The 72,089-nt window shown below is 45.7% G+C and overlaps 1 protein-coding gene across 1 annotated transcript; it reads left to right on the top strand.

Moving 5' to 3' along the window:
- Positions 1-32,757: 32,757 nt before the first annotated feature.
- Positions 32,758-69,898, top strand: STX10 (syntaxin 10). Its single transcript, XM_082255491.1, has 8 exons — positions 32,758-32,806; positions 37,200-37,369; positions 37,651-37,745; positions 48,650-48,712; positions 48,790-48,897; positions 59,212-59,318; positions 59,416-59,510; positions 69,657-69,898. Exons 1-8 carry the CDS (start codon positions 32,772-32,774, stop codon positions 69,737-69,739), a joined length of 756 nt encoding a protein of 251 aa, XP_082111617.1. The 5' UTR covers positions 32,758-32,771; the 3' UTR covers positions 69,740-69,898.
- The last annotated feature ends 2,191 nt before the right edge of the window (positions 69,899-72,089 follow it).

Below are 72,089 nucleotides of genomic sequence, written 5' to 3'. Positions count from 1 at the left end.
ACAGTTTCTCCCCAGCAAGTGTTCCAGATATGGGGTCAAGATGTATAAGCTCTGTGACAGGGCAACAAGCTATAAATGTAGTTTCCGGATTTGCGAGGGAAAAGATAGAAGTGTGTGGAGCCCTCCCGACTACCTACCAGATGATGGCGCCGTACTTAATAAGACCAGACGCTGGTACAAAAAGGTGTCTGTATACTTATTTCACTTGGCTCTGTTGAACACTTATAAGATATACAAAGCGTCAGGAACAAATGGATCCTTCCTAAAATTACAGGAAGAGATCATCACAGCCCTTCTGTATCCATGAGGTGTTGAGGCTCAAATTCACAATCCAGATGCAGTGAGCCGGCTGCATGAGAGGCATTTTCTGGAAGTCCTCCCTGGTACCTCTACCCAAAGAGCACCCCAAAGAAGATGTCATGTCTGTAAAAAACGTGGATAAAGGCGTGACACCCATTATTTTTGTCTCTCCTATCCTGGCCAACCTGGTCTCTGCTTTAGGGAGACAGTGGTAGAGAATTAGTATAGGGTACAGCATGGCACAGTCTAGGGTACACTTTCACACAGGGTCTCGAAAGATGTCAGATGGCTAGTGCATAATGAGAGACCCTAGCCGGGAACTTTAGAGTTTATTTACAGTTACAAAAAAGCGTAAAAAAAATAAAAAAGCCAAAAACCTTTTTTTCGTTTTATTTAGTAAAGTTTCTGTTCTTACTGTTTTACTGTACTTTATAATATACTGCTATATTTTATTGTTTAATTGTTACTGTTTTTCATTGTTAACCATGGTTTGCTTTGCAGATACCACCATTCTTCTGTTATGTATACTATTATATTGTAATGTTTTATTGTTACTGTGTTTTTCATTGTTAACAATAGTTTTTTTTGCAGATACCGCCATTCTACTCTTTTACTGTACTGTATACTATTATATTGTAATGTTTTATTGTTACTTTGTTTTTCATTGTTAACCATGGTTTTTAACCATAGCACCCCAAAGAAAATGTTGTGTCTGTTGAAAACGCGGATATAGGTGTGACACCCGCTATTTTTGTCCCTCCTGTCCTGGCACAGTCTAGGGTACACGTTCACATAGGGTCTCCAAAGATGTTAGATGGCTATGACATTTTGAAACACCCAAGCTTGGAATTTTAAAGATTTAGTTACAAAAAAAGTGTAAAAAAACAAAATAAAAAAGCCAAAAATTGTTGTTTTATTTAGTTGATTTTGTTTTACTATACTTTATAATATACTTCTATACTGTAATGTTTTATTGTTACTGTTTTTGTTAACCATTGTTTGCTTTGCAGATACCGCCATTTTACTGTTTCAGAGTCCATTCACACTGCCGTGACTTGTGAGGCGACTTGTCTGCCCTCAAGTCGCCCCAAGTCGCTTGACATAACAAAAGCAATGTTAATCAATGAGTGCCGTCTTAATTGGCACTACTGAAGTCGCTCCGACTTCAGAAAAGGGTCCTGTACTACTTTGAGGCGACTTGTATCCGACTTGTCCCATAGACTTCAATGGGAGTCGCCTCCTTATCTTATTTGAAGCGACTTGTGATCCGACTTTCCATGAAGAAGAAGGAAATGTATTAGCCAGGCATTACCCACATTCCCCACTGGACTCCAGAACCAGAAAAAAAAAGATCGTTTGTCCAGAACCAGAAAAAAAAGATAATTTTCTTAGAATTTTTAGTAGCACAGGGATAGGGCTCCGCTCCTTTTACACCTGGGCGTTTTTGTTGTAGGCATTTATTGGGCATTTTTTGGGTGTTTTATTTATTAGCCAGGCATTCCCCACTGGACTCCAGAACCAGAAAAAAAAAGATCGTTTGTCCAGAACCAGAAAAAAAAGATCATTTTTCTTAGAATTTTTAGTAGCACAGGGATAGGGCTCCGCTCCTTTTATACCTGGGCATTTTTGCTGTAGGTGTTTATTGGGCATTTTTTGGGCGTTTTATTTATTAGCCAGGCATTCCCCACTGGACTCCAGAACCAGAAAAAAAAAAAAAAGATCTTTTGTCCAGAACCAGAAAAAAAGGATAATTTTTCTTAGAATTTTTAGTAGCACAGGGATAGGGCTCCGCTCCTTTTACACCTATATGTGTGTATGTGTATATATACATATATGTGTGTGTGTATATATATACCCCTATACAGAAGTTCAGATGTCATGCCTGCCTCCAAAGACGCCCAAAAAATGCCAAATAAACGCCTACAACAAAAACGCCCAGGTGTAAAAGGAGTGGAGCCCTATCCCTGTGCTACTAAAAATTCTAAGAAACATTATCTTTTTTTTCTGGTTCTGGACATGCTACAGAGCTGAAACTTCACAGGTACACTTTTTAGACCCCCCAGACACTAATCCAAAGAAATCTCTCTTTTTTTTTTTTTTGCAATAATTTTTTCAATAATTGGCTCTCTATCAAAAACGACAATTTTTAAGAACTTTTTTTTGTGTGATTGAGCATGACCCAGAACCATCATATTCTGATTGGCCAAATACAAAGTCGTACAAAGTCGTCTATCATACAAGTCGCGCTGAATACGTGCAAAGTCGCGCTGAAAGTCACACTAACAAGTCGCCCCTTATGAGGCGACTTAGTGGTCACGGCAGTGTGAACCGGCTCTTACCGTACTGTATACTATTATATTGTAATGTTTAATTGTTACTGTGTTTTATTGTTAAACATTGTTTGCTTTGCAGGTACTCCCATCAGCTGCAGCACTGATTTGTTTATCCTGACAGAAATAGCGTTTGCTCTCAGCATATATGTAAATCAATGACTGCAGCACTGTAGGAGGTGATTTCACCACCACAGTTAAAAAAATAGCATGGGGGATGGGATGGACACAGAGGAGAGATCCCCCTTATGCTTCGCCATATTTTTTTTAACACTTTTCTTGGCAGAGATTTCTTCATCCACAATCAATGTGAATGGAGGAATCTGTTATGTTCATGGGCTGAATGAAAAAAAAAAAGAACATTGCATGTATGCCCATCAGACGTGGGTGGATGCTGGGAGGTCTAATGGTGGGCATACCACACACTTTTTAGCAGAGATTTCTTCATTCACATCAATCCACATCCACAGGCTGCATGAAAAAAAAAAAAAGAACCTTAAAATATATGCCCAACAAGGACCACCAACGTACTGGTACGTTGCTGGACTTTGAGTGGTCATATCGGGATGATGCCTGCAGGTTTAGGCATCATCTTGGTATCGTTTTTTACAGCCAGCAGTCGGCTTTCATGTAAAAGCAATCCTGGCAGCTAATTAGCCACTAGACTGCTTTTACAAGCAGTGGGAGGAGACTCCCCATCCCTCCCACCGCCTTCCACTGTTTTCTCGGGCTCCCTTGTCCCACCGGGTAACCCCAGACTGCAGCCGGTGGTTCTGTTAGCTGACCAATAGAGCTGATCGGAGACCAGAATGGCTCCAATCATCTCTATGGCCTAAGATACTGGAAGCTACGAGCATTTCATGACTTTGGTTTCACCAGATATAAACAGTGCCATTGGGAAATTGGGAAAGCATCTTATCATACCAATCTTGGTGTGGTCAGATGCTTTAAGGTCAGAGGAGAGATCTAGAGTCTAATAGACCGCAATATATATATATATATATTTTTTTTTTTTAAAGAGTACCTGTCACCACTTATTGCTATAATAGGGGATATTTACATTCCCTGTGATAACAATAAAAATGATAGAAAAAAAAAGTTAAAGGGAAGGTGTCAAAATAAAATAAAAAAGCAAAATAAAAAAGAAAAGAAAATTAAAGCACCGCTGTCGCCGCTGCACGGGCATGCGCAATTTAAATTTTTTTTTTATATGTAATATATTTATGCATATGTATTTTTTCTCTTTGTTATCTTTATGATTTAATAAAATATGTTTTTATACAAATTTTTGCTCTATTTGTGATCATCTCTCCTTTATTGGCCCTGAAAATCCTGCTGCTTTTTCTGTTTTGGTTGTTGTTCATAATTGGGATGTTGGCCATTCTTTTCATGGTAATCGTTTCACAAATTTTAAATATTGTCATGTTTGGTATCTATGTACTCGGCATAAGATCATCGTTTATATTTTACCAAAAAATTGGGCAATATATAGTGTATTTGTGCATTAAATTTCAAAAAAGTTTTTTCCCAAAAAAATTGTGTTTGGAAAATGTCTGTGCAAATACTGTGTGACAAAAAAAATTGCAACACCCACGAAATGCCAGGTCAGTTCAAACACCCCCCAAATTACTCCTTTTTGGAAAGTAGACACTCCAAGATATCTGCTGAGTGGCATGTTGAGTCCACTGACACACCTACAGAGGCTGTCCTTTTCGGCATAACCCCCACATACTGTGCTCTCAAATCAGTTTCGTAGCAAGCAGTGAAAAAAGCTCAACCAGTAACAGGAGCTTACCCACGAACAAAGTTTGACCCCTTAAAGAGAAAAAAACAAGTCTCTTTACACAGCAGCCTGCAAAACCTTGCAGCCAAAAGAGGCATCCGAAGATGCCAATAAATCAATCTTATAAAATTTTCTAAAAGTATGCTCGGACGACCAAGTCACCGCCTTACACACTTGAGCAACAGATGCCTGATGACGAAAGGCCCAAGAGGCACTCAGCTCTCTAGTGGAATGCACTCTCACAGGGAAAGGAGGTACCTGACCCTTCAATGAATAAGCCTGAACAACCGTCTGCCTAATCCATCTGGATATGGTCGCAGCAGACGCAGCCAAACCCTTACGAGATCCCTCAGTAAGGAAACAAAGAGAATCTGAAGTCCTAAAAGGCTCAGTGGCCGACAGGTAAACCCTGATCGCCCAAACCACATTCAGAGAATGCAAGGCAATTTCCTTAGGATGCTTAGGCTTAGGACAGAGTGAAGGCAAAACAATGTCTTAATTTAAATGGAAATCCAACACCACCTTAGGAAGAAAGGACTGATCAGGTCGGAGAACCACTTTATCTCTATGACCGACCAAGTAAGGCGAACGACAGGAAAGCGCTGCCAATTCAGACACTCCGCGGGCAGAAGTAATAGCCACCAGAAAGGCTACCTTCTGAGATAACAAAGGCAGAGATATGTCCCTAATATTCTCAAAAGGAGGCTTCTGAAGAACAGACAAAACCAAGTTCAGATCCCACTGAGGCAAAGGGGATCTTCTTGGAGGAGCCAGATGACGCACCCCTTGAATAAAGGTGCGGATCATGGAATTAGTTGCCAATGGGCGTTGGAAGTAAATAGCTAAGGCCGACACTTGCCAAGGCCAACCATTACTCAACTCCTTTCTGCAAGAAAGCCAAGACCCTCGTAAACAAAAACAAGCGAGGGTGCCATTTTTGCGATTCACACCAGGAAATATACATCTTCCAAATACGATGATAAATTTTTTTGGAAGTCACTTTCCTAGCCCTCAGCAGAGTAGGGATCACAGACTCAGAGAGACCCCTATCTCTCAGCACCTGGCCTTCAACAGCCATGCCGTTAAAGCCAGCGACCGTAAAGAAGGATGGAAGATCGGCCCCTGAGACAGCAGGTCCTCCCTCAGAGGCAGCCACCAGGTAGGCTTGACGACCATCTTTACCAGGTCTGCGTACCAAGCCCGGCGAGGCCAGTCTGGCGCCAACAGAACTACTGGCACCTTTTCCACTGCCAATCTGCGTAGGAACCTCGACAACAGCTGTATCAGAGGTAAGGCATAAAACAGGCGATACTGGCTCCAATGAGCCACCAAAGCGTCTGTGGCGTCGGCCAGAGGGTCTGGAGCCCTGGCCACGAACGTTCGTACCTTCTAGTTCAGACAAGACGCAAACAGGTTGACCTCTGGGGTGCCCCAACGGACACACAGGAGATGAAATATCTCTGGAAGCAGGGACCATTCCCCTTGGTCCAGAACTTGACGACTCAGGTAATCCGCCTGCCAGTTCTCCCCACCTTGAATGTGAACTGCTGAAAGAGCTGAAACATGTTCCTCGGCCCAAGTCAGAATCTCGGCCACCTCCTGGGCACTCCTTGTGCCCCCTTGGTGATTGAAGTAGGCCACAGCCATGGCATTGTCGGATTGAATCCGAACCGGGGAATCTTGTAGCCAATTCGTCCAGTGGAGCAGGCAAAGCTTGATTGCTCTGAGTTCCAGTACCTTTATCAGTAAAAAGGACTCCTCTGTCGACCAGACTCCCTGGGCACAGAGATTGTCCAGCACTCCACCCCAGCCCGACAGGCTGGCATCCGTGGTGACCACCGTCCACAACAGCGGTAGAAAAGACTTGCCCTGGCTCAGGGCAGGCGACAGAAGCCACCACTAGAGGATTGACCTTGTGAGTCGGCTCAAACATATCATTCTGTCCAAGGACTGCGGATCCTTGTTCCACTTGACAAGAATCTCCTTTCGCTGAGGCCTGGAATGAAATTGAGCAAATGGGACCACCTCGAAGGTCGACACCATCAGCCTAAAGGCTCTCGTGCAAGTCCGCAGAGATAAGAGATGGTTCTCCATCAGCAACCTGATCTCTCCCTGCAACGTCTGAAGTTTGTCCCCAGGAAGAAAGCCCCTTCGCCAGAGAGGAGTCTAAAGTCACACCCAGGTAATTGAGCTGCACCTACGGGATCAGCGCAGATTTTTGAACTTGATGGTCCACTCGAACTCCTGAAGGGTCTGGACCGTGATTGACAGGTCGCCAAACAAGGTTGGGTGAGAGTTTGCTCTCAACAGGAGATCGTCCAGATATCCGAGGATCGCAATCCCTCTTTTGCAGAGCAAAGCCAACACCGGAGCCAAAACCTTGGTGAAGACTCTGGGAACGGAGGCTAGACCAAAGGGGAATGCCACAAATTGAAAGTCTTCCTCCGCCACTGTAAAATGGAGATACCTCCGATGTCCCCTGTATATAGGGATGTGCAGATACGCATCTTTGATATCGATGGAGGCTAGAAAGTCCCCTTGATTTAAAGATGCTACCACCGACCGAATGGATTCCATCCGAAAATTCTGCACCCACACAAAGCAGTTCAGTGACTTGTGGTCCAAAACTGGACGCACCTTGCCCTCCTTTCTGGGCACCATAAACAAGTTTGAATAAAAACCTTGAAACCGTTACCGCTGAGGAACTGGCACAATCACTCCTTGTGCAAGGAGATCCTGCACTGCCTCCCTGAGATTCTTCAAGCGATCCAGAGACAGACGAAGATATAAGGGAAAAAATCTGTCTGCTGGGCGAGATAGAAATTCAAACTTGTACCCTAAACAAATTAGTTTGTGAACCCATTTGTCCTGAATCAAAGATGTCCAGGGTTCCTGAAAGTAACGCAGACGTCCCCCCACCCCCGAATCGGATGAGGGCGCCCCTTCATGCCGAAGAGGATTTGTCCGCCGAACCGGACTGGCTAGTCTTGGGCTAATTCGACCAAGCCTTCTTGTTCCCTCCAGAGGCTCTGAGCGGTTTACCTTTTTCTTGCGCCTCTGAGGCACGAAAAAAACGCCTATGAGCTGTAAAAGAGGGCCCCCGCTTACTGCGGGGTGCCTTCCTTTTGAGGATCGGGGGAGAATAGTACTCTTTTCCCCGTTAAACCTTTGATCAACTAATCCAAGGAGTCTCCAAACAGACGTTCACCCAAAAAGGGGAGATCTGTTAAGGCCTTCTTAGAAGCCTGGTCCACCGACCAGCTCTTCAGCCACACCATGCGGCGTATGGCAGTCCCTACTGCGTCCAGGGCCGCATCACACAGGAACACCAGGGCCTGGGCCATCTGGTCCGTGAGCCCAATCAGAGTCGGGGAAACTATCTCAGAAGTTAAGTTACCCCTAAGCACTTTAACCCATTCCGTTACCGAGAAACCAGAACAGACGCAAAGACACAGGTTTTAGTATCGAGCCCGCCTAAAGATGCAGGTGGCGGGAAAGGGATTTCACCCGTCTGTCCACTGAGTCTTCCACAGGCACCACAGTAGATTTGTTTAACCTGGGAACAGGGTGATCCACCCTAGGTGACACTGTCCAAGTGGTTCGAGGCTGAGTCAGCAAAGGGATAAACGCGTTTAAGGCGCTTTGGCACCACTAGCACATGCTTAATGCGCCGCCATTGCTCATTCACAATATCGTGAAAGGGACAAGGGAACACCTGACCTGACTTCTGGGCTTTGCGGGAGCCAAAAACTACCCGCTTTCCTGACTGTGTGGGCTCATCATCCATTTTCAATGTTTCCCTTACTGAACGAATCAGTGCTTCCACCATAGTGCGTTCCCCCGCTGCAGCCTCGGAGGACATATCCTCCTCACCATCTGACTGCAAGGACAGGGATCCCTCAGGGAGGGCATTGTCAGAGACGACCATATCAGGCTCTGAATCAGAGGACAGAGAAGGCAGTGGCCGTTTTTGGCTTGTGACATGTTTCATTATAAAATCCACTTTTGACGCCAGATTTCCCAATGCTGCAGAAAAAAACATGAGACTGTGATCCGGATGCACCAGCAGTCGCACTGAGGGGGTCTGGAGGGAAAATAACTGCTTGGGACGCCATTTGCAAGTTGTATAAAAAAAGGTGTATCGCCCCTTTAAATCGCTATCACGGTCTGCACCACTATATCGCGCTGTAACCGGAGTCACCCCTAAATAGTGGCAGGAGCAGAGTGTGCCCGAGGAATTCCCAAAAGAAGACCCCCTATACTGTACCACCTCACAGTGTAATCAGCAACTCTGCAGCATGGAGATTCAGCATGAAACGTGCCACAGGAAATTACATAGAATCACAAGAGGCCGAAGACTGCCTATGTAGCTCCAGGCTGCAACAGAATGGTGCCAATGCAAAAGCATAGGAAGCTAAGGGAAAAAGGCCACTGTAACTTACACACAGAGAACCGATGCCCGCACTTAAGAGGCCGCTAGGGACATGAGAGGTTTAGTATTACTCACCATACCATGGACCGGGTGGGTTCCGCTCCAGGCAGACTGCCTCCCAGCCTGAGTGGGGGTGCTGTCAGCCAAGGGGTATGCTGTAACTCAGGCTTGCAGGCTCGTCCCCATGCACAGGGGCTCTGTTGTGGCGAGGCCTAGTCAGACCATAACCTGCTCCCGTTCGTTGGCCAGGCTGTAGGACTGTAAGGATCTAGATTATCCAGTGCCAAACCGCAGCCGGCTGTCGCCTGTAGTTCACCAGGAGGATCCCCCTGACACTAGCTAGCGATAGTGAGAAAAGATAAATAAATATAAACATTCTTAACCACTTTAATACCGCTCACGGTAATACTACTGCGGCAGAGCGGCACGATACCGCTCAGCCACGTAGTATTAACGTGATGCGCGATCACGGCTCCAGAGCGCGCTCCCGCGCGCCGCGGGTCCCGATCCCGATGTCATTCGGTAGGGAACCGATCAGTCATCAGATACTGACCAATGATTTTTGGTCAGTGTCTGTAGATCGGTCCCCACCAATGGCAATCTGTCCCCTGTCTGTGTAATGTAAACACAGACAGGGGAAGTGATGTCACTGTCCTTCCTGGAGTCCTTTCGGTTCCAGGAGAGAGACAGAGACACACCAAAAACGTGAGTTCCACCAACACTACACTGACACACCTCACATAGGTACATTTAACCCCTTCATCACCTCTGATCACCCCCTGATCACCCCCAAAACCCCTCACAGTGAACACTATATACAGTGGTATACAGATATTTTACTGATCACTGTATAAGTGTCACTTGTGAGCGTAGTTTGCGCCTGCGTTAGGCCCAAATAGGGTTAGGGTACCCGCCACCTATCCCCTAATAAAGTTTTTACCCCTTGATCAGCCCCAGTTAACCCCTTCACTACCTATTACTCTGTGCACTAAATACAGTATATAGGTAAATACTGATCACTGTATTTAGTGTCACTAGTGACCCTAATTTGCGCTTGCGCTAAGCCCATATAGGGTTAGGGCACCCGCCACCTATTCCCTAATAAACTTTTAACCGCTTGATCTTCCCCAGTTAACCCCTTCACTCCATATAAATCAGTGCACTAATATATACAGTATATCAGATAACTACTGATCACTGTATTTAGTGTCACTGGTGACCCTAATTTGCGCTTGCGCTAGGCCCGAATAGGTTTAGGCCTATCCTCTATAAAGGTTTAACCCCTTGATCTCCCCCAGTTTAACCCCTTCACTTCCCTGTCACAGTGTTCACTATATACAGTGATTACTGATCACTGTATTAGCGTCACGGGTGACACAACTTAGGCTAGCTAGTTAGCGTCAGGGTCCCACTACACCACCGTTACTTAGCGTCAGTTAGAGTCAAGTACACTAACACACACACACCACCGTTACTAGTATAGTGTTTGAACAGATCAATATCTGATCTGATCAGAACTATACTAGCGTCCTCATAATTTAGTGTTCCCCAAACGCAGTGTTTGCACAATCAGCACTGATTCCTGCTAGCACCTGCGTTTAGCCCCCCTGCCCAGCCCACCTTACCCAGGCAAGTGTAGTAATCAATAGATTACTGACACTTCCAAAAAACACAAATCACACAAAACCGCTGCGTTAGCAGAGTCAGGCCTGATCTCTGTTAGCACTAGCAGTTTTTCTTTGTAGCGACCAAATAGTCCTCGACAACCAGGTGCTTTTATTACCTAGTAGTCGCATCACTGTACGAGTAAATTTAGCTACCAAAATGACAAAACGTTCGCTCAGTGATGATGCTATATACAGTATAATGGCCATGTCAAGTGAGAGCGATGGGGAAGCCTCACTGTCAGAATCAGGGTCAATATACGAACCAGATGACAGCAGCGGCTCCCTGACAGATAGCTCCGACAGAGGGGTCCCTGCTAGGGTCAGGCGTACCCGACCCCATTCTGGAGTTGTTGACTTGCAAGAACTGGAGGTTTCTGGTATGCAGCAGAGTGCCAGTACTAGTGCCGCTCACACTTCTCGTGAACTGGCAAGCACGAGCGGCCTAGTACACCCTGGACCTTCAACCAGCACTGCAGTATCACCTGGTGACGTGGCGAGTCACCTGAGTGCAGTTGAAGCTGGTGCGGTGGCTAGCACGAGTAGTGGCCTGCAGCCACCGCGTATCCGAAGACAGGCCCGTAGAGCCCATAGTGTCCTCCCTGAAGCGCTGGCATATCCTAATTGGCAGCCCACAGATTCCACAGCGCCAGTACTTCCCCCATTCACCGCCCAACCCGGAATCCAAGTGGAAACAGCTGGTTTTAATCCCATAAACTTTTTTGAGCTGTTTTTCACTGAAGATCTTTTCAGATCTATTGTGGACCAATCAAATTTGTACACTCAACAATTCATCGCCGCCAACCCAAATTCACCCCTTGCCAGACCATTCGCCTGGAATCCTATTACGATTCAGGAGTTTAAAACCTTTCTGGGCCTTTCCTTCAACACGGGCATTACAAGAAAGAATGAATTGCGGTTATATTGGTCCACTGACCCAATTCATCAAATGTACGTGTTCTCTGCTGCTATGTCCAGGGCTCGATACCAACAAATATTTCGGTTCATGCATTTCAACGACAATGAACTCTGTCGTCCTCGGGGAGACCCTGAATATGATCGGCTCCACAAAATTCGGCCCCTCATAGACCACTTCAATCAGCGGTTCGCAGCCTTGTTTACCCCCCAACAAGATGTCTGCGTTGACGAGTCCCTGATTAAGTTTACTGGTCGCCTTGCTATCAAACAGTACCTCCCCAGCAAGCGTGCCAGATACGGGGTCAAGTTGTATAAGCTTTGTGACAGGGCCACAGGCTATACAGTTAATTTCCGTGTCTATGAGGGAAAAGATAGCACTGTGGAGCCCCCCGACTGCCCAGGCTACATAGGGAGCAGCGGCAAGATAGTTTGGGACTTGGTGTCACCCTTATTCGGAAAGGGGTACCACTTGTACGTGGACAATTTCTATTCAAGCGTGCCACTTTTTAGACACCTCTATCAATTGCAAATTGGCGCTTGTGGCACCGTGCGATCTAATCGCCGGGGCTTCCCCCAGCGGCTAGTGAATGCCCCACTGAGCTCGGGGGAGAGAGCCTGCTTGAGGTGCGAGGAATTGCTTGCAGTGAAGTGGAGGGACAAACGAAACGTTTACGTGCTGTCCTCCATTCACCCAGACACGGCAGTCCAAATTACTACGGTCACCGGTGTTGTTGTTGAGAAACCCCTCTGTGTCCACGACTATAACCGTAAAATGGGAGGGGTGGACTTCAACGACCAGATGATGGGACCGTACTTAATTGCCCGTAAGGCCAGACGCTGGTACAAAAAAGTGTCTGTATACCTATTTCAATTGGCTGTTTACAACGCTTTTGTCTTATACAAAGCTTCTGCTGGAACATTATCCTTCTTTCAATTCCAAGAAGAGATAATCAGAGCCCTTGTGTATTCAGCTGGTGCTCCTGCCCAACTTCCCCAACCAGATGCAGTGAGGCGGCTGCATGAGAGGCATTTTCCGCAATACCTCCCGAGTACCGATACCAAACGATACCCCCAAAAAAGATGCCGTGTCTGCAGCAAGCGCGGATTTAGGCGTGACACCCGGAATTATTGTCCCGACTGTCCTGACCGACCTGGTCTTTGCCACGGTGACTGTTTCCGTCGCTACCACACACTAGTGGATTATTAGCATAGGGTACAGCACGGCACAGTTTAGGGCACATTTACACAGGGTCTCAAAAGATGTTCGATGGCTATCGTCATTTTGAGAGACCCGAACCTGGAACCTGGAACTCGACGTTTGAAGAAAAAAAAAAAATACATAAAAGCCAAAAATAGTTGTCGTCTCAGTCATTTTTTATGTTCTTCTACACTTCCTATGTACTTTTAATGTACTTTGTTTGTTTTTCATTCTTTTGTGACCTGTTTCTCTTGCAGGTACTCGTCGGCTACCACGCATTGATTTCATATATTCTGACACAAACAGTGTTTGCGCTCAGCATACATGGATACCTTTGCTGATAGCAGCTGTGGTGATTTTCTGATTTCAGCACTGCAGTTAAAATCCTATTTTGGTATACGTGGATAGCGCCGTGTATACCCATCATTAAATTCAGTGGGTGGTTGTTTGGGCGGTTAATGATGAGAATCCAAAAACTTTTGTTGTGTCAGTCATTTTATATGTCCTACTCTTCCTAATGTACTTTTTTTTAATGTACTTTGTTTGTTTTTTCATTCTTTTGTGACCTGTTTCTCTTGCAGGTACTCGTCGGCTACCATGCATTGATTTTATATATTCTGACACAAACAGCGTTTGCGCTCAGCATATATGGATACCTTTGCTGATAGCAGCTGTGGTGATTTTCTGATTTCAGCACTGCAGTTAAAATCCTATTTTGGTATACGTGGATAGTGTCGTGTATACCCATCATTAAATTCAGTGGGTGGTTGTTTGGGCGGTTAATGATGAGTAATACTACGCATTATTCCTGTGCTGATTTCTGATAGGTTCTCTTTTTTTTCGTTCAGCCCACAGGCTGCATGAAAAAAAAAAAACCTATATGCCAAACAAAGACCAGCAATGTACTGGTACGTTGCTGGACTTTGAGTGGTTATACCAGGATGATGCCTGCAGATTTAGGCATCATCTTGGTATCGTTTTTTACAGCAAGCGGTCGGCTTACATGTAAAAGCAATCCTAGCGGATAATTGGCCGCTAGACTGCTTTTACATGCAGTGGGAGGGGACTCCCCCCCCCCCCTCCTGCCGCCTTCCGCTGCCTTCCACGGTTTTTCTCGGGCTCTCCTGTCCCACCGGTTAACCCGAGAGTGCAGCCGGTGGTTCAATTATCTAACCATAGAGCTGATTGGAGATGAGAATGGCTCCAATCATCTCTATGGCCTAAGATGCCGGAGGCTACGAGCATTTCATAACTTCTGTTTCGCCAGAAATAAACAGCGCCATTGGGAAATTGGGAAAGTATTTTATCACACCAATTTTGGTATGGTCAGATGCGTTAAGGTCAGAGGAAAGATCTAGAGTATAAAAGACCCCAATTTTTTTTAAAAAGAGTACCTGTCACTACAGATTGCTATCATAGAGGAAATTTAAATTCACCGTGATAACAATAAAAATGATTAAAGAAAAAAAAATGAAAGAAAAGGTGTCAAAATAACATAAGAAAGCAAATTAAAAAAAAAAAAAAACAAAAAAAAAAATCAAGCCCCCCTGTCCCCCCGTGCTTGCGCGCAAATGCGCGCACAAGCGTTGGTCTAGTGTCATATGTAAACCGCAATTTCAGCATGCATGTGAGGTATCGCCGTGAACGCCAGGTCGAGGGCAGTAATTGTTGTGGTAGACCTCCTCTGTAAGTCCAAAGTGGTAACCTGTAAAGACTTTTAAAGGCTTTTAAAACCGTACGTAGTTTGTTGCCGCGGCACGGGCGTGCGCAATTTTTAAAGCATGTCATGTTAGGTGTCTATGAACTCGGCATAAGATCATCTTTTAAATTTTACCAAACAATTTGGAATTATATAGTGTATTTCTGCATTAAAAATAAAAAAAGTGTTTTTTTACGCAAAAATTGCGTTTGGAAAATGTGTGCGCAAATACCGTGTAACAAAAAAAATTGCAACATCCACCATTTTGTTCTGTAGGGCCTCTGCTTTAAAAAAATATATAATGTTTGGGGGTTCAAAGTAATTTTCTTGTGAAAAAAAAATATTTTTTCATGTAAACAAAAACTCACAGAAAAGGCTTGGTTTTCAAGTGGTTAGAAGAGTGGGTGATGTGTTGCTAAAATTGAGCATAAAATGCCAGGACTGTTCAAACACCCCCCAAATTACCCCTTTTTGGAAAGTAGACACCCAAAGCTATTTGCTGAGAGGCATATTGAGTCCATGGAGTATTTTATATTTTGCCCTAAGTTTCAGGAAAATGACAATTTGTTTTTTTTTTTTTTTTTTTTTACACAAAGTTGTCACTAAATAATATATTGCTCACGCATGCCATGGGTATATGTGAAATGACACCCCAAAATACATTCTGCTGCTTCTCCGGAGTACAGGGATACCCCATGTGTGAGACTTTTTGTCAGTCTAGCCGCAAACAGGACCCGGAAAACCAATCCGCACCTTCTGGCTTTCTAAGGGCGTAAATTGTTGATCTCACTCCTTACTACCTATCACACTTTTGAAGGCCATGAAATGCCAAAATGGCACAAAACCCCCCCAAATGACCCCATTTTGCAAAGTAGACACTCCAAGCTATTAGATGAGAGGCATGATGAGTCCATGGAATATGTTATATTTTGCCACAAGTTTCAGGAAAATTATTATTTTTTTTTTTTTTTTTTTTTTTACACAAAGTTGTCAGTAAATGATATAATGCTCACACAAGCCATGGGTATATGTGAAATGACACCCCAAAATACATTCTGCTGCTTCTCCTGAGTACAAGGATACCCCATGTGTGAGACTTTTTTGCAGTCTAGCCGCGTACAGGACCCGGAAAACCACTCCCCACCTTCAGGCTTTCTAAGGGCGTAAATTGTTGATCTCACTCCTTACTACCTATCACACTTTTGAAGGCCATGAAATGCCAAAATGGCACAAAACCCCCCCAAATGACCCCATTTTGCAAAGTAGACACTCCAAGCTATTAGATGAGAGGCATGATGAGTCCATGGAATATTTTATATTTTGCCACAAGTTTCAGGAAAATTATTATTTTTTTTTTTTTTTTTTTTTTTTTTTTACACAAAGTTGTCAGTAAATGATATAATGCTCACACATGCCATGGGTATATGTGAAATGACACCCCAAAATACATTCTGCTGCTTCTCCTGAGTACAAGGATACCCCATGTGTGAGACTTTTTTGCAGTCTAGCCGCGTACAGGACCCGGAAAACCACTCCCCACCTTCAGGCTTTCTAAGGGCGTAAATTGTTGATCTCACTCCTTACTACCTATCACACTTTTGAAGGCCATGAAACGCCAAGATGGCACAAAACCCCCCAAAATGACCTCATTTTGCAAAGTAGACACTCTAATCTATTTGCTGAGAGGCATGGTGAGTATTTTGCATCTCTCATTTTTTTTGGAAAATGAAGAAAAAACAGGAAAATGCATTTTTTTTCCTCTTTTTTCAAATTCCAAAACTTTGTGACAAAAAGTGAGATCTGCAAAACACCCAACATGCCTCTCTGCAAATAGCTTAGGGTGTCTACTTTCCGAAAAGGGGTCATTTGGAGGGGGGTTGTGCTGTCTTGGCATTTCATGGCCTCCGAAACTGTGATAGGTAGTCAGGAGTGAAATCAACAATTTACGCCCTTGGAAAGCCTGAAAGTGGGGGTTGGCTTTCGAGGACCTGTACTCGGCTAGACTGCAAAAAAGTCTCACACATGTGGTATCCCTGTACTCAGGAGAAGCAGCAGAATGTATTTTGGGGTGTCATTTCACATATACCCATGGCATGTGTGAGCAATATATCATTTAGTGACAACTTTGTGTAAAAAAACAAAAAAAAAAAATAATAATAATATATTTCCCGGAACTTGTGGCAAAATATAAAATATTCCATGGACTCACCATGCCTCTCAGCAAATAGCTTGGGGTGTCTACTTTGCAAAATGGGGTCATTTGGGGGGGTTTTGTGCTATGTTGAAATTTCAGGGCCTCCGAAACTGTGATGGGTAGTCAGGAGTGAAATCAACAATTTACGCCATTAGAAAACCTAAAGATGGAGATTCATTTTCGGGGTCCCGTACACAGCTAGGCTCCCAAAAAGTCTCACACATGGGGTATCCCCATACTGAGGAGAAGCGGCAGAATGTATTTTGGGGTGTCATTCCACATATACCCATGTCATGTGTGAGAAATTTATCTTTTAGTGACAACTTTGTGTTAAAAAAAAAAAAAAAAAAAAAATTGTAATTTTCCCAAAACTTGTGGCAAAATATAAAATATTCCATGGACTCACCATGCCTCTCAGCAAATAGCTTGGGGTGTCTACTTTGCAAAATGGGGTCATTTGGGGGGTTTTGTGCTATCTTGAAATTTCAGGGCCTCCGAAACTGTGATGGGTAGTGAGGAGTAAAATCAGCAATTTACGCCATTAGAAAACCTAAAGATGGAGATTGATTTTCGGGGTCCCGTACACAGCTAGGCTCCCAAAAAGTCTCACATATGTGGTATCCCTGTACTCAGGAGAAGCAGCAGAATATATTTTGGGGTGTAATTACACATATACCCATGGCATGTGTGAGAAATTTATCTTTTAGTGACAACTTTGTGTTAAAAAAAAAATTTTTTTTTTTTTATTCATTTTTCAAACACCTGTGACAAAAAAATTAAATATTCAATGAGCTCAACATGCATCTCAGAACATTCCTTAGGATGTCTACTTTCCAAAAAGTGGTAATTTGGGGGGGTCTTGTACTGCCCTGCCATTTTAGCACTTCATGAATTGAGATAGGCAGTCAGAAATTAAAGCTGCGTAAAATTTCAGTATTTACACCATAGTTTGTAGACGCTATAACTTTTGCGCAAACCAATAAAAATACGCTCATTGAATTTTTTTTTGTCAAAGACATGTAGCTAAATATATTTTGGCCAAAAAATATGACATAAATTGAGTATATTGGATATTTTTTAAAAGACAAAGTTGAAAATTTCATTTTTTTGCAAAATTTTCGCTCTTTTTTTATTAATATCGCAAAAAATAAAAAGCGCAGAGGTGATCAAATACCACCAAAAGAAAGCTCTGTTTGTGGGAAAAAAAGGACGTAAATTTTGTTTGGGTACCACATTGCATGACCGCACAATTGTCAGTTAAAGTCGCACAGTGCCGAAGCACAAAAAGTGGTCTGGACGTAAGACAGCAAAATCCTCCGGTTGTAAAGTGGTTAAAAGAATAAAAAACTAAAACCGAAGTCCCAGCAGGAAACCTAGGTCCTACTCCTTCACTAGGCAGCAAGAAACTGATTTGAGAGCACAGTGCGTCTGGGGTTATGCCGAGAAGGACAGCCCCTATAGGCGTGTCAGTGAATTATTTTCACTGCCTAGTCTACTCCTGTAGATGGTGCATAACCTAAGGGTAAAGAAGCATGCATCTGTCAATGAACGATAGAGAAATTTTATAATTTGCCACAAGTTTCGGGAAAATTTAATTTCGTTTTTTTTTTTTTTACAAAAAGTTGTCACTAAATGGTATATTGCTCACACATATGTGGAATTACACCCCAAAATATATTCTGCTGCTTCTCCTGAGTACAGGGATACAACATGCGTGAGACTTTTTGCGAGCCTATCTGGGTGCAAGAGCCCGAAAACCAATCACCGCATGGATTTCACTCAACATGCCTCTCAGAAAATAGCTTAGGGTGTCTACTTTCCGAAAAGGGTTCATTTGGGAGGGGTTTTGTGCTATCTTGGCATTTCAGGGCCTTAGAAACTGTGATAGGTAGCGAGTGAAATCAACAATTTACGCCCTTAGAAAGCCTGAAGGCGGTGATTGGTTTTCAGGGTCCTGTACGCGCAGACTGCCAAAAAGTCTCACACATGTGGTATGTGGCATGTTTGAGCAATATATAATTTAAGTGACTACTTTGTGTAAAAAAAAAATAAATAATTTTCCCAAAACGTATGGCAAAATATAAAATATTCCATGGACTTAACATGCCTCTCAGCAAATAGCTTAGGGTGTCTACTTTCTGAAAAAGGGTAATTGGGGGGGGGGGGGGGGGGTTGTGCTATCTTGGCATTTCATGGCCTACGAAAACTGTGATAGGTAGTGAGGAGTGAATTCAACAATTTACATCCATAGAAAGCCTGAAGTCAGAGATTGTTTTTGGGGTCCTGTATGTGGGTAAACTGCCAAAAAGTCTCACACATGTTGTATCCCCATACTAAGGAGAAGCAGCAGAATGTATTTTGGGGTGTAGGTCCACATATATCCATGGCAAGCATGAGCAATATATCATTTCAATGACAACTTTCTGTAGAAAAAAAGTTTTTTTTGTCATTTTTGAAACACCTGTGACAAAAAAAAAATATTCAATGGGCTCAACATGCCTCTCAGCAATCTCTGTAGCGGTGTCTACTTTCCAAAAAGGAGTAATTTAGGGGGGGTGGGGTTGTACAGCCCTACCATTTTAGTACTTCAAGAAATGAGGAAGGTAGTCAGAGTAAAAAGCTGCATAAATTCCAGTATGTACACCATAGTTTGTAGACGCTATAACTTTTGTGCAAACCAATAAATATACACTTATTGAGATTTTCTTTATCGAAGACATGTAGCTTCTGTTTGGGTACAGCATAGTTAAAATCACGCAGTGCCAAAAAAAAAAAAAATGGTCTGGTCATTAAAGGGGTAAAACCTTCCAGTCCTTAAGTGGTTAATATGTAAAGTTTAAAAAAACAAAAAAAAACAAATTATTCTTGAGTATCTATCTATTCGCAGTGGTAAATTTAAATAAATAGCTATAAGCAAAGAAAGAAAGAAAATGTAAAAAACACCTAATACGATGTTTTGCAGATTTTTACATGGTACTGTAAGGTTCTCTCCCTTTTATCTCCCCGGAGATGGTATCACTAGAGTGGGCACCCAGCTGTGTCAGCTTGTGGCTTCACAGCCCTGTGCGCATTGCGCATGTGCGAGTTGCGCCACGCCTCCTAAAAGGCCAGGCAATCCTCTGGGACCTGTGACGTGTTCCAGAAGATTGCAGGGAAGGAAGGGGGGGGGGGGTAGAACTTCTGCACAAGCCCCCTCGGCAGCCCGAGTGGAAGTGAGAGCAGGTACCTGTCAAAACGAGGTACCTGCTCCCCCCAAAAAAAATGACATGCCAAATGGGGCATGTCAGGGGGTGCATTGGGCTACTTTAAAATGGGCACCACCACTTATCATTAGGATAGACTATATAATGTGACAATCAGATTCTCCGTTATCCCCTGAAGAAGTCACGTGGGCATGACGTCACACGTAGGGCACGAGTGGAGGTTACCGGAAGTGACGTAGACACGGAAACGAGCACGGCGTTCGTGAACAGTTCCCGGATGCATGATTTTTATATGTGAGTCAAAGCTGCTTTATTTCAATAAATACTTTTTATTATACTACACCATGAGAATATCCTTTATATATTCCCACTCTTTACTACATGGCGAGAGGACTTCTAGAAGCTCCTGAGAGTACCCACCACCCACATAGCAAATAGAGCATTGAGGAACAGCACAGAGGACATCTAGTGGCGAACAGGATATACAGCAACTCCAAAGGAGATATAATACTACATGCTTATTTTAAGCAATATTCAGGTGAGAAGCTGGAGAGAAAAGTGGTGTCACTTGGATAAAGAAAATAATTATACATTAATACTCAACACTAATGGTGAAGGGATACACCTTGGATATACAGTGGGTACGGAAAGTATTCAGACCCCCTTAAATTTTTCACTCTTTGTTATATTGCAGCCATTTGCTAAAATCATTTAGGTTCATTCTTCTTCCTCATGAATGTACACATAGCACCCCATACTGACAGAAAAACACAGAATTGTTGACATTGTTGCAGATTTATTAAAAAAGAAAAACTGAAATATCACATGGTCCTAAGTATTCAGACCCTTTGCTCAGTATTTAGTAGAAGCCCCCTTTTGATCTAATACAGCCAGGAGTCTTTTTGGGAAAGATGCAACAAGTCTTTCACACCTGGATTTGGGGATGCTCTGCCATTCCTCCTTGCAGATCCTCTCCAGTTCTGTCAGGTTGGATGGTAAACGTTGGTGGACAGCCATTTTTAGGTCTCTCCAGAGATGCTCAATTAGGTTTAAGTCAGGGCTCTGGCTGGGCCATTCAAGAACAGTCACGGAGTTGTTGTGAAGCCACTCCTTCGTTATTTTAGCTGTGTGCTTAGGGTCATTGTCTGGTTGGAAGGTAAACCTTCGGCCCAGTCTGAGGTCCAGAGCACTCTGGAGAAGGTTTTTGTCCAGGATATCCCTGTACTTGGCCGCATTCATCTTTCCCTCGATTGCAACAGTCGTCCTGTCCCTGCAGCTGAAAAACACCCCCACAGCATGATGCTGCCACCACCATGCTTCACTGTTGGGACTGTATTGGACCGGGGATGAGCAGTGCCTGGTTTTCTCCACACATACCGCTTAGAATTAAGGCCAAAAAGTTCTATTTTGGTCTCATCAGACCAGAGAATCTTATTTCTCACCATCTTGGAGTCCTTCAGGTGTTTTTTAGCAAACTCCATGCGGGCTTTCATGTGTCTTACACTGAGGAGAGGCTTCCGTCGGGCCACTCTGCCATAAAGCCCCGACTGGTGGAGGGCTGCAGTGATGGTTGAATTTCTACAACTTTCTCCCATCTCCTGACTGCATCTCTGGAGCTCAGCCACAGTGATCTTTGGGTTCTTCTTTACCTCTCTCACCAAGGCTCTTCTCCCCCGATAGCTCAGTTTGGCCGGACGGCCAGCTCTAGGAAGGGTTCTGGTCGTCCCAAACGTCTTCCATTTGAGGATTATGGAGGCCACTGTGCTCTTAGGAACCTTAAGTGCAGCAGAAATCTTTTTGTAACCTTGGCCAGATCTGTGCCTTGCCACAATTCTGTCTCTGAGCTCTTCAAGCAGTTCCTTTGACCTCATGATTCTCATTTGCTCTGACATGCATTGTGATCTGGAAGGTCTTATATAGACAGGTGTGTGGCTTTCCTAATCAAGTCCAATCAGTATAATCAAACACAGCTGGACTCAAATGAAGGTGTAGAACCATCTCAAGGATGATCAGAAGAAATGGAAAGCACCTGAGTTAAATATGAGTGTCACAGCAAAGGGTCTGAATACTTAGGGCCATGTGATATTTCAGTTTCGTGGATTCGTGCCAGGAGGAGGGATTTGTGCTGTGGGGGTGGGGGAGAATTTGTGCCAGGAGGGGGGATTTTTGCTGTGGGGATGGAGGGAAGAGGATTTGTACCAGGAGAGGGGATTTGTGCTGTGGAGATTGTGGGGGGGGAGGTTCTGTCTAGGAGGGGGGATTTGTGCTGTAGGAATAAGGGGAAGAGGATTTGTGCTGGGGGGAGGATTTGTGCTAGGAGGGGTATTTGGGGGGGGGGGGGGTTGTGCTAGAAGAGGTGATGGGGGGATTTGTGCTAGGATGGGGAATTATGGCACTGTTAGAAATGGGGATGGGGGGAATTTATGCTTGTAGGGATGATTGTGGGTATTTGTGCTAGAGGGGAAAATTGGGGGGAGGATTTGTGCTAGGCGGGGGAATATGGTGGGATGTGCTAGACGGGATATTTGGGGCGTTTGCGCTGGGGGGATGGGGGGAAGAGGATTTGTCCTAGGAGGGGGGATTTGTGCAAGAAGGGGAATTTTTTGGGGGGGAGGGGGGGTTTGGGGGAGAGGATTTGTGCTAGTAGGGATAATTGATGGGTATTTCTGCTAGGAGGGGAGGAGGACTTATGCTAGGAGGGGACATTTGGGGGAGGGGAAGATTTGTGCTGGGAGGGGGGGATTTGAAGAGGGGAAATTTTATGGGGGGGTGCAGTTTGGTGTCTTCGCCCTGGGCGCTGGATGGCCTTGTCCCGGCAATGCTTGCGGGAGATAGAGGATTATGTGCGCCCCCCCCCCTCACGCGGCGCCAAGGTACATTTAAAATTCACGGTGGAATTAAAGGTGAAGTGAAAATCTGTTTCGTCAGCTGCAAGTGAAAATTAGCAATACTGTAAAAAATAAATGGATATATAAAAATATTAATATATATATATATCTTCTAGATTGTAAGCTTTAACAAGCAGGGCCCTCTGATTCCTCCTGTATTGAATTGTACTGTAACTGTATTGTCTTCCCTCAAAATACGGTTATTGGGATTTTTTTTACCAAAAATATGTAACAGAATACAAATTGGCCTAAAAGGATGAAAAATTAGATTTTTCAATTTTTGGGGGGGGAATGTTATATAGCAGAATTGGGTACAGCATCACACAACGGTGAAATTGTCAGTTAAAGTAATGCAGTGCCAAATCGCAAAAAATGGCCTGGCCATTAAAGCGGAGTTCCAGCCAAAAGTGGAACTTCCGCTTATTTGCTCCCCCCCCCCCATCCCCCTCCAGTGCCACATTTGGCACCTTTCAGGGGGGAATGGGTACCTGTTTTTGACAGGTACCCTTCCTGGAGACAGCGCCGCAGCACCGTCCCTCGGAAGTTCGGCCCCCTCCTTTTTCCTCCTCTGCCAGGCCATCTACAAAGCGCAGCGCGCTTGGAGCATGAACAGTAGGGAACCAACTGTGAAGCCAAAAGGCTTCACTGCCGGGCGCCCTTACCCTAAATGGCGGCGGCAGCACCCGAGAGCAGATACGAAAATCGGCTTTGGGTGCCGACATTGCGGGAACCCTGGACAGGAAAGTTCTAATAGATGGTAATGGTCTTTGTAAAGGCCAACTACAGCGCTGTAGTTGGCCTTTACAAAGACGATTACCATCTATATACTCGATTTTTCTACAGCAGCTGCTTATTCCACAACATACAATAGATAAAATACATTAGTCTTAGAATACTCCTGGGCGCGAGGAATATGCCTCGGTATAATTTTTCTCACAGGAAAGTTCTAATATTTAATAGTCAGCAGCTACAGTATTTGTAGCTGCTGACTCTTCATTTTTTCATGAGGGGGGCAGAACTTTTCTTTAAGGGGGAAAATCTTTTGGTCCAGAAGTGGTTAACTGCACGGTGCACTTTGGTGGATTCTATATGTGATTTATATGCACTTTATTGTATTGTTGCAAGATGTATTACTTTATATAGGAATGTGAGCATCTTAACTTTAAATAGTTGTTTTGAGTCATTGTACTTTGAATGATAATATATTACATTACTCAACGGGTAGTGCAGCACTATTCACCAACCATTGTACACTATGTACATAACATTCTTTCTATGTAAGGACTGGCGAGGGGAAAAGGCACATTCTGTGTTTCCCACACTGTGTTCAAAACGCACTGCCTTTGCTGGGGGTGCCAATACGTTCCTAATGGCAGCCCAAATGCAGACCTCAAAGGCAATGCATTTACAGGCACAGTGGTTATCAACCTTCCTAATGTCGTGACCCTTTAATACAGTTCATGTTGTGGTGACCCCCAACCATAAAATTATTTTCGTTGCTACTTCATAACTGAAATTTTGCTACTGTTATGAACTGTAATGTAAATATCTGATATGCAGGATGTATTTTCATTGTTACAAATTGATGCAGGGGCTGCGGGCATGGTACAGGAGATGCAGGGGCTGCGGGTATGGTGCAGGAGATGCAGGGGCTGCGGGCATGGTGCAGGAGATGCAGGGGCTGCGGGCGTGGTGCAGGAGATGCAGAGGCTGTGGGCAGGATGCAGGGGCTGCGGGCATGGTGCAGTAGATGCAAGGGCTGCGGGCATTGTACAGGAGATGCAGGGGCTGTGGGCATGGTGCAGGAGATGCAGGGGCCGTGGTGCAGGAGATGCAGGGGCTGCAGGCGTGGTGCAGGCGATGCAGAGGCTGCGGCCATGATGCAGGGGCTGCGGGCATGGTGCAGGAGATGCAGGGGCTGCGGGCATTGTACAGGAGATGCAGGGGCTGTGGGCATGGTGCAGGAGATGCAGGGGCCGTGGTGCAGGAAATGCAGGGGCCCCAGGCGTGCTGCAGGAGATGCAGAGGCTGCGGGCATGATGCAGGGGCTGCGGGCATGGTGCAGGAGATGCAGGGGCTGCGGGCTTAGTACAGGAGATGCAGAGGCTGCGGGCATGGTGCAGGAAATGCAGGGGCTGCGGGCATGGTGCAGGAGATGCAGGTGCCACGGCGTGGTGCAGGAGATGCAGGGGCCGCGGGCATGATGCAGGGGCTGCGGACATGGTGCAGGAGATGCAGGGGCTGCGGGCATGGTACAGGAGATTCCTTTACTATGCTCGCAGCACTGCCTCTCCTGTTAGGAGAAGCAGGGACTGCGAAGGGGCCTCACTTACCGATTGGTGAGGCGCCTTAGCTTTGCATATAAAAATAGCGCCCCCTGGCACCAACACGTCACCGCGTTTGGTGAGGCGCATTAGCTTTGCATATAAAAATGGCGCCCCCTGGCACCAACACGTCACCGCGCACGCGCTGTCTGCCCGAGAATAGCCGAGCGTGTGCGGGCTCTCCCCAGCAGCGGCAGCGCATGCGCGGTGTACCTGTCAGGCCGGCCGCAGACATTTTTTTTTTGCAGTGCGTTCCCTGCCTAAGACCATCGGAAATAACGAAATTTTTGTAAGATCTTACCTGTAAAATTCCTTTCTCTGAGTCCTCCGACAGTCGCCGCCACTTCATATTCATCACTAATGGGGTTATTGACCTTTGCTCCGCAGGAGTAGCTAGGCAACAAAATAGTTAATATCAAAGCTTTTAGCATATCCCACCCCTAGGGGGTGGTCCCCTCAGTCAATACCTCCCTGCTTCCTGCATTCCCAACTCAGTTTCAGTAGCATAACAGTAGAGTACATAAACAAACCCCAAAAGAGGGGCGGGGGCGGCGACTGTCAGAGGACTCAGAGAAAGGAATTTTACAGGTAACATCTTACAAAAAATTCCGTTTTCTCTTACGTCCTCCGACAGTCGCCGCCACTTCATATTCATCACTAATGGGGACGTCCCATAGCAGTGTAGACATGAGGGGTGGGAAAAAAAGCAGCCGCGCCTAAAGCAACGCAGTACCCACATCAGAGAAAAGAACCTTACCAAGGTAAGAGAACCAACTGGGCAACAGGAAAAAAACGTGCTCAACAGGAGCAACAACCCAGGAAAACAAGTAACCTAAGGATAAAGACATCCCAACAGCCAAGGACCCAAAACAAGGGGCCCTAAGGCACTGCCGCACTAAGAACCTTGCGGCCAAAGGAAGCATCCGCCGATGCCTGAACATCCACCTTGTAGAATTTTGAGAAGGTGTGAACTGACGACCAAGTCGCCGCCTTACACACCTGGGCCACAGAAGCCTGATGACGATAGGCCCAAGAAGTACTCAGAGACCTGGTAGAGTGCGCCTTCACAGGGAAAGGGGGAACCTTCCCCTTCAAAGCATAGGCTTGCATAATGGTCTGTCTGATCCATTTGGCGATGGTCGCAGCCGACGCTGCCATGCCCTTCCGAGGAGCCTCTGGAAGAACAAAAAGAGAATCCGACTTGCGAAAGGATTTTGTCGATGACAGGTAAACCCTGATCGCCCTAACAACATCCAAGGAATGCAAAGCCACCTCCCTTGGATGCTTAGGCTTCGCGCAAAGCGAAGGCAAGACAATGTCCTCATTGAGGTGAAATTCCGAGATCCTCTTTGGAAGAAAAGAAGGGTTAGGTCGTAAGACCACCTTATCCAGGTGAATCACCAAGTAGGGAGAGCTGCAGGACAAGGCCGCCAGCTCTGACACCCTGCGAGCCGAAGTGATTGTCACCAAAAAGGCAACCTTCTTAGACAAGAGAGACAACGAGATCTCCCTGAGCTTCTCAAAGGGAGCATGTTGCAATACGGACAGAACAAGGTTCAAGTCCCATGGAGGTAAAGGATTCCTCCGAGGAGGAGCCAAGTGACGCACCCCTTGAACAAAGGTGCTAACCAAAGAATTAGACGCCACAGGGCGTTGAAAAAGAACGGCCAGCGCAGAAATCTGACCCTTAATCGTGGCCAACGCCAAACGCTGGTCCACTCCAGTTTGGAGGAAAGCCAACACTCTCGATACCGAGTACGAGCAAGGGGAATACCCCCTGGACTCACACCAGGCAAAATACGCCTTCCAAGTACGGTAGTAAATCTTCCCCCGAAGATGCTTTTCTAGCCTTGATCAAAGTGGGAATGACCTCAGGGGATAGACCCCTATCCATCAGGACCTGGCTTTCAACAGCCAGGCCGTTAAAGCCAGCGACTATAAAGCAGGATGGAAGATCGGTCCTTGAGACAGGAGATCTTCTCAAAGAGGCAGACGCCATGGAGCGTCGACCGCCAGATTCACGAGGTCTGCGTACCAAGACTGGCGAGGCCAGTCCGGTGCCACCAGAATCACCGTGCGCGGTTCCGAGGCCAACCTGCGAAGGAACCTGGACAGCAGCTGAATCGGTGGAAAGGCATACATCAGACGATACTGACTCCAGGACGTCACTAACGCGTCTGAGGCGTCTGCCCGAGGATCGCACGTCCTTGCTACGAACCTTTCCACCTTGTTGTTTAGACGAGACACGAACAGGTCCACATCTGGGGACCCCCACCTCGCGCACAGCATCTGAAAGACATCCGGGTGAAGGGACCATTCTCCCTGGTCTAGGGTCTGGCGACTCAGATAATCCGCCTGCCAGTTCTCCACTCCCGGAATGTGAACCGCCGTTATCGCCGGGACGTGCGTCTCGGCCCAAGACAGAATGTCGGCCACTTCCCGAGCCGCGCGGGCACTCCTGGTGCCCCCTTGGTGGTTGATGTAGGCATTGTCCGTCTGCACCCGAACCGGACAGCCTTGAAGCCTGTCCGTCCAACGCAGAAGGCAGAGATGTATTGCCCGCAGTTCCAGAATGTTGATCGGAAGGGAGGATTCCTCCCCGGACCAAGTTCCCTGGGCGGACAGAACGCCCAGGACACCACACCAGCCCGACAGGCTGGCATCTGTGGTGATCACCGTCCACGACAAAGGACGAAAAGACTTGCCCTCCGACACCGCCGGGGACTGGAGCCACCACAAAAGACCCCTTCGGGTGAGGCGGCTCAACGAAATCCGCCGATCCAGAGATTGCGGACGCCCATCCCACTTGGCCAGGACCTCCGCCTGAAGATCCTGTGTGTGAAACTGGGCGAAGGGAATCGCCTCGAAAGCCGAGACCATCAATCCCAGACACCTCATACACGTCCGGAGGGACGAGCACTGATTGTCCCTGAGGGACCTGACCTCGTCCTGAAGTGTCCGGAGCTTGTCTTCCGGCAGGAAGACATTCGCTTGAACAGAGTCCAGTATCATTCCCAGGTAGGGAAGACGAACGGACGGACACAACCTTGACTTTGGGAAATTTATCGTCCAACCGAACTCCTGCAGAGTCTGCATCGTGATGGACAGGTCGTTCACCAGGCCCTGACTGGTCGCAGACCGAATCAAGATATCGTCCAGATACCCCAAGACAGAGATGCCCTGGGCTCTCAGTAGAGCCAGGACCGGCGCAAGCACCTTGGTGAAAACCCGCGGAGCCGAAGCGAGACCGAAGGGTAACGCCACAAATTGGTAGTGATCCTCCGCAATGGCGAATCAAAGGTACCTCTGGTGACCCTCGAAAATTGGAATGTGAGGATACGCATCCTTCAAATCGATGGAGGCCATGAATTCCCCCGGAACCAGGGCAGCCACCACCGAGCGCAGGGATTCCATGCGAAACTTGCGAACCCGCACAAAGTGGTTCAGAGCTTTCAAGTCCAGAATCGGACGTACCTTGCCCTCCTTTTTGGGCACTGTGAACAGATTGGAATAGAACCCCCGAAATCTGTCCCGATGAGGCACCGGAACAACCACTCCCTGGGCCCGCAGGTCCCGCACCGCCAGGTGCAGATCCCGCAAGCGCTCCGGAGTCAGCTGAAGGTTTGAGGGGAAAAAACTGCCCGCCGGCCGAGAGAGAAACTCGATCTTGTAACCAGATCGAACGATTTCCTGAACCCACCTGTCCCGAATGCGGTCCAGCCAGGGTTGAAGAAAACAGAGCAAACGTCCCCCCACCCCAGAACTGGGTGAGGGCGTCCCTTCAGGCCGTATTGTTATGGGCAGCGGACCTGGACTGGCCGGACTTCTGCTTACCCGTCCACGGCTTCTTCTGGGAGCCTTGGCCCTTGAAGGGCTTGCCCTTATAGTGCGACCGAAAGGCACGAAAGGACCCCTGAGAGGGTCTAAACGAGGCATTCTTCTTACCACGAACAAACTTATTCTTGTGAGTCTGGGGCAAGAGAGTGCTCTTACCCCCAGAAATACCCTATATCAGAGTATCCAAAGATTCGCCAAAAAGGCGAGATCCCGCATAGGGCAAATTAGCTAAAGTCTTGCGAGAAGATTTGTCAACAGACCAACATTTCAGCCATATCAGGCGATGGTTCAATACCGCCACACTTGAAAGACGCGCAGCCAAAGGGACTAAATCCAAGTCCGCATCACACAAATACATGACACCCTGATGAATCTGATCCACCATAGCCAAAGTTGTCGGCGGGGCAGAGTCAGCCACCAGGGTGCGCCTGAGCACCTGCGTCCAATCCGCAATAGCCTGGGCTGCCATAATGGAAGCAAAAATCGGCTTCAGCATAGAGCCAGCAACTGTATAAGAATGACGGGCCAGAGACTCCAATCTCCTGTCCATAGGGTCCCGGAACACCGGGGTATCCTCAGCAGGGATCGCAGTGGATTTATTTAAAATCGCCACTGCATGATCCACCTGAGGCGGCACACACCAGCGCTCATCAGTGGCGGGTGTAAATGGATAACGCAGCTTGAACCTACTTGGCACAGCAAAAGGCTTTTTTAAACTGCGCCATTGCTCATCAACCGCGCGCTGAAATTCCGTAGAACAAGGAAAAACCTGCGATGTTTTGCGTTTTCTTTGCGTCCCATAAGAGGACATCAAAACAGGAGGACATGGTTCATCCTGCAAATGCAGCGTTTGCTTGATAGAAGCAACCAACTCATCCATGAGTGCAAGCTCTTCAGACGAGCCAGGGGGAGAATTATCAACCCCTTCCACCTCAGCCTCCCCCTCAGACCCCACAAGGTCTAGAGATGAGTGAGACCCTGAGAAGGGCACTCCAGCCATAGCAGCCCCATCGCCCTCTGAATCAGAGGAAATAGACACTCTGGGCCGTTTTGTGGATCGATCAGCCACCAGCATCTGCACCTGAGCAGCCAAGTTTGCCACAATAGTAGCCAGATCCGCCCCCTCGGGGGAAGCAGCAGCCCCTTGGCCCCCCACCAAGGCGGGAGGAAACTTGCAATCCTGAGAATCCATGCCCCAGTAGCATTAGGAAAAAAGGAGTACTGCCCCTTTAAGATCGCGGCGAGCGTAGCCCACCGCACCCACTGAATACACCGACCCCCACAGGGATAAGAACACTAGGCAAGGAATACTGGAAAATGGAAAGGTAAAAACCTGGAGAGATCACACAGGCTGCTGCCACCGATCGCTGTCCCAGAGCAAAAGGAAGTGATGCAATGACTGACCGCCCCTGTAAAGCCTATGTAAGCTACACAAACATGGCTGCTCGGCTGAGGACTTCATAGGCAAATAGAAAATGGCGCCGACATGTGGCCTGATCGATCGCCGCCAAAATGGCGGCGTTTGGCGCCAAAACGCCACGCCTTACCACACAGGACCGGCCACCATCATTCTGCCGCAAAAAAATGGCGGATCGCCGCACAGCATGTCCAAACCCAGACTGCTTCATGTATGCACTCAGCAGAGCAGGAGAGCCCCCCCCCTCGCAGCCCACACACAGGCAGTAATTCCACACAGGAACTGACAGGGAGCTCAGCAGCCACACAGACATGCAGGGTCACACAGTCCCAGACTGACACCCAATAGACAGGTCCCCACATAGAGTTACACTTACCAGTCCGGATGGCGTGGGGAGCCTGCTCCAGCGACCAAACCGCTGTACTGAGGACAGGGAGTGTCGCAGCCGTGACGCAATGGAACTGCGGTGCGAAACCGCAATGGCGTCCATTGAGGTAGCCACCAACCACAATGGCGTCCAGTGAGGTAGCCACCGAAACCGCAATGGCGTCCAGTGAGGTAGCCACCTCACATAGCATCCCTGCAGCGAACAGGGATGGGTCGTTCAATGTGCCAGGGAAACCTGCGCTGAACGCTCGATGGCAGGCTGGGAAGCCCCTGGCCCTGAGCCCTGGGATCCAGGGTGGCCAGTCCGAGACCCAGCTCCGCACGATCATCTTCATCCGAAGAAGCTAACTAATGCTGAAAATAAACAGCTAAGTAAAAGAAAGAGAAAAAAACTCCAAATAAAATCAAAAAGAGAAAAGAAGCTGAGACTAAGAGCCCCAGCACAGGAACAGCCAGCCTACTCCTAAGCTAGGCATTAGAAACTGAGTTGGGAATGCAGGAAGCAGGGAGGTATTGACTGAGGGGACCGCCCCCTAGGGGTGGGATATGCTAAAAGCTTTGATATTAACTATTTTGTTGCCTAGCTACTCCTGCGGAGCAAAGGTCAATAACCCCATTAGTGATGAACATGAAGTGGCGGCGACTGTCGGAGGACGTAAGAGAAATGTGTTTTCCGATGGTCTTAGGCAACCCCTGTGAAAAGGTCGTTTGACCCCCAAAGGGGTTGCGACACACACAGGTTGAGAACCGCTGTCAACCTGTAACATGCATTGTGGTGCGGCACATTTTTCTAAAGTAGCCCATGCACAACTTTTGGTGCGTTCTGGTCTGACTTGAAGTTTATTTCAATGAATGGGATGCCAAATCGCACTTCAGGGGAATTCTTCATGGTCGGCTACTAGAAAAGTATTGGGCTGTGCACAGGTCCCCTGGACAAAGTGTTCTCTTTAGCATTCTGAGGAGGATATCAGTAAACACAGGCCCGATATGATTATTGTTTTACCTATGGTGACATAACCGGCTCATTGTACACAAGGTATGGCAGACGGTCCCATGTCACCGTTCCCACTGACACGTTTTCACCATTTCACTACCATGTGGAGTTCTTTTTCACACACTTTTTGACACATACTTTTTGTTCTCATCTCCTTGACAACCCATTGGCCTCGCCCGGGCCTGGTCACCATCCAAGCCAAAAAAACAGTAATTTACCTCAGAAAGCTCTCCTCCACTTGTGTCTCTCTCTATTAACTGATGTATCTACTGACTGCAGCACGTCTAACTCTGTATAACTGCGTCCTTTCCCTACATAGACACACGAACCGCTACCCGCCGCCTCGGTTCCGCCGATTACCTCACGCTCCGCCAACTCTAACTGCGCCACCCACGCCTTTCCCGCCAGAGCGGGGAAGTGGGCGGAGCCACATTTCCCGACAGGTATCTCTGCGCAGGGAATCACCTTGGAGGCGGGACCAAAAGTTGGCAAGTTTCGCTGCCGAAGAAAGGAGGCGGGGCAGACGTGGAGAAGGCGGACCCTTTAGAGATGGAGGTTAAAAAAATAAAATAAAACCTACAACTCCCATGATTCTTAGCGGCATAGCAGGAAACACGTGAAGGAGTTTCGTAGCTAAAAGGGAGGCGGGGCTGAAGTGGAAAAGGCACGGAGGGGGGAAGAACTACAACTCCCATAATGCTTAGCTCCAGAACCGGAAACACGTGTAAAGAGGAAGAGTTGACAAGTGGGAGAGGGGCGCTGGAAGTTTAGTGGGTGAAGTGCCAGTGTGGTGGTCTGTGTAGGAGAATTGTAGTGCGGAGGGGTGGCAGAGGAAAGATGTAGCAGCGTTAGACCGCTCATAGACAGTCTACTATATGGAGAACCTATAGAGAGAGCTGCCTGGAATTCTCCTGTGTACACTGCGCTCTCTGTATTCATTATGAACACATTGCTATAAATAGGGGAGGGTCCTGTTGCTTTTTATGTGCCAAAGGATTAGCTGACATTTGCTGCATCTCACTGTGCCTTGTTTGTACACAAAGGGGCCATATTTATTTTATCTATTCTATCTATTGCCATTGTTACCTGGGAGGATCACATCTACAGAAACATGGGAAGCGTAGCTATGTAAGGTGTATATACATTATTAGAGACTGACACTAAAGTAACCGAAGGGGGATAAGAGAGAGAAGATCGCTCAGGATGTCTGTGGACGATCCGTTCTCTGTGGTAAGAGGGTGAGTACATGTCTGTGACATCACCGAGATGACATCACAACCCATCTATCCACTAGAGACAAGTGACATCACAACCTATCTATCCACTAGAGACCAGTGACATCACTGAGATGACATCACAACCTATCTATCCACTAGAGACCAGTGACATCACAGAGATGACATCACAACCTATCTATCCACTAGAGACCAGTGACATCACAACCTATATATCCACTAGAGACCAATGACATCACAACCTATCTATCCACTAGAGACCAATGACATCACCGAGATGACATCACAACCTATCTATCCACTAGAGACCAGTGACATCACAACCTATCTATCCACTAGAGACCAGTGACATCACAACCTATCTATCCACTAGAGACCAGTGACATCACAACCTATCTATCCACTAGAGACCATTGACATCACAACCTATATATCCACTAGAGACCATTGACATCACCGAGATGACAACACAGCCTATCTATCCACTAGAGACCAGGGACATCACAGAGAGGACATCACAACCTATCTATCCACTAGAGACCAGTAACATCACTGAGATGACATGACAACCTATTCACTAGAGACCAGTGACATCACCAAGATGACAACACAGCCTATCCATCCACTAGAGACCAGTGACGTCACTGAGATGACATCCCAACCTATCTATCCACTAGAGACCAGTGACATCACTGAGATGACATCACAACCTATCCACTGGAGATCAGTGATATCACTGAGATGACATCACAACCTATTCACTAGAGACCAGTAACATTACTGAGATGATAAAACAGCCTGTCCATCCACTAGAGACCAGTGACATCACCGAGACCCTTTGTATTAATGAGAACAAAGCCTGTCTATTCACTAGAGATCAGTGACATCACTAAAACCTTAACATTTATGAGAGCACAGCCTATCCATTTATTAGAGACCAGTGACATCACCAAGGTCCCTCATATTCATGAGAACACAGCCTATCCATTCACTAGAGACAAGTGACGTCACAGAGAACTTCATATTGATGAGAATACAGCCTATCCATTCACTAGAGACCAGTAATCTCACCAAGATGACAACACAGCCTATCCATCCACTACAGACCAGTGATATCACAGAGACTCTTCATATTCATGAGAACACAGCCCATCCATTCACTAGAGACCAGTGACTTCACCGAGACCCCTCATATTCATGAGAACAGCCTATCCATACACTAAAGACCAGTAATCTCACCAAGATGACAACACAGCCTACCCATCAACTAGAGAGCAGTGACATTACGGAGACACTTCATCCTTAGGAGAACACCGCCTATTAATTCAGTAGAGACAAGTGACATCACCGAGATGACAACACAGCCTATCCATCCACTACAGACCAGTGACATCCACGAGACCCTTCATATTTCTGACAAAACAGGGTATTTACTCGCTAGAAACAAATGACATTACCAAGATGACAACACCGCTTATCCATTCACTAGAGACCAGTGACATTACCCGAGACCCCTCATATTTGTGAGATCACAGCCTATCCATTCACTTGAGACTAGTGACATCACTGAGATCTTCATATTCATGAGAATGCAGCCCATCCATTCACTGGAGATCAGTAACAGCAATGAGGCCTTCATTTTTATAGGAACTCTGCCTATCCATTCACTAGAGATCAGTAACTTCAGCGAGACCATTCATATTTATGAGAACACAGCTTCTCCATTCACCAGAGACATCAATGAGACCCTTCATGTTAATGCGAAAACCTCCTATACAATAAATCAATTAAGGGCACAGTGACAGCGTCTGCTAATATCTCACCCTGTCAGCCATGTATACCTTTTTCTTTTGTTCATTGACGGACACAGCGCTCCATAAATCATAACTCGTGGGTTATATTGCCTCCTCCAGGAGTAGGACTAGGCAGAACAAAAAAACACCTGGCTAAGCCCATGGGCCGTCCTCATCTGGTATATAACCTCCCTCTCTGCTCTAGGTAATCAATTTTAATCTGTCTAGTCAAGGAGATCCGCAAAATGTTTCTTTTAGGGGTACCCAGAAAGGTTGGACAGAGCTTGTCCTTTTTAGGTCCGGAGTCTCCTTGTGCCGATTTAATTCCTGCAAAGGTTCAGGTAATGTCTGAACTACCTAAGGTCCCCCCTGTCCAGGGAATTGATTTACCGAAGTCTCATTCTATTTCTAACCAGGGTGGTCCTTCCTCTGCACAAAATTCAGGGACTAAAAGCCATGATTCTCTGGCTGCTGTCACAGACAGATAGTTCTCTCTCCCATTTTGCATACAGGTTCTGAGTCTGGTGGTATCCACCTTCAAGACAGTTCTATTTGCTCAGTCCTACACGCAGCTCCTCTAGCAGGTTTGGCTCCACAGGAGGATACTGAGGCTCATGGCGAGATCGCGGGTCCCTCCGGCCGACACCGCAGGCATCCAAGGGCCACAGTAAGACCAGTATCGTCTTCGGCTCAGGCTTCTTCTGCAGTTCCTTCAAGGATCTTCCAATCATCCTGGTGGCTGTAAACATCCCTTGGGGGCTTCCTCTCAGAGAAGACCAGTTGTCCCAAGGTTGATCTACCATCCTGCTTTACAGTCGCTGGTTTAATGGCTTAGCTATTGAAAGCCAGGTACTGAGGGATAGAGGTCTGTCTGCATAAGTGATCCCTACTATGGCGAAGGCGAGGAAGTTGTCTTCCAGCAAGATATACCATCGTACGTGGAAAGCGTACATTTCTTGGTGTGAGTCGATTGATGCTCATCTTCGATCCTTTTCTGTGGTTTGGATCTTAACCTTTCTTCAACAGGGCGTTGATCAGAAGTTGGCCTTGAGTACCATCAAGGGGCAGGTGTCTGCCTTGGCAATCTTCTTCTTTCAGCGACCCCTAGCCACGCACTCTTTATTTCGTACCTTCATTCAGGGGATTCGACATGGGGCTCCACCTGTATGATCTCTTTTGCCGCCATGGGAATACAATTTAGTACTTTCGGTTCTCCAGAAACCTCCATTTGAGTATATTCGGGAGATTCCCTTGCCTACGTTATCCCAGAAGGTGACATTCTTGGCGGCTATTACTGCGGCCCGCAGGGTATCGGAATTGGTGGCATTATTCTGTCTCAGTCCCCATTTAGTGGTCCATAGGGATAAAGTGGTTCTTCATTCTGGTCCATCATTCTTGCCCAAAGTTGTCTCGGACTTCCTTGTGTCCTAAGCCGGCTCATCCCAAGGAATTTTGCCTTGTATACCTTGGATATGGTTCGTGCAATTCGGGTGTACCTGGCAGCTACTGAGTCTTTTTGGAGGTCAGACTCGCTTTTTGTGGTTACGGCCAGACCAAGAAAAGGGCTGGTCACTTCTTTGGCTACCATCTCCAGATAGATCAGACAGACGGTGACTCAGGCCTATTCCATTAAAGGTCAGGTTCCACCTTTCCCTGTCACGGCGCATTCTACTTGGGCGCTGAGTGCTTCTTGGGCCTTCTGTCATCCAGCTTCAATATTGCAAGTTTGCAAGGCGGCCATTCAGTCGTCCGTGCATACCTTTACAAAATTCTGTAAGGTAGCTACTTTGGCATCTGCGGATGCTTCTTTTGGCTTCAAAGTTTTGCAGGCTGCTGTTTAAGAGGGGCTTTTCCCTCTTGAGGGGTGTTTTTTCTTTAAACCTTTATTTTTCAGACGGGGCTCCTGTGTCCTGGTTAAGGGCTCTTATGTTTAGCCTTGGGTTATTTTCCCCACTCTCATTTTCCTTTTGGCACTGCTTTTGGGTGTCCCACTAGTTATGATTTATGGAAGACTTTGTACGTCGATGAACGAAAAGGGAAAATTGGATTTTTGTACTTACCGTAAAATCCATTTCTCTTGAGTTTATCGACGGACACAGCCCCCACCTACAGGTTTATTTTGTTCCGCCTAGTCCTACTCCTGGAGGAGCAAATATAAACTAACTGGTTATGATTTATTGAGCGCTGTGTCCGTCGATGAACTCAGAGAAATGGATTTTACGGTAAGTACAAAAATCCCATTATTCACACTTCATTGCCACCTCCCCAGTTCTGTTGGGACCCTCGCTCTAATAAAGCGGGGATTTGAAATATAGGGGAGTAGATGGCTTCTCCTCCTTGTGACAGTACTTCGACCTGAATGGCTATTTGCCCAAGCAAAGCACTGTTACATAGGAGGCAATGACCTCAACCAGATTGTTAAGCCCCAACACTGGAGCTTACTAAGAGTAGATTGCTGCAGAAGTTAGAAAGGATCGGTCGAGGGGACACTAGATAGATAGATACTGTCACTTTGCCAGAATATCCAGGTGACCGTTTCTTCTTACAGTATCTTGCATCTCTTTTGACAGACAATTTTTCATTTTAAATGTTTTCCTTCATAGGGAGGTACAGAAGTCACTGAATACCAGCCGTGGCCTGTATCAGCGCTGGTGTGAGCTCCTACAGGAAGGCAATGTGACCAGCGCGGAAGAGTTTGATTGGACAACGAATGAGCTCAGAAATTCCCTGAGGAGCATAGAATGGGATCTGGAAGATTTAGAGGAGACCATCAGTATCCTAACTGGACAAATGTTGTAGCCATGTTTGGCTTTGTGCATTAAATATGCATTTCCCTTGGTAACCTAATTGCAGCATTTTTTTTTTTTTTTTTGTGGGGCTAAGTAGGGAATGAAAGGAAATATTTGGGTTTCATAAGGAATGGACACTTTTGTAAACAAGACCAGATTTCGCTCCGTGGTGTAACATAGTATACCTAGTTAAATACCCTTTTTCTTGTCACCTTTTTATTCATATCCCAGAATTCTTTCTTTTCTTCCTTAACTCCTATCATGGGCATCGTTGAAGCAAACCCAAAAAAGTTTAAGATTTCGGAAGCTGAACTGAGTGAAAGAAAGAACTTTGTGGAGAAGACGAGAAGTTCACTTAAGGTAACACATATAAGGTGTACTCTTCTGTATTTTGTTTTAAATTGCTCTTCTGCTATAGGTTATTTGGCATTATGAAAACTTATTATGAAGCTCTTAGTCTAAAAATGACAAAGGTTTTCATGTTTTAACATGCAACCGTTATCTTTTTTTTTTTTTTTTATTTCTGTTATATGGTCGCTGATTGGGTAATGTGAACCTGGCACATCTCAGATCACTGCTACCCATATCTTCGTCACACTTCTTACCAGGAGCTTTGACAGCTCAACTACTTATGTAGCAGTCAAAAGTCAAAAATATAGTGAAGCCTAATGGCTTTTATTGCAGCTGCGATGTGACCTCTCACCAATCAGCATCCTGGGCAAGAGTAGCTTTTTATAATTTTAGAACCTCTGATATTGCTGGCATTGACAAAGGAGGCCATATGACATAAACTGTAAGTTCCCTTCTATTAAGAACTGTCATTTGAGTGTTGTAGTGTTCTAAAAGCACTACAAAGTAAACAAAAATGGAAATTGATCTTTATTTTTCCATCCCTGTCATATTTTATGTATTTCTGATACGGCTTGCATTATTGTGCTGGGAGCAGAAGAGGCCTGGATGTCTTCTCAATCAAGCTGATCTGCAGGCTTTATTTTAAAAAGTAACTCCACTTTTGTTGAGAAAAAAACATTCCCCTGGGTGATCTATGTACGTTGCAGGGATTTTAATAAATGACGTTGCAGATTCTTACCTTTTTGTTATTCTGAAGAAATCCCATGGGGTAAGTGAATCTAATGGGAGTGGTTTTATAATTATCAACCAGCTGCTGCACCTGCAGGGCTCCAATGAGGAAAATTGCAGGGTCTGCATCCCTTTATATGTAATTTCATATTGGGAATATATCAACAAAAAATGGGATTTTTGACTTACCGGAAAATTGATTTCTCTGATGTTCATTGACGGACACAGCTCCTGTCATTCTTGACCATTGGGTTATACTACCCCCTACAGGAGTAGGACACTTGGTGGAAAAAGTCTGGTTACACTTATAGGGCAGTCCCAGGGGGTAGTCTCCCTCTCTCTACTATAGGTACATAGTTTTTTTACAAGCAGTGTCAGAAGAATTACAACTCCACAGAGGGGTGGGTGCTGTGTCCCTCAATGAACATCAGAGAAATTAATTTTGCGGTAAGTCAAAAATCCCATTTTCTCTTTCGTTTATTTTTTGGACACAGCTCCTAATCTTCTCAACCATTGGGACGTCCCAAACGTTAAACAAGAGGGGTGGGAACAGCAAAAAAAGAAAACTCCCAAGGCTATGTATAGCCAACCAGGTAAACGGGAGCTCAACCAAAACAACTTGCCCTCACCTGAAAAAAACAATACACCCTCAAAGAGGACCAGGTCCTCTAAACAGCAGCCTGCAAAACCTTGTGGCCAAAGGAAGCATCTGCAGATGCCAACATGTCCACTTTATAGAACTTTGTGAAAGTGTGCACCGATAACCAGGTGGCTGCCTTGCAAACCTGCGTCACTGACACCTGATGACGGAAGACCCAGGAGGCACTGAGCACCCCAGTAGAATGCTCCTTGACAGGGAAAGAAGGAACCTGACTCTCAGTGGAATAGGGCTGAACCACTGTCTGTCTGATCCATGTAGAAATGGTGACGGAGGAAGCGGACAACCCTTTCCGAGGCCCATCTGTGAGCACAAATAGTGAGTCTGATTTCCTAATAGACTCTGTAGCTGCCAGGTACACCATAATTGCCCAGACCACATCCAAGGCATGCAAAGCAATTTCTTTCAGATTTTTTTTTTGCCTGGGACACAGGGAAGGAAGGCAACACAATAAATTTATTAAAAGGAAAATCAGAGACAACCTTTGGAAGGAACGACAGACAGAGGCGAACAACCACCTATCTCTGTGAACCACCAAGTAAGGTGAACGACAGGATAACGCCGCCAATTCCAACACCCTGCGTGCAGAGGTGATAGCCAGCAAAAAAGGCCACCTTCTGGGACAGCGAAAGCAGGGGAATCTCCTGAAGATTCTCAAAGGGAGGCTTCTGAAGGACTGAGAGCACCAAATTGAGGTTCCAAGGTGATAACGGAGACTGCACTGGAGGAGCCAAGTGCCGAACTCCCTGAAGAAAAGTACGCTCCAGGGAGTGTGCGGCCAAGGGCCGTTGAAAGAAGACCCCGCTAAGTCCGACAACTGGCCCTTGATAGTACTCAAGGCCAGTTTCTGCTCAATAACCCCCCCCCCGTTGATGGAAGGTCCAAGCCGCCAAAATAGAATGAGGATGAACCCCAAGAGACTCCCACCACGCAATGTACGTCTTCCACATACAATGGTAGATGTTCCTCGAAGTAGATTACCTAGCTTTTAACATCAGAATCAGCGACCCAGACAAATCTCTATCCATCAGCACCTGGCGTTCATGCGAGTGCTGGGCCAGGAGGAACGCTGCAACTCGGGCTGAGACCCGGTCTTACGCGACCTCATGAGGCGTTTAACTCGCAGGCCAGCCCCTTCCGGTGGGGCTATGTAGCGGAAAACCAGGAGATTGGCTCTGGGGGGACTGTACCTGGTGGGGGCTCCTGCCGGGCCCTCTTCCTGCCTGACCTGTTTTCTGAGGCCTAGGGATCCCTCCTGGGTCCCTGGGAGCCTCGTGGTACTGCCATTTTGATGTAGCCTGTGTGCTCCATGCACGATGGCCATGTTTGTGTAGCCTGGCAGCCATTTTTCGGTGGTTTGCCATTGAAAATAGCGGCGGCCATGACAGTGGAGCCCTTTGGGCGGTGATTTTGGCGGTGGGAGACCCTCCTCATCCCCTGATTCTGACTAAGGTGCACAGGTTTGTGGTTCGGTCACGGGATTCTCTGGCGGATGCCACAGACACGCGGGTGGCCATGTGGGGTCAGTATCACCTGATTTACGCCTTTCCTCCTGCCAAGACTTCTACGCAGTGGCCTCGTCGGGCTTGGTATGCCGATCTGGTGCGGCTGGTCGCCGACGTTCTTGGAAGCTTCCTTCACAGGGAGGATCGGTTGTCCCAAGGACCAATCTTCCATCTTGCTTTACAGTCTCTGGCTTTGATGGCTTGGTTGTTAAATGCTAGGTTCTGATTGATGGAGGTTTGTCTGAGTCTGTGATTCCAACGCTGTTATAAGCTAGGAAATCTATTTCTAGGAAGATCTACCATTGTACGTGGAAGGCGTACATTGCGTGGTGTGAGTCTCTTGGGGTTCATCCTCGTTTTCGGTGGCATGGATCTTGACCTTCCTTTAACAGGGGGTTGAGCAGAAACTGGCCTTGAGTACTTTTCAAGGGTAAGGTGTCGGCCTTAGCGGTCTTCTTTCAATGGCCCTTGGCCACACACTCCCCGGTGTGCACTTTTCTTCAGGGGGTTCGGCACTTGGCTCCTCCAGTGCGGTCTCTGTTACCGCCTTGGGACCTCAATTTGGTGCTCTCAGTCCTACAGAACCCTTCCTTTGCTTACACTGTCCCAGAAGGTGGCCTTTTTGGTGGCTATTACCTCTACGCGCAGGGTTTCGGAATTGGCGGCGTTATCCTGTCGTTCACCTTACTTGGTGGTTCACAGATATTTGGTTCTTCTCCTCTGTCCATCTTGTCTCTGATTTTCATTTGACTGAAGACCTTGTGTTGCCTTCCCTGTGTCCCAGGCCAAACCATCCTAAGAAAATTGCTTTGCATGCCTTGGATGTGGTCCGGGCGATTTTAAAGTGTACCTGGCAGCTACGGAGTCTTTTAGGAAATCAGAATCACTATTTGTGCTCACGGATGGCCCTCAGAAAGGATTGTCTGCTTCCTCTGCGACCATTTCCTGATGGATCAAACAGATGGTGAATGTGATATGCCTGTATCAAGCATTTGTTTGTGAGTACCTTTTCGGATATAAAATATTTTTTTTTTTTATCAAGGATAATGCACTAGGCCAATGCACCCTCTGTCCATTTCTCGTTATCAGCTGTCAGTGATGCAGGTTTGCAAGGCAGGCACCTGGTCGTCGGTGCACACTTTCATAAAGTTCTATAAAGTGTTGACATCTGCGGATGCTTCCTTTGGCCGCAAAGTTTTGCAGGCTGCTGTTTAGAGGAACTGGTCCTCTTTGAGGGTGTATTGTTGTTTTCAGGTAGGCTCCAGTTTTTTTGGTTGAGCTCCTGTTTACCTGATTGGCTATAGTTTTAGTCTTGGGAATTTCTTTTTCACTGTTCCCACCTATCATGTTAAACACTGCTTTGGGACGTCCTAATGGTTAAGAAGATCAATGACTGAAAGCGAAAATGGGATTTTTGACTTACCATAAAAACCATTTCTCTAATGGTCATTGATGGACACATCACCCACCCTGCTAGGGAGTTGTAATTCTTCTGACACTGCTTGTAACAAAACGGAGTACCTATAGCAGAGAGAGGGAGTATACCCCCCTGGGACAGCCCACAGGCAGTCCCAGGGGGTATACTCCCTGGGAGTGTCCTACTCCTATAGGGGGCAATATAAACCATGGTTCAGAAGATCAAGAGCTGTGTTAGTCAATGAACATCAGAAAAATGGATTTTACGGTAAGTCCAAAATCCCATTTTTTTGTGGCAGGGGATGCCTGAAATCTGACTATCTTAGGGCTGACTTCTGGGAAAATCAGTAAACCAATCACACAAGCAGGAAATTATGTTTATGTGGGGCTTTCTGTACACATTCTGTGTACAGAACACCTCCAGGCTGCCAAATTGCATTTTACAGAAAATTACAGAGCTGCAGATTGAAAAGGAAAGGTAATTTTTTAATAACATTCAATTACAACATTACTTGAGTTGCAATTGTATACGCTTTACCCTTTAACTATAAATAGTTATTTGGACCAAGCTGGCCCAAACAAACTTCACTAACAGTTGCAGCGACTGGGAGCACTGAATAAACAGTATTTTGCCTCTGCTGCATATACTGTGTTTTGGCAGTGAGGCGAGAACTTTTTTGCTCCTGAAATAAAATCAAGCTGGGTTGAGCATTGCAAAGCCATTCACATGGAGCTTTGTATTCTGTGAATACAAAGCTTTGTCCAATTTGGCTGAGGCAAAGCAGCCGGCTGATGACGTGACAAAGGGCAGATGATTCATGTAGCATTTGCTTCCTTAATTCCATCTGTCCTTCGCTCAGGCATGCAGACAGGAGGGTGTGTTTAGCTGAGAAAAACGTTAGTTCCCTCCTGAAAACTTGTTGCATGACTTCATTTGTGTAGGCCTGGAAACCAGGAAGTAACTGAAGAAATAAAAAAAAAATGTTTAAACGCGTAAACATGATATACTTTCTCATCTATTTACTAATGTTGGCAGTATAAGGACTAAAAATTGTTAATTGAGAGAGTGAAGGTCCACTTTAAGTGAAACCAGGAGATCTGCTTTAGGACCCTTTCACACTTGTGCGACAGGTCCTGCGACTTGGGACTGCAAAGTCACATGACAAGTCGTACTCCATGATTTCAAATAAGTACCATTCATATCTGTTCTAATTCAAGTCCCTGCGCTACTTTGGTCCGACTTTGATGCGTTTTGAGGTCCATAGCCCTCAGATTACACAGGCATTGCTTCAAGTCCAGACAGAATCGCGGCAAAATCTTGCAACTTTTCGGTTGCACAAGTGTGAAAGGGGCCTTAAGTGTAAAGAATGACCAAAGAAAATCTTAATAACAAGAAAACAAGAGGGTGTCAAAAGGCCTCATAGCGTGATACTGTCTTTCTTAAAGCACAAAATTAATGGTCATGCGTTCACAAGCAACTGGGCTTAGGGAGCATGTACAAATCGGGATCAGAGAGTCCAATAATAGTGTATCCCCTGCAGGAAAGTGCTGAAGCCCCACACTGGAAAGGACTTCTTCTATTTGGAAAGTTGCTCAGAACTCTGCTGACTTGTACCAGAGTGCACAGACTCATTGGATACGCGTTTCAAAGAGAAAACCGTCCCTCTTGTCAGCTTGACTTAGGAAAGGGAAGGTTTTCTCTCTGAAACGCGTATCCCATGAGTCTGTGCGCGCTGGTACAATTCAGCAGAGTTCTGAGCGGAAGAGGTCCTTTCCTGTCTTCAGCTTCAGCGCTTCTCCTTCCACAACAGCGACTGGCTTTCCTGCAGATTATACAGTTGTTGGAATCTCTAATCCCGATCTGTACATGCTCCCTAATCTCCGATGTTTGTGGCTGCGTGACCATTTATTTGTATTTATTTGTGCTTTAATAAAGACCGTATCTCGCGCTATGAGGCCGTTTGGCACCCTCCTTTCTTTGTGTTTTTGTTTTTGACAGACTTTGGCTCCCCAAGCCTGCTTCTTTGGGTGCCGGCACAGCTAGTAAGATTTGTTTATGGCATCCCCACTTAGTCTGTAGGGTTCAATATTGAGCTGACCCACCCTTTGCAGCTATAACGGCTTGAACTCTTCCAGGAAGGCTGTCCACAAGGTTTAGGAGTGTGTCTATTGGAATGTTTGACCGTTCTTCCAGATGTGCATTTGTGAGGTCAGGCACTGATGTTGATGTTGCACAAACAAGGTCCATAAAGACATGGACAAGCAGACTTGTATAAAGTACTCGAAATTTCTACTTGAGTAAAAGTACAAGTGCTCGATCAAAAAATTACTTGAGTAGAAGTGGAAGTGCTCGCAGAAAAAGTTACTTAAGTAGAAGTACTAAAGTATTCAACATTTTTTTTACTTAAGTATTGCAAGTAGTTTTTTCAAAAAATTTGCTACTTAAGTACTAAAAGTAAAAAGTACCAGTAGTTTTGAAAAAAAATTTCTACTCAAGTACTGAAAGTAGAAGTACAAGTACTGTGTTATGTAGTTATTAAAGAAATAAGTCAAAAGTTTGAACATCATATTGTTTTTATTATTTCAAATGATTTATTCAAATGATTAACCTGTGTTTGTTAGTAGTTTCTTGATGCACTTTAAGCGCTGTAGCACCATTTATTTGTTTGTTTCATATTTTCTTTATATTGGAAAGATTTGGTATAGCAGCTTTTATTATACACAGCCTTTATTTTCGTATGCGCTGATTTACAAATGACATTGTACACATTTTTTTGAGCTTTATGCAACCTGCCATCTACTGTTCTGGCAGTGGTAATTTTTTTAAAAGTAACGAGTAACTATGCAGCACAAAAAAAAAATACTTGAGTAGAAGTATCGAAATCATCGAAAAAATGTAGTGAAGTAGAAGTAGGAGAAAAAAATTCTACTCTAGGAAAGTACAGATACCGCATTTCGGTACTTAAGTACAGTACTTAAGTAGTTCTACTTCGTTACTATACATCTCTGTGGACAAGCGAGTTTGGGGTGGAGGAACTTGACTGGCCTGCACAGGGTCCTGAACTCCACCCCCATAGAACACCTTTGGGATGAATTAGAGCAGAGACTGCGAGCCAGGCCTTCTCGTCCACATCAGTGCCTGACCTCACAAATTCACTTCTGGAAGAACGGTCAAACATTCCCATAGACACTCCTAAACCTTGTGGACAGCCTTCCCAGAAGAGTTGAAGCTGTTATTGCTGCAAAGGGTGGGCTGACTCAGTATTGACCCCTACGGACTAAGACTGGGATGCCATTAAAGTAGATAGAGTAAGGGAGGTTATTTTTTTTTTTTTTTGCCATCTGTGTCCCATTTCAGAGATTTCCCTTCACTTCCTGTCCCATAGCCAAATAGGAAATTAGATAAAATCCCTGCAAATTAAGGCAATCCCTTGGGAACCCTTAGCTCACAGAACTATTGTCCCCATCAAAAGATTTCCCCTTTTATTACTTTTCTGGGGACAAAATTTGGGATTTTCTTTTACTTTCAATAGTAATGGTAAACAGGACAAATCGTGAAGAGGACTTTCCTTAACCACTTGCCTACTGTACACTTAAACACCCTTCCCATCCAGGCCAATTTTCAGCTTTCAGCGCTGTCACACTTTGAATGACAATTGCGCGGTCATGCTACACTGTACCCATATGAAATTTTTATCATTTTTTTCACAAAAATAGAGCTTTCTTTTGGTGGTATTTAATCACTGCTGGGCTTTTTATTTTTTACAAAAAAAAAGAATAAAGACAGAAAATTTTGAAAAAAAAAAAAAAGTTTTTCTTATTTTCTGCGAGTAACTTTTGAAAATACATTTTTCTCCTTCACTGATGTGTGCTGATGAGGCGGCACTTATGGGCACTGATGAGGTGGCACTTATGGGCACTGATGAGGTGGCACTTATGGGCACTGATGAGGTGGCACTTATGGGCACTGATGAGGAGGTACTAATATGCCGCACTGATGAGCACTGATAGGCGGCACTGATAGGCGGCATTGATAGGCGGCACTGATAGGTGGCACTGATAGGTGGCACTGCTGGGCACTGAGAGGTGGCACTGAGAGGCGGCACTGATGGGCACTGATAGGCGTCACTGACGGGTGGCACTGATGAGCACTGATGGGCGGCACTGATGAGCACTGATGGGCAGCACCATCAGTGCCCACACTCAGTGCCCATAGTGCTGCCAGTCAGTGCTCATCAGTGCCTAGATGAGCAGGCACTGATGGGCACTGACTAGCAGCACTATGGGCACTGATTGTGGGCATTGATGGGGGGCACTGATGGCGGGCACTGTGGACACTGATAGCGGGCACTGTGTGTGTTTTTTTACCTTTAGTAATCAGGGCACTGGTGATCAGTGCCCTGATTACATCGCTGTGTGTCCCCGGCGGCTGACGGCTCCCCCTCCTTCCTCACACTGCAGGCTCTGTGTGAGGAAGGAGCGCCGGCGATGAGAGATGATCTCATATGTTTACATATAAGATCATCTCTCATTGGACGGCTTGATCACGTGGTGAATGGCCGCTGTGATTGGCCATTCACCACGATCTGTGATCGGCCGTGTCCAAGGGACACGGCCGACACAGATTCCCCCCACGATGCGCGCTCGCGGGAGCGCGCGGGGGGCGTGTCACTGGGAGGCCGTTTAAAAACGGCCTCCCGAAAATTCAAGTCCGCGCTGCAGCCGTATATAGGCTGTAGCGCGGATGGGAGCAGGTTAACAGGGACACAGATGGCAAAAAAAACAGACAGGTGTTCTAATCCCCCTCCACGCTATCCAAAATTCTTTAAAAAAAGTTTTGCTTTTAGTTTTACTTTAAATGTGTGTATAAAGGCAGGGATCCCAATACTTTTAGTAATATAGTGTATATTGGGAGCTGAGAGGCAAATTGTCTTCTGATGCTACTTTCTGTTCAATCTTAAAATTTCAGAGCGGACAGTGTAAAATATATAGTGATATTTTTAGGTGCTGCTTTGTAAAAATATAGAGCTAGGCTTGCATTGAGTATCCTTCCTATCAGAAGCATAGGGAATGTTGCTAAAACTTAGATCACGTGTGCAAGTCCACCTAAAACTGATAACCTTTAATTTAGATAGACAGTGTGCAGTAGTCATATCACTATCAAGAGAATGTATCGCCTTTCCTTGAATGGACACAGTGACAGATTGACTTTGACTTTGAATAAGAACCAATAAGGATTTATGTTAACTATTATTAGGCAGTGTTAGAAAACAACCCTTTTCAGTTCAAAACCAACACCTAGAACTTATGGGATGCCAATGGTTCCAATGATCATGCATACTTGTCTTGCTCTCAGGACAGGAATTGATGGGAAATATCTCGGGAGCAGTAAGTGAGGTTGCTTCTTCTCAGGACAGGAAATGATGGGAAATATCTCAGCAGCAGTAAGTGCGGTTGCATCTTCTCAGGACAGGAAGTGATGGGAAATACCTTGGGAAATATCTCGGGAACAGCAAGTGAGGTTGCATCTTCTCGGGACAGGAAGTGATGGGAAATATCTCGGGAACGGCAAGTGAGGTTGCATCTTCTCAGGACAGGAAGTGATGGGAAATATCTTGGAGCAGTGAGGTTGCTTCTTCTCAGGACAGGAAATGATAGGAAATCTATTTAGAACAGCGAGGTTGCATCTTCTCAGGACAGGAAGTGATGAGGACAGTAAGTGAGGTTGCTTCCTCTCAGGACAGGAAATGATAGGAAATCTATTTGGAACAGAAAGTGAGGTTGCTTCTTCTCAGGACAGGACGTGATGAGGACATCTCTTGGGGGACAGTAAAGGATATTGCTTCTTCTCAGGACAGGTAGTGATGGGAAATATCTCAGGGACAGTAAGTGAGGTTGCTTCTTCGCAGGACAGGACGTGATGGGGACATCTCTTGGGGGACAGTGAGTGAGATTGCTTCTTCCCAGGACAGGACGTGATGGGGACATCTCTTGGGGGACAGTGAGTGAGATTGCTTCTTCCCAGGACAGGACGTGATGGGGACATCTCTTGGGGGACAGTGAGTGAGATTGCTTCTTCTCAGGACAGGTAGTGATGGGAAATATCTCGGGGACAGTAAGTGAGGTTGCTTCCTGGCAGGACAGGAAGTAATGGGAAATCTCTTGGGAAGAGAAATACTGGCTAAACACAAAGCAAATTTAATTTAACATCCTCAAAATAGGAGGTTAGGGAAAATCTCCACAATTAAGGCACAAAAATGAAAACCTGGCACATTGTAGCTCTATCCAAAACCTAAAAAATAAAATCTAGGCAAATATAAAAATTAGGAGCTCGGCAGTAATGTTCATCTGCAGCTCTGTGAGCAAGAAGGTGAGATTGCAAGTTGTGGTTTAATTTGTTGATGTCCTCCAGCTATGTTCTATGGCAAGATGCCTGGATCACAAGACTGGCAGAACAGAATGAAGAATATTTTGTATTTCAGCTGTTTGTTAAGCTGTTCTGCTAGCAAGGCATGCTGATACTTGTTATTCCTGTGCTAAGAGATTGCTGATTCTTGTGGCATAACATCTGTTGCTCTTCTCTTTATCAACTTGACCTTTTCAAGAAAATGAGGGATCACATCTCCAGCCCCCGAGTTCAGGCCTTCACAGAGAGAAAGAACCGAGAGGTAGCAACATTTCCTTCTCTTGTTCCAATTTGTCCGCTTCACCCTCATGTCTGAAATGCAATCATTCTGTGTCCTAGGCGCTGGGTGTCTCTCGGCCTACAGCTTCAGATCACTTTTCCCGCCTTGATGATGATCTTATATCAGGGAACTCTCGTTACATAGAGGACCAGCAAGCACAACAACAGGTGAGCATTGCACGAATTGCTACTACTTGAAGATATGACTTTTGTATTTGCATGTCCAGCATTGTGTCCAGGTGCACCTGTACCCTGATAGGAAAAGCACAATTTTTTCCATTAGCATTGGAATAGTGTTAGAAATTTGTCTATCACTGCTGCTATGGGATGTGTCTTATTCTTTAGGGGGGCCCATCAGGCATGTAAGGCAGCTTACAGGCCTGTTTCTTTCCTGGCCCGCAGCTTTCAGCCTGCTCTCCCCAAATTTCTGCCTTCTAGTTTGGTTCTTCCAGCCATTGTGTTTTGTTTTTTTTTTTTTTTTATTTCATAATGAGATTTATACTGTATATACAGTATAATAAAATAGAATCGTCATATGATTTGAATTTGAGGACAATTAAAGTAAAAATAAAGCTCCAGAACTATATCTCATCCAAGCCATAGCACTAATCCTTAGTCCAGTCCACATAAAATGCAATCTCAAATAATGTATCTAAACAAAACAGTATGTAAAGCAAAAAACTCTATTTAATATAAAAATATATATTTGTGTGTGTGTGTGTGTGTATATATATATATATATATATATATATATGTATATATATATGTGTGTGTGTGTGTGTGTGTGTGTGTGTGTATATATATATATATATATATATATATATATATATATATATAGTTACGGCGGAGCTGGAGCGGAAGCGTCCTTAGATGAAAACGAGGCTTGGTCAGCTGGAACATGCGGATGACGTCACAGGGATGCGACGCGTTTCCGAGCGTGCGTGCTGCCGTGGGAAAGGCAGTCGCGCTCCTTCATCAAAGCAACAAGAATAGAGCTGAGAAAAGGTCTCCGGTGTGAATGGGAAGCAGGTGTGTTAAATTTGGTGTTATCACTCTCACTCTATCATACTGGTCACTGGAAGTTCCACATGTCACCTCATGGCAAAGCGCTCTGAGGATCTGAAAAAAAATAATTCTTGTTCTACATAAAGATGGCCTAGGCTATAAGAAGATTGCCAAGACCCTGAAACTGAGCTGAAGCACGATGGCCAATACCATACAGCGGTTTAACAGGACAGGTTCCACTCAGAACAGGCCTTGCCATGGTTGACCAAAAGAGTTGAGTGCACATGCTCAGCGTCATATCCAGAGGTTGTCTTTGGGAAATAGATTTATGAGTGCTGCCAGCATTGCTGCAGAGGTTGAAGGGGTGGTGGGGGGGTCAGCCTATCAGTGCTCAGACCATACGCCGCACACTGCATCAAATTGGTCTGCATGGCTGTCATCCCAGAAAGAAGCCTCTTCTAAAGCTGATGCACAAGAAAGCAAACAGTTTGCTGAAGACAAGCAGACTAAGGATATGAATTACTGGAACCATGTCCTGTGGTCTGAGACCAATATAAAACCTATTTGCTTAAGATGGTGTCAAGCATGTTTGGTGGGATCCAGATGAGGAGTACAAAGATAAGTGTGTCTTGTCTTCAGTCAAGCATGGTGGTGGGGAGTGTCACTGGGGCTGCTGGCACTGGGGAGCTACAGTTCATTGAGGGAACCATGATTGTCAACATGTATAATGTGACCTACTGAAGCAGAGCATGATCCTCTCCCTTCAGAGACTGGGCTGCAGGGCAGTATTCCAACATAACGACCCCAAACACACCTCCAAAACAACCACTGCCTTGCTAAAGAAGCTGAGGGTAAAGGTGATGGACTGGCCAAGCATGTCTCCAGACCTAAACCCAATTGAGCATGTGTGGGGCATCCTCAAACCTAAGGTGGAGGAGCGCAAGGTCTCGAACATCCACCAGCTCCGTGATGTCCTCATGGAGGAGTGGAAGAGGAATCCAGTGGCAACCTGTGAAGCTCTGGTGAACTCCATGCCCAAAAGGGTTAAGACAGTGCAGGAAAATAATGGTGGCCACACAAAATATTGACACTTTGGGCCCAATTTGGACATTTCCACTTAGGGGCGTACTCACTTTTGTTGCCAGCGGTTTAGACATTATTGGATGTGTGTGGAGTTATTTTGAGGGGACAGCAAATTTACACTGTTATACAAGCTGTACACTCACTACTTTACATTGTAGCAAAGTGTCATTTCTTCAGTCTTGTCACATGAAAAGATATAATAAAATATTCACAAAAATGTGAGAGGTGTACTTACTTTTGTGAGATACTGTGTGTGTGTGTGTATGTATGTATGTATGTATATGTGTGTGTGTATGTATGTATGTATGTATGTATGTATATGTATATATGTATGTATATATATATATATATATATATATATATATATATATATATATATATATATATATATATATATATATATATATATATATATATATATATATATATATATACACACACACACACAAAATTATAAATGCAACACTTGTTCTTGCCCCCATTTTTCATGAGCTCTAAAGATCTAGGAAAACCAGGATTTCACCGTGAAGAGAACACCTCTCCAAAGTGGCAGATGCCATCAAATGTGAGCGCTTGCCCACTCAAGTCGGGTGCGACGACGAACTGCAGTCAGGTTGAGACCCGATGAGGACGATGAGCATGCAGATGAGCTTCCCTGAGACGTTTTCTGACAGTTTGTGCAGAAATTCTTTGGTTATGCAAACCAATTGTTGCAGCAGCTGTCCGGGTGGCTGATCTCAGACCATCTTGGAGGTGAAGATGCTGGATGTGGAGGTCCTGGGCTGCACATGGTCTGCATGTGTGAGGCCGGTTTAATGTACTGCCAAATTCTCTGAAACGCATTTAGAGACGGCTTATGGTAGAGAAATTAAGATTCAATCCATTAGCAATAGCTTTGGTGGACATTCCTGCAGTCAGCATGCCAATTGCACGCTCCCTCAAAAAAATTTCAACATCTGTGGCATTGTGCTGTGTAATGCCTCTTACACACGATCAGATAATCGTACGGAAAAATCGCTTTCGAATTGATCGCACGATAATCTGATCATTAGTACGCAGCTTTTGACAGCCGATCACTACATTCAGTCCAACAAAATCCAAAGGGACAAACACGAAAACTTTTGTCATACGATAGCCTAGCAAACGAGAGTCGTTTAATCAGTACAGTATGCGTTCGCTAAAAAAACGATAGACAAAGACCACACATGATCAGAAACACTAAAATGACCCTGAAAAAGCCTGGCTGCCATTGTTTTTGTTTTTCACTATCCGATACGTAGCTACGCAACCAGATAGCTTTTCCAGAATCGCACAAAAAAAAAAATCATACGTTTAGTACGCATTGTTGAATTCGATATTCGTATCATGCAACAAAATGCGAACTATAAGTAATCCGATTATCTGATCGTGTGTACGAGGCATAATAAAACTGTACATTTTAGAGTGGCCTTTTATAGTGGCCAGCCTAAGGCACACCTGGGCAATAATCATGCTGTCTAATCAGCATCTTGATATTCCACACCGGTGAGGTGGATGGATTATCTCAGCAAAGGAGAAGTACTCCCTAACACAGATTTAACCGCTTTCGGACCGCCCGCCACAGAAATACTGCGGCAGGCTGGCCCTCCTGCGCGAACCGGTGTAGGTATACGTCGGTCGCGGCACCTGCAACTAGGGGGCGAGCACACGGCGCGCTCCCGCCCCCCACTCGGCAGCGGGGACTCCGATGCACGGGGCCATTTGCTCCGATTGCCACCTTCGATCATTCCCCACTGGGAGAGAACAACGGTCAGCTGTTCTAAACACAGCTGACCATTCTTCTCTCTGGAATGATCAGAGTGCCTGTGATCCTTCTATATAGGATCACAGGTCTCTATGATCATTTCACAAGCCCCGCCCCCATACAGTTAGAAACATGCCCCTAGGTACACATTTAACCCTTTAATCGCCCCTGGTTTAACCCCTTCCCTGCCAATGGCATTATTACAGTAACAGTGCATATTTTTAGTACTGATTACTGTAGTAATGTCACTGGTACCTCCAAAAGTGTAAAAAATGTCAGTTAGGGGTCCGATCTGTCCGCCGCAATGTTGCAGTCCTGCTAAAAATCGCAGATCGCCGCCATTACTAGTAAAAAAAAAAAACAATAAAAATGACAAATCCTTTCTCGTAGTTAGTAGACGCGATAACTTTTGCACAAACCAATCAAAATGTGCTTATTGCGAATTTTTTTTTTTTTTTTTTACCAAAAATATGCAGCAGACAAATATTGGCCTAAATGTTAAAAAAATTTTGATTTTCAAATTGTTTTTTTTTTTTTGGGGAATGTTTTATAGCAGAATGTGAAAAATATTGTTTTGTTTTCAGAATTGTTGCTCTATTTTTGTTAATAGCCCAAAAAATAAAAATCGCAGATGTAATCAAATACCACCAAAAGAAAGCTCTATTTGTGGGGAAAAAAAGGATATCCATGTTATTTGGGTACAGCGTCGCACGACCGCGCAATTGTCTGTTAAAGTAATGCAGTGCCGAATCGCAAAGAAATGGCCTGGTCTTTAACCTCCCTGGCGGTATGATTCTGTCAGGAATTCTGTACCAAAAGCGGTACAATTTTTTTCATGGAAATTTGGCGTTATGTATTATAGGCCTACAATTCTTAGTAATTACTGACTTAAACCTGACCAAAACAAGACTCTAGTAGACATCCCAGATGTGATAAATTTGAAACACAAACGCATGAATTATAATTGAATCAATAATATAATTTTATTATAGAATATATAATATATATAATAAAATTATATTATTGATTAGATTATAATTCATGCGTTATAATAATATATATATGTGTGTGTGTGTGTGTATATGTGTGTGTGTGTGTATATATATATATATATATATATATATATATATATATATATATGTATATAACGCATGAATTATAATCGAATCAATAATATAATTTTATATATATATATATATATATATATATAATATAAAATGTGTTTGTGTTTTGTGCAACGTTTTTTTTTTTTTTTTTTTTTTTTAATTTCCCTCCCTAGTTCCGCTCCCATGCAGCATTGCTGCTGCAGGGAACGGAACTAGGAAGTCCTCCTACCGACAGACGAGCGGCGGAGATCTCGGCTGGCAGTCACAGCAATGAGAGCTCATCGCTGGATCGCCAGGATAAGGTAAGACACTCCGCTGCGCTGTCTGCACATCCACCCCGAGCGTGACTCGGGGATACCGATAATAGCAGGAAATTCCTACCGCGAGTCACGCTCGGGTTTACCGCTAGCCTGGTTAAGGGGGCAGCTCATCAAAAATGGGGGCAAAAACAAAAGTGTTGCACTTGTAATATAATTTTGTTCAGTGTGTGTATGTATGTATGTATATTTGTTTTTATATATATATATATATATGTGTGTGTGTGTATATGTGTATTTATTTTATAGATATATATATATATATATATACATACATACATACATACATACATACATACATACATACATACATACATACATACATACATACATATAATTTTATTTATTTTTGTTTTTTTTGTTTTTTTTTTTTTTTATTTAATGTGAAATGTGAAAGGCTTAAAACCCCTGGTTTCTATACGAAAAAAAAAACCCTGGTTTTGCTGTCTGTGTTCTGTTAGGGAATTTTTTCTTTCACTTCCTTTCCGAGATATAGAACATGAAGTGAGAGAAATTTTCTAGAAATCAGAGGAATTTCCCTCCTAAAGTGGAACTAATCGCACCTCCTCTCTGGGTCTAGGTCCCTCGCTGGATTCTCCCCTGGGTGTCAGTGGGCATCTCCATTGGCCGGTGCGTGATGATGTAACTCCTGCGCATGCACAGTAGTCATCCTGGCACGCAGGGACAGTGCATGCACAGCTCAGTTTACATGCCTTAGACAGCGAGCAGACGGGTGGGTGTATTTTTTCGATTGAAACAAGAAAAATATATGCCGCTCGACAGATAATAAAATCACAATATATAAACCACAATCCTGCTAATAATATGTGCATCAGAAGTAAAGGGCAAATTATAAATCAAGTCTCTAGTGCTCCAAGCGTCAAAGGTGTTAAACCAAATAACACCAGCTGATGGAAAAATCAGACTTGATAGGAGTGAATTCCTCAAAGCCTCCACCTCCACACGTTCACCCAGTGCTAGTATATATACTGCTTACCAGAAATACAGGACCCCTTAATTATAGGGGGTCATAAGCGCATGTTTTATTCCTCACTCAATCCGACCAGACACTTCACCAATGTAGCGTGGTACTTGTGTGTGAACTAGGCACTCTCTCACCATAGAGAGTGTGTAGCCAGACCAAGGGTTAATTCAGGACCAAGTCATAAGTAGAGAGAAACAAAAGAAGGCTCTCATGGTGCAGTATTTCATGATAACAAACTATTTATTGTTTAAAATCACACTTGCTACAATCCAGAAGTTAGAAGCCTTAAATGCAGAAATCTCGGTTTCAGAGAGTGGAAACGCCGCTGCCCGCCTGCGTTCCACCAAACCGGAAGTTACGGTCTCACGGTTTATTTTATCACAGGCAAGGCATTGCATTCTTTGAGAATATGCCTGCTCACAGATTGTTCTAAAAAGCATTTAGGCTTCGTTCACATATTGACTTCTCGGATTGTGGGCAGAAACGCCGTAATTCTGCCCATGATCCCGAATCATTGCAAATCGCGGGACGCCTATACAATTCCTGTGAATTGCAATGACACCCCAAACACGGCGTGATTGTGACGCAATTGTTGCCCGACGAATCGCAGTAAAATCTCGTAAACCGAATCGCGGGACTCCTGTCGCCCAAAATAATTCTTGTACTCTGGATTCGAGATGCCAATATGTGAATGGAGCATTAGTTGCATAGTTACATAGTCGGTGAGGTTGAAAGACGCCAGTCCATCCAGTTCAACCTGTGGTGTGTGCGTGTGTGTGTGTGTGTGTGTGTGTGCTTTGTGTTCAAGACAGTTGTCTCCATTGTAAGGCTTACCCTCCTCTATTGTTCTGGTAACAACTCTAAAACAAAGAATTTACCCTTATTTCCTGTCTTGTAACAGTGGTCAAAAGTGGGTTTAACCCCTACATACTATATCCAAAATTAAACTAAAAAAAAAAAAAGCTTTGCCTTTTACATACACCCTAACCCCTTCCCGCCTGGCCCATTGTAAAACGGTGACCAGAAGGGAGCTGTGTCATTCTGGGAGAACGTCGTATGTCCCGGATCACCGCTACACCAATTATATGATGATGCTTTACTGCACTGGTGACCATATGTAAAAAAAAATTGTGACCTTTTTTTTTTTTCTAATTTCATTCTCAGCTTCAAAAAATTACAACTTTAAAAAACTCACCATGCCTCTTACTAAATACCTTGGACTGTCTACTTTCCGAAAATGAGTAATTTGGGGGATATTTGTACCGTCCTGGCATTTTCAGGCCTCAAGAAATTAAATAGGCCGTCAGTGCATTAGAAAAGATCGCTTTTCAGACCCGTGTACCAGTTTGTGGGCTCTAACTTTCATACAGACTAAATAATAAACACTGTTTGTTTGGGTTGTTTTCAAGAATGTAGCAGTATACATTTTGGCCTAAATTTATGAAGAAAGAGTTTTTTTCATTTTATTTAGCCAAAAATCAAGAACTCAGTGGTGAATAAGGCTGAGTCGGGCGACTTTGAAGCCGCCCCGTGCATCGCGACTTCAGGGTGGCTTGCATACGACTTCTCTAATAGAAGTCAATGCAAGTCGCCCCCAAAGTAGTGCAGGAACCTTTTTTCTAAGTCGGAGAAACTTGAGTTGCTCCAATTAGAACGGTTCAGTTGCAATGAATGGAGCGTGACTTGTCAGGCGGCTAAGTTGCCTGACAATAATTGAGACAAAGGTGACCAGCGCTATGGATTTATAAGGTGAATGCAGAAACAGACGGTGTAAGCTGCCAACAACCAAACCCAACAAGTTGGGTTGGAAATGTAATAGTGCAAGTGGGGTTGTAAACGGCGCTACCGTATTACAAAGATATAGCAATATTGTATTTTTGCTAGCGTGAGTAGTGATACCACTTAATGTGTGCCGTGAAGAAATAAATAAATGAATTTTAAAGTGCAATTTTTTAAAAAGCTATATAAAAAATAGTAATAAACAGAGATCAGTTAAAATAGATTGTATATATGCCTTGTATCTTTAATTATTGGTGATAAAGTGCATACGTGCTAGTGCAAAGAAAAGAGAAACACAAGGCTGAAGTAAATTAGTGAATTTTATTTAAAAAAACCAAGTGAAGCATATAGCTATCCTCACTACGAAGCAGAGGTGATGGTGCTCAGTGAAGAGAAAAGAAGTAAATGATAAATGCTGCTGTGAGCAAACGATAATAAGCATATAACTGAAATTAATAAGTGTGGGATAAATTAGATAAATGAATGAATGTGATGATTTCGGGTTGCAACAACCTGCGTGACCGCTAGGTGTCGCACCCTGCTATACGACCTGATATGTCTCAGTTGCAGGAGGGTGCCGTATGTGGGTTCCGCTGTCCCCTCTGACTTCCTTGTGGGTCTGTGTGTTCTTCAGAAAGAAAAAGGAGACCCCTAGGTACCATATCCAAACAACATGACAGGAAAAAATGTAGAGACTCACAGGGAAGTTCAAGGCTGTCCACGATCAGTGTTGTGTGGCCGGGAAGCTTCCGCGTTCCACGGCTCTGGCTCCGGGTGCCGGAAATGACGTTAGACGTCGCTGACTCCGCCCGACGTCTGACAAGTTGCCCCAGTGTGAACCGGGACTAAAAGCCACAGAAGGAAAGCTCTATTTGTGTGAAAAAAAAAATGGTAAAAATGTAATATGGGTAGTGTTGTATGACTGCGTAATTGTCATTCAAAGTGTGATTGCGCTGAAAGATTAAATTTTATGTTTTTTATTGCAAAATAACTTTTTTCTGATTTTATTTTTCACCTGGTAATCCTTTCGGTAAAACACTTTCTGTGGTAGGGTAACAAAACTCACAGTACTTTATCTGTGGAGGAACAGCATTGTTACCCCAAGATAGGAATGGCTACAGAACAACTTCCCCTCTCCACACCGTAACATGGGGTTGTGTTCTGTAGTGCACAAAGAGCATGGACTGGTCCTCACTGATAACAGTGCACACAGGCAGTTATCTGATCACTGGAATTCTGGCAGGATAACCATATTTTTCCTTGCACTTACCGAAGAGATATAACCTCAGACTTTCAATTGTATTAGTAGGTAACGGTCTTTTGGCTAAGATCAAGTGTAGTATCTGTTCTTATCAGTGATCCAGTGGGGGCGCTGTGCTGTCATCTGACCTGACCAAGGTTGGGTGGCGGCTATGCAAACCTGCTGGAGCCATGGGGGCTTGGAAGGTTAGTACCGTCTGGAACAGAAACCGGGGCGCTCACAGGCAGTTGAGGCACAGGAGTAATTCCCCCAGGAAAAGCTGGAAGAGCCCATTACATCCTGATTTGAATGGTCTACCTTATCTGGCCAGGGGCCGGGAGGGCAGAAGGTCCCTGGTGTCTGTGCTCCCTGGGAGTGGTCGCCCTGGGGTGCTCTTAGTAACACTTGGGTGTGGGACCCCACGGTGTGAAAAGGTACATGGTCACAACCACCAATTCTTTTCTTTCTGGGCTGCGCCTTTTAGGGCCTGGCCTTTTGGCTAAGTCCGAAGGCAATTTTTGTCTATCAGATCTCAGGGCCTAGGCCAATGCACATTCGGCACGGCCACTTTTTTTATTCTCTATTTTTTTCCTGACTCTTTCGCTTTTGTGTGTGTTTTTCTCACGGATGAAGGGTGTGAGTCCTCGGGCTTACCCTGACGTCTAGGGGGAGGATGTGTGGCCCTCAGGTTCCTACCTCTCCTGTCTCTGGGGGGTCTCTCTTCGGGAGAGCCCCTTGACCAAGTATTCGGGCTCGGCTTTGGCTGGCCTAGAAGAACGTGGTCTGCCACTGTCTAGGCAGACCATGTAAACCCTTTCTCCCTGTCAGAAGCCTTGCGCCCCGGGGGATCAGGGTAGAGGTCCTACCCCTTTGGGGCGTGAACTTAAAGCACACCCTCAAGTGTACTTTTCAGTGTGTGCTCAATGCCTGTTTTTGTACACTTACGGGTTTTTTCGTTCTAGGATTTTGCACCATCGCAGACTAAAAAAAAAAAAAAAATTAGGTGACAGAGGGGACAAACAGGAGAAGGTAATTTTTAAACCTTGTAAAATTACTCCTGGGCTTAATATTCCATCTCCCGGTCCTGTACAGAAGAGGTTTGTCAATATGGAATATCTTTTCCTAGGCTACTACAGTGTAGTTAAATCCAAGGGGACCTAAGTGAAGCCATTTTGTCTCTGCAGCTGATCATAGATGAGCAGGACGCAGATTTGGAGCTGGTGTCGGGCAGTATTCGGGTGTTGAAGGACATGTCCGGACGGATCGGTGGTGAACTGGATGAGCAGGCTGTGTAAGTCATGTTGCCCACCCCCTACATGAATTAAACACATTGTATTTTGAATTTTGATAATATCTTGTTCATGACGTTTCTGTAAACTTTTTCTCAGCATGCTTGATGATTTTTCCCAAGAGATGGACAACACACAGACTCGCATGGACTCTGTGCTAAAGAGATTGGCCAAAGTATCCCATATGACCAGCGGTAAGCTTTTTGTTGAAGAATACGATTTCAATCCAGAATACTTTATTACTCCCGAAAGGAAATGATTAATAGGAAGGCCTTGTATTTGAGCTGATAGTGTATATGGTGTAATGCTTGCAACACATGGGTGGTACTCTTGGTTAACTGCCAGTCCTCACTGTGAGGGTCTTTTCCATCTAGCGCTTGTCATGGTCTAGACTGAAATTTTTGTTTCCTACTCCCTTGCTGCAGTGATTCTGCTAGATCTCTGATTCCATTCACATGTGCTGCTGTCTCCTGTGTTCATCTATGGGCATCACCTGCTCTACTGTGGAATTTATATTGCTTTCCCTTCTATCACTTCCTGGCCTGCCTCTGTCTGTTTCCCTATATATAGGCATGCTCAGTGTAGCCCGGGTTGCCTGAGCAACGTCATCGTTTCTCTGTGCTCCTGGTTTGCCTTGTATTACTTGTATTCTGCGCTTGACTACCCATGTACCGACCCCGGCTTCATCTACCGTTTTTTGCTTTCCTGCTCCCTGCCCTGAACTTAGCTTGTTTTTCAGATCCTCTTCTGTCTCCTGCTGTGATTTGTCTCCGCTTTGTCAGCTGGGCACACAGGGGGGGCCACAACCTGTTTCCAGTTTGCTGCCAGTCTATCCTCACCAGCAGGGGCCCTGCTGAGGAAGGCTGGGACTTGGACTCTGCACGCTGGGGAACCCCCGAGTTGGCTTTCTACAAGGGCTTACCATAGAAACCTTACCATGCTGTACTAAAGTTTTGCATAATAAACATGCCAGTGTTTTTTACTACTTTCCACCTGCGCTATAGCCAAAAGACGGCTACAGAGTGGGCTTCCAGTGTCGGGAGGGCATCAATAGACATCCTCCCATGATCGCGCTGCTCGTGTGAGCAGTGCGCTCTGTGATCATCGAATCCTTCTGACTCTGATGAACACAGAACAAGGTAAAGTTAAAGGGCTAATCACAGAGCCCCTTTACCACGTGATCTGCTGTCAGACAATCACAGCTAATCACGGAAGTAAACCAAGTATCGGCTTTCTTTCTCCTTAAGATCAGCATGAGGCGTATAAAAGAAAGAGGGTACCTGGCTTTAGTTACAGGGACATCGGTCACAATCTGTGCCCACCAGTGCCACCTATCAGTGCCCATCAGTGAAGGACAAAAATTACCTGTTTGCAAAATGTTATAACAAACAATGAAAATGTTTTTCTCTTTCGTTCATTGACGAACACAGCTCCTGTCATTATTGACCATTGGGTTATACTAGAAAAAACTTCTGGGTCCACCCATGGGCAGTCCTGATCCTGGCAAAATTTTTTAGATTGAAAATGTTTTCCTCTTGGATTTTTTTTCTGTGTGATCTACAGTCAACTGCCGGATTGGGCGATGGGCTGGATAATCTAGACCCAGTGGTCATCCCAGTCTGACCAGCGAGCGTGCCCTGCGAGTTAAACGTCTCGCGATGGCGCATACGACTTGGCCTCAGCCTGAGTCGCAGCCTTCCTCCTGGCCGACAGCCCCCCATTTTGATGGAGAGGAGGATCTATCTGGAGCAGTGCCCACCTGGTTCCTGGTATGGTGAGTAGCTGTCCCCCCTCTACCCCTAGAGGGTTTTGGGGTGGACGTGGGCCCCTCCTTGGGATGGTCGGACCCCCCGGGTTCACCCCTCCTTGTCCCTCATCCTGCCCCCTCCACATACGCTGGGGATGTATTATTTTTTTTATTGGGTGGTCTGGCCACCTTCCTGGGGTGGGGGCAGGGCACTACCGGGCAATGGGGGCCGGGGGGGGGTGAGCCGCCGGCGGACGGATGATCAATTGTGCAGGGGAGGGTTGTACCTGGTGGGCGCTCCTAACAGGGCCCCAATCCTGCCTGGATCTTTCCTGGGGCCTGGTCCCCCCCATTCTGGGTCCCTGTATGCCTCGTTGTGCTGCCATTTTGTTGTAGCCTGTGTGTTTCTATACAAAGCCATTTTCTTGTGGTTTACCATTGCAAATAGCGGTGGCCATGACGGTGAAGCCCTGTGGTCCGTGATTTTGGCGGTGGGAGCCCCTCCTTATCCCCTGATGTTTACTCCTGGATCATTTAGCTTCCTGATCACTGTAGTGCAGAATTTCCTGGTGCTTGCAGGTGCCTGTATCAACAGGTGGCGAATCTGGTGGGGTCCTCTCCCTCTCTGGTGAGGATCACTCTTTGCCTTGTGCTTGCATGGCAATCGGGTGGTGCTGCCAGCGGTGGAGGTTGTCCCTTAACAGTGTGTTACACTTTTGTGATGTCCCCCTGGTGACTCATGAAGTCCTTGGAGCATGTTTCCCCACCTGATCCCCTCTCTGAGGCTGCAGGGCCCTCCGGGTCCCAACCATCCATGCACTGATGGCGATCCTGGGGTCCCTGGTGGAGGTGGCTTGAGGGCGATGGGCTAGCAAAAAGCGCCCCTGCCTCGTCCCTCATCAGATCCTGAATCTGAGTCAGCCGCCGTGGATGTGGGTCACCCTGCTGGGTCTGCGACCACACGCCTGGAATCCTCCGTTAGGGAGGATGATTCCTCCATGCCTGCGACCGCGCACAAAAAGGTGCTGGTAGATGCACTGATTGTATCTGTGCGTGAGACCCTAAAGATGGAGGCGGCTGAAGGTGTGATTGAGGCGCAGATACCCTTTGGCCACTCACAAGCAATCCAGAGCATCAAAAGTGTTTCCTTTCCCCGCCTATTTTGACAGAATTGTCGTTAAAGAGTGGGGACGACCAAAGCGGCCCTGTGGGGTTCCTAAGCGCTTTACTAGGCGTTACCCCTTTAATGAAGTGGAAAATGAGGGGTTCTGTTGAAACCAAACCATGGTCAGGTAGACCAACTAAGCTTTCAGCCACCACTGCCAGGAAAAAATGGTTGGGATTCAAAGAAAAACCCACAAATCACTTCAGGTGCAATACAATACTCTCTGAAAACATGTGATGTGGCTGTTTCAAGATGCACAATAAGGAGGCCCTTGAAGAAAGATGGGCTGCAAGGTTGAGTCGCCAGAAGAAAGCCATTACTACCCAAATGAAGGTAGACCAGGGGGAACATAGAGTTGCAGAAACAGCAGGCAGATGCATGCAATGTATCTTCTGCAACTAAATAAACCTACCTCTCTGCTCAGTCTTCAGTAGAATATTTTGAGCTGTGCATGTGCAGCTGTTTACATTCTTGCACAGTATCAGGATGACTGCACTCCTTGTGCATGCACTGGCGTGACGTCATCCCGCACCAAAGATGGCCAAAGACTGACACCTGGAAGAATTGACTGGGAAGATTCTGGTGCAAGCGAGAGAGATTGTGGGAATGCAGAAGAAAAGATTAAAGTAGAATTAATGCAGAAGAAAAGATTAAAGTAGAATTATAGGCAAAACTTTTTCATTTTGGATAAGGGAGAGTTATAACCCCAGTCAGATTTTTTTTTCGCCATCTGTGTCTCATTGGGGAGGTTTTCCTTCACTTCCTGTCCTATAGCCAAACAGGAAATCCCTACAAATTAAGGGAATTTCTTGGGGACCTCCAGTTCACCAGAACTAGTGTCCCCAATGTAAGCTTTCCTCTCTTACTTTTCTGGGGACAACTCAAAATTTGGGATTTTATTTTACTTTCAATGATAACAGTAAACAGGACAAATAGGGTGAATCTACCTAAGGGGGGCACAGACAGCAATAAAACTGACAGGTGTTCTAATCCTGCTGCACTCTATCCAAAACTAAAAAAAAAAACTTTTGCCTTTAATTATATTTTACGTATTGAGGCATTTAGTTTTGCTTTACATTGGACATAGTCATAATGTAGCCATCCTCAACAGAAGTGTTTTGGACGCTCAGGCTTGCAGGGTTAATCTGCTGTTGAAATATGTTTCTATATGAAGGATATATGAGAGGAAGCAAAGTGTGCAGGCAATGATTGTACAAAATTGATCAGGACTGCCTTTCTAATATAATGGGATTTCTCTATCGCTCATTGACAGACGTAGTCTTCTTGATTCTCAAGAGCTGGGTTATGTTGTCTCCGCAGGAGTAGGACTAGGCAGAATGACAAAACGTTCTGGCTCCACCCTAGGGGCAGTCCCTGAGGGTATATCCTCCCTCTCTCTGCTACAGGGAATCAGTTTTTTTCTGTCTAGTCAGGAGTAAGGACCTAAGTTCCTTGCTGGGATCTTTTGGTCCTGGCAAGACTTTTTTTTTCTTTAAGAAAAAGACATTTTTTAGGTAGTTTTCTCCAGTGTTTTTTTCCTGTGAGATCTTCAAGCAAAAATGCCGGACTGGGCGACACTTGTGGTCACCCCAGCCGGCCTACGAGCGCGTGCAGACCATGGCATTGCGCTTGGTCGGCCGCGACATATTCAAGTAAGTATGCGGGGCCGGGCGACGGGCTGGATGTTGAAATCCAGTGGTCACCCCGGTTTCTGCCTAAAAGCGCGTGCAGACCAGTGCGCTGAGTCGGCCGCGACGGAGTCCCAGTAAAGGGACTGACTTTGCGAGTTAAAAGTCTCGCTTGGACGCCAGGTACCAGAGAGTCGAGGCGTCCACAAACCCCCACCCCGGTGGAGAGGGTATTGTGAAGAGAGGGTGCCTGTCGGTTCGGTATGGTGAGTAAACGTTCCCTTTTTTCCTCATTATGAGGCAGTATATATTATGGGCCCCTCCATATATGGTCAGTATATATCTGATACTTACAAGTCCCCCTTGTAATACAGCATGTGTTTGTGGGAAGTGGACTTGGTTCAAGAGCTAACACTCTACCCAGCAGACTGTAACATTACAGCAGACATAGGAGGTATAATCCTACCTTATGTGCAGTGTATTTCTGTAGATCCATATGTCACCTCTTAGCAGAGTGCAGGTGGATGTGCTGGGAAGACGATATCGGCGGTCCGCCGCCATTTTGCCGTAGACCGAATGCCTGTATGTCCTCAGGTCACGCCGGCCGCCATGTTTTTGGAGTCTTATGTCTCTTCTATGGGGGCGGCCATGTTTTGTGAGCCCAGCTACCTCGTGGAGGGCTGGGAACGCCGGAAGGCGTACACAGGGGGCGGAGCCACGCCTTCTGCCCGGGAAAAAGCAAACAGCTCCTTCCAGTCTGTGTAAGACAGACGCTGACTGCAGTTTGTTGGAAACTGCACTGCATCGGTTGGTGAGCCTTGGGGGTCCCTCTCTCTCTCTCTGGGATCGAGAAGCAGGTACTCTGAGGGGCGCTATTGCGCTAGGGGGAGACACACAAAAAAAAAAAAAAAGAAAAGTTTTTTTGTTTTTGCTGGCAAAGGTGTCCTGTATTAACATGGACCCTGCCACTCATGTATCTCCTCCGGATCCCCTCGAGGGGTCTGCGGGATCCTCCAGCACCCCATTGACAATTGAATCATTGTCAGCTATTATGGAAACTTTTTTGTCCCGGGTGGAAGTGGCTTGTCAGGGACAGGGCGCAAGAAAGCGACCCCCGCCTAACCCCTTATTATCTGAAACTTCGGATTCAGACTCTGAGCCTATTTCTGCAGTTGCAGGTACTTCATCTGGTATTGGTGTCTCGGGTCCTGTCTCTTCAGACAGTGAGGAGGATGTTTCGGCATCCGCCATAGCCCGAGAGGAAGCGTTGGTAAACGCACTCATTGTATCTGTTCAAGAGACTTTAAGGTTACAGGGTATTCCATCAGAAATAGCTGAAACTGAGATCCCTTTTGGGACTAAAAAGCGCATCAAAGTGGCGAAGGTTTTTCCATTGCCCAAATGTTTTGGCAATCCAATCGAAGAAGAATGGCGTCTGCCAAAACGCACTTTTAATATTTCTAAACGCATTGACAGGCGTTATCCGTTTGAGGAAACCCTTATTAAGAAATGGACAGAACCACCTGTGGTGGATTCACCTATTGCTAGATTGAATAAAGCCACGGTTATTCCTTTAGAAGACGCTCCGTCTTTTAAAGATCCAGTGGATCGCAAGATAGAAGCTATGTCTCGCACCATGTTTTCCTTGATTGGATCAGCTTTCAGACCAATAATTGCTATTGGTCTGGTTTCGCAGGCTGTAACTGAATGGACCAAGTGGTTACGCCGGGACTTAGAAGAAGTCCCTCAGGCGGTATCAGATTTGTTGGAACAAATGATACAGGGGTTACAGTTTGTATGTGATGCGGCGTTAGACGCCACTCCATTAATGGCGCGAGCATCAGTCTCAGCAGTGGTTCTCAGGCGTACACTGTGGCTAAAAGGTTGGTTAGCCGACCAAGGTTCCAAAAAAGCATTGGCTAATATCCCCTTTTCAGGAGAGCGTCTATTTGGAGCCAACTTAGATGAGATCATTAAGGATCTCACCGGTGGAAAAAGCACCTTTTTACCGCAAAATTTTAAAGGTAGAGGAACTCGTCAAAGACGAGGGCCTTCTTTTTCTGCTCACAAGAGGTTTTTTCGTCCAGCGGGTGAAAAAACTAAGTCCTCCAAAGCTCCTACAGGAGGCGTCAGGGGTCGTTGGTCGGGCAAGCAAAAGCTCGCCCCCTCCAGACCTGAAGATAAACCATCCAAAGCCTGAAGGTGCGCCCCCACCCGTAACTGGGGTGGGGGGACGTCTTCGCCGGTTCCCGGATCCATGGCTTTCCAGAATCCCGGACAAATGGGTTTGCGAAGTCATAAGGTCAGGGTACAAGATCGAGTTTCGATCTCTCCCACCGGCGCGATTCTTCCCTTCCAATATCCGACTATCCGCAGATCGTTTAGAAGATCTGCGGAGAGCAGTCACAGATTTACTACAACAAGGAGTGGTAGTCCACGTTCCTTGGACAGAACGGTTTCAAGGGTTTTATTCAAACCTGTTTACAATACCCAGGAAAGAGGGCAAAGTGCGTCCAATTCTGGACTTAAGAGCACTCAATTCTTTCGTCAACATAAGAAGATTCAGAATGGAGTCCATTCGCACGGTAGCAGCCTTCCTGCATCCAGGGGATGTCCTAGCGTCCATAGACATCAAGGACGCCTATCTTCACATTCCCATTTTCGCAGGACATCAGCGTTTTCTACGCTTTTCCGTAGAGGAGAACCACTATCAGTTTGTGGCGTTACCTTTCGGTCTCGCCACGGCTCCGCGGGTCTTCACAAAGGTGTTGGCCCCAATGTTGGCACTTCTGCGCCAAAGAGGTATATCGATTCTAGGTTACCTAGACGATCTTCTGCTTCATGCAGAGTCTCCTCAGACCTTGCTACAAAACATAGAAATTACTATGATTTCTTTACAGGAATTTGGGTGGCTGGTGAACCAGCAAAAGTCATTCCTGGTTCCCACCCAGAGGCTCGAATATCTGGGTCTAATTCTAGACACAGTCAGGACAAGAGTTTTTCTTCCGGTAGGGAAACTCCGAAAGATTCAATCAGCAGTCCAGTTGTTACTGTCCAACAGCTGGTCTTCCCTTCGGACTTGCATGAGGGTTCTGGGGTTGATGGTGGCTTCATTCGAAGCAGTCCCATTTGCCCAGTCCCATACCCGAATTCTTCAGCAAGAGATTCTTCTCAGATGGAATCGGAATCCGGAATCCCTGGACAATCAGATACGATTGAGCAAACAGACCAGAGAGTCTCTGGTTTGGTGGCTTCGGTCTCCAATGCTCAGCCAGGGAAAGTCATTTCTGCCAATATATTGGACGATAGTGACCACGGATGCCAGTCTATCCGGATGGGGAGGAATTCTTGGTCAGTTATCTGTCCAGGGACTTTGGTCCCCGGAAGAATCCAGGTTACCGATAAATGTATTGGAACTGAGAGCGATCAGACTTTGTCTGATTCACTGGACCGAGCAGCTCCAGGGCAGCCCGGTTCGGATCCAGTCGGACAATGCCACGGCCGTGGCTTATGTCAATCATCAGGGGGGCACCAAGAGTGTCCGAGCGGCCAAAGTGGCTTGCATTCTTCGCTGGGCGGAACGATTTGTTCCAGCAATCTCTGCGGTGTTCATTCCGGGGGTGGAGAATTGGCAGGCAGATTATCTCAGCCGTCAGACCCTGGATCAGGGGGAATGGTCCCTCCATCCAGACGTTTTCCACCAGTTGTGCCTACGGTGGGGCACCCCGGATGTGGATCTGTTGGCATCACGATTCAACAGGAAAGTTCAGAGATTCGTGGCTCGCTCCCGCGATCCTCTAGCAGAAACCGCAGACGCACTGATCGCCCCGTGGGGGCAATACCAGCTAATATATGCCTTCCCTCCTCTCGCGTTACTGCCAAGACTTCTTCGCAGGGTAGAGGAGGAAGGAATCCCAGTAATCCTGGTAGCTCCAGACTGGCCTCGTCGAGCTTGGTACGCCGACATGGTCAGACTGGTGGCGGACGTCCCATGGAGACTTCCTCTCAGGGAGGATCTACTGTCTCAGGGACCGATCTTCCATCCTGCTTTACGATCGCTGGCTTTAACGGCCTGGCTATTGAGACCCAGGTGCTGAAGGACAAAGGTTTGTCAGCTTCAGTTATTCCTACTCTAGTTGAAGCAAGGAAAGCGACTTCCAGAAAGATTTATCATCGCACATGGAAGTCCTACATTGCATGGTGTGAACCTTTGGGGTTCCGTCCTCGGTCTTATTCGATTAGTCGAATATTGGCTTTTCTGCAACAAGGGGTTGAGCAGAAACTGGCCTTGAGTACTATCAAGGGTCAGGTCTCAGCATTAGCCATCTTCTTTCAGAAGCCTTTGGCTACTCATTCCTTGGTGCGGAATTTCATCCAGGGGGTGCGACATCTGGCTCCGCCAGTGCACGCACCGTTACCCCCCTGGGATCTTAATTTAGTGTTGTCGGTTCTTCAGAAACCTCCCTTTGAAGATATTAGGGAGATTCCTCTACCCACGTTGTCCCAGAAGGTGGCCTTCTTGGTGGCTATTACTTCTGCACGCAGGGTGTCAGAACTGGCCGCATTATCTTGTCGTTCACCATATCTGGTGGTTCATAGAGATAAGGTGGTTCTTCGTCCGAATCCATCCTTCCTACCAAAAGTGGTTTCAGAATTTCATCTGAATGAAGAAATTGTATTACCTTCCCTGTGTCCTAAGCCCAGTCATCCTCGGGAATTTGCTTTGCACTCCTTGGATGTGGTCCGGGCGATCAGGGTATACTTGAAAACGACAGACTCGTTTCGCAAGACGGATTCACTTTTTGTGATCCCAGATGGACCCAAAAAGGGGTTGCCTGCATCTGCCGCGACCATTTCCAGATGGATCAGACAGACGGTAGTGCAGGCTTATTCTATTAAGGGTCGGGAGCCCCCGTTCCCTGTTAAGGCGCACTCCACTCGGGCACTTAGTGCGTCATGGGCCTTTCGCCATCAGGCGTCAGTGGTCCAGGTGTGCAAGGCGGCTACCTGGTCGTCGGTGCATACCTTTTTCTAAACATTATAAAGTTGATGTAATGGCATCGTCTGATGCCTCGTTTGGCCGCAAGGTTTTGCAGGCCGCAATTTGAGGAGACCAGTGGTCTACCTCGAGGGTTTTTCCGTTGGAAAATTTTTCTTTAGTCTCATTCTTTGTTTATAATGAGCCTTTAAAACTTCTAGTTTGGCACCGGTTGGGCCTTCTAGATTGGATTTGATTTTGTCAATCCCACCCCTCATTTGTGGCACTGCTTCTGGATGTCCCAGCTCTTGAGAATCAAGAAGACTACGTCTGTCAATGAGCGATAGAGAAAAATGGATTTTTGTAAGAACTTACCGTAAAATCCTTTTCTCTTAAGCTCATTGACAGACGTAGTACCCGCCCCTCTATCATTGAGTTGGGTTGGGTTAAATTCTCTGTACTGCTTTAAACGGAACTGATTCCCTGTAGCAGAGAGAGGGAGGATATACCCTCAGGGACTGCCCCTAGGGTGGAGCCAGAACGTTTTGTCATTCTGCCTAGTCCTACTCCTGCGGAGACAACATAACCCAGCTCTTGAGAATCAAGAAGACTACGTCTGTCAATGAGCTTAAGAGAAAAGGATTTTACGGTAAGTTCTTACAAAAATCCATTTTTTTTTTTTTTTTTTTTTTTTATCTGGGGCCACCTCGATATTTTGCATACTTTAAAGGGTGCCATGACTGAAAAAAGGTTGAGAAATACTGGTTTAGAGAATTCAGCAGCAATAACCAATTTTTTTTTCCCCCTCCCTCTCTCTTACAGATCGGCGGCAGTGGTGCGCAATCATTGTTTTGGTGGCTGCTCTCCTTATTTTGCTGATTGTGCTGCTTTCACATAAAGGATAGTATTGGCCCCAGGCTACCCTGTATATGGCATTTACAAGTTACAAATTGTAATTACAGGTCAATTGCTTCCCATTGGACTGGGACTCCTCATAAGACATTACCGCAGCACTGCTACATACCAGCGGACATACACAGTAATGAATAAAATTGTTTTTTTTTTTAATCTGAGCAACAGCGTCTTATTTTTGTGACAGCAATACATTTATTTTATTGCAGCTTACCAATCCTAATGATGTTGTGTCAGCATTAGTTGTCATTTTCGAGGTAAGAAAATACCTATTGACCATGTCAAAAAATTCAGTTTCCTTGACATTAACTTTGATGTGAAAAGAGCCATGGTCTATCGTGTAAAGTAGATGAAGAAAGGCAGACATTATTGAAATAATCAAAGTTAAAAATTACGTACTGGTAAAACCAAAATTCATATGGTCACTGTACAGAGGTCTTTTTGCTCAACATGTTTCACCAAAAGTTGCGGCTTCTTCAGGAGACTTGTAAAGTCTTGTACATAATGTCACTATGAATAAATAGAAACCGTATTAATTCATTAAATATGGACCTTTAACAGTCTATAAGTCAAAACCAAAATTAACACATGGAAAAACATTTTCAAAGATTTTTCATTGTTATACAAACACTTCTAACATCTTAACTGCTTTATGACTGCCCGCCACAGTTATACTGCGGCAGGCAGCCGCTCCCAGGCAAATCGTCGTACATGTACGGTGCTCGCTCTCGGGAGGCTAAGGGGCGTCAGCGGGGAAGCTGATGCAGCGGGCAGGCGGCTCCGATTGCCAAAGCAATATTTACAAATCAGGCGCTCCTGGGATGCTTGTAGGGTGGAGGGATAGAAGTAAGCCTGTGAGGCTCCCCAGCGATTGTTCTGCTGTTAGCCAACTAATGGCTCAGTAAAGAGATTCGCACCCAGGGCAGCCATAGGAAAAATTCCAGTCCAGAAGTCAAAGCAATAATCACAAATCTGGCGCTTCTGGGGTGCCTTTAGGGTGGAGGGATAGAAAGAAGCCTGTGAGGCTCCCCAGCGTTTTTTCTGCTGCTAGCCAACGAGCATAGGAAGGGTGCTGATATGGATAAAAGTACATGAGGAAGGCAGCGCATGAACCACACCGGGATGCAATGGATAAGGAAGTCAGGTGAACATCCAGTATAGAAAGGGTTAACAGTTTATTGGTATTGATAACCGAAAAACAAAGTACATAAAATGCTTACATCCCCCTGGGCTGGAGTGGACAAGGGCACCTGGCAGCAAGCAACGCGAGTGCGAGGAGGTCAGTCTCCCAGGACTGCTGAGCAGTGTGTGGACAAAGCCGGAAACCAGCTGGCGCAAGGATGAAAGGACTCTGCTGTAGTTCCGTAGCGGTGACATCAGCCGGACAGGCGCCACTTGCGGGGAAGTACCAGGAACCAGGGTGGACCACAAGCTATATGGTTGCCATGACTACATGTTTCGCGCTTTATCCAGTCATCTTCAAGGATGACTTGATAAAGCGCATAGCGCGAAACATGTAGTCATGGCAACCATATAGCTTGTGGTCCACCCTGGTTCCTGGTACTTCCCCGCAAGTGGCGCCTGTCCGGCTGATGTCACCGCTACGGAACTACAGCAGAGTCCTTTCATCCTTGCGCCGGCTGGTTTCCGGCTTTGTCCACACACTGCTCAGCAGTCCTGGGAGACTGACCTCCTCGCACTCGCGTTGCTTGCTGCCAGGTGCCCTTGTCCACTCCAGCCCAGGGGGATGTAAGCATTTTATGCACTTTGTTTTTCGGTTATCAATACCAATAAACTGTTAACCCTTTCTATACTGGATGTTCACCTGACTTCCTTATCCATTGCATCCCGGTGTGGTTCATGCGCTGCCTTCCTCATGTACTTGGCTCCGATTGCCGCCTGACACCCACGATCGTTCCCCGCTGAGAGAGAACGGTCAGCTGTTGTAAACACAGCCGACCGTTCTTCTCCCTGAAATGATCATAGAGCCCATGTGATCCTTCTATATAGGATCACATGTCTCTATGGTCATTTCAGAAGCCACCCCACAGTTAGAATCGCTCCCCTAGGCTAACATTTAACCCCTTGATCACCCATAATGTTAACCCTTTCCCTGCCAGTGTCATTATTACAGTAACAGTGCATACTTTTAACACTGATTACTGTATTAATGTCACTGGTCCCCCTAAAAATGTCATTCGGGTCCGATCTGTCCCGTAGTTAGTAGACACGATAAACTTGCGCAAACCAATCAAAATACGCTTATTGTGATTTTTTTTTTTTTTTTTTTTTTACCAAAAATATGTAGCAGAAAACAAATTGGCCTAAAATGTTAAATTTTTG

This window comes from Pelophylax lessonae (genome assembly GCF_965119305.1).
Source record: "Pelophylax lessonae genome assembly, chromosome: 4".
In the NCBI taxonomy this organism is placed as follows: Eukaryota; Metazoa; Chordata; class Amphibia; order Anura; family Ranidae; genus Pelophylax; species Pelophylax lessonae.
Note: the sequence above shows the minus strand (reverse complement) of the source record. Positions and strands in the feature narration are given on the sequence as shown.

What these genes read in the sequence shown, in the direction of transcription:
- STX10 (XM_082255491.1), top strand. Translation starts at nt 32,772, where the DNA reads ATGTCTGTGGACGATCCGTTCTCTGTGGTAAGAGG. An exon ending in AGACGAGAAGTTCACTTAAG is followed by an intron (nt 37,746 to 48,649) that starts GTAACACATATA and finishes GACCTTTTCAAG; the next exon opens with AAAATGAGGGATCACATCTC. An exon ending in CAGAGAGAAAGAACCGAGAG is followed by an intron (nt 48,713 to 48,789) that starts GTAGCAACATTT and finishes TCTGTGTCCTAG; the next exon opens with GCGCTGGGTGTCTCTCGGCC.